The sequence below is a fragment of the Rhamphochromis sp. 'chilingali' genome (genome assembly GCF_963969265.1).
Source record: "Rhamphochromis sp. 'chilingali' genome assembly, chromosome: 1".
Classification (NCBI taxonomy): domain Eukaryota; kingdom Metazoa; phylum Chordata; class Actinopteri; order Cichliformes; family Cichlidae; genus Rhamphochromis; species Rhamphochromis sp. 'chilingali'.
In genome coordinates, this window is record NC_137929.1 from 67,658,571 (window position 1) to 67,730,659 (window position 72,089).

At 41.8% G+C, this 72,089-nt stretch overlaps 2 protein-coding genes across 2 annotated transcripts; both read right to left on the reverse strand.

Moving 5' to 3' along the window:
• Positions 1-13,358: 13,358 nt before the first annotated feature.
• LOC308401864 (butyrophilin-like protein 2) lies at positions 13,359-18,661 on the reverse strand. Its single transcript, XM_080890315.1, has 3 exons — positions 17,553-18,661; positions 15,815-16,138; positions 13,359-14,088 (listed from the first exon to the last, which is right to left on the reverse strand). The coding sequence occupies exons 1-3, from the start codon at positions 17,902-17,904 to the stop codon at positions 13,562-13,564; spliced, it is 1,203 nt and encodes a 400-aa protein (XP_080746441.1). The 5' UTR covers positions 17,905-18,661; the 3' UTR covers positions 13,359-13,561.
• A 996-nt stretch (positions 18,662-19,657) lies between these two features.
• On the reverse strand, positions 19,658-46,683 carry LOC308409916 (uncharacterized protein; the record flags this gene model as incomplete). The annotated part of the gene is made up of 4 exons (XM_080902913.1): positions 46,508-46,683; positions 21,429-21,779; positions 21,183-21,281; positions 19,658-19,812 (listed from the first exon to the last, which is right to left on the reverse strand). Exons 1-4 carry the CDS (start codon positions 46,542-46,544, stop codon positions 19,658-19,660), a joined length of 642 nt encoding a protein of 213 aa, XP_080759039.1. The 5' UTR covers positions 46,545-46,683.
• Between the last annotated feature and the right edge of the window lie 25,406 nt (positions 46,684-72,089).

Here is a 72,089-nt window from a genome sequence, read left to right on the forward strand (position 1 = left end):
TCAATCTCATTGCTTGAGGAATCTGGATTTTGCAGATCAATTTTTTTTTACATTTCAGGCATTTCTCATGATGCTGCTTCAGCTTGGTTAGTCTTGAGTAGATAAACATAAGTTAAATAGGCAAACATTAGACAGTTAAACTAGTTTTTATATTCTATTTAAACTAAAAGAAATTTTTAATTTCACCTATGAATTGTTAACACAGATAATTTGAACACAATTACCAAGAGTTCATTTGATTTTCAGAAACTATCCAAACCTATCATAAAAGATTTAATTTAATTATTAATAAACACACTACTTTAACCTACATTAGAAGCAATCAAAATATCCTTTACATCAGGGCACCAATAAGTACAGTATTAAAGATCTGTGAGTGATAAGACAAGCTGTACGATTTTAGAATGGATATCTTAATTTTAGTTTTCACTGATGTTACGAGTAGATTTAACATGAATAACAAATAGACAAGCGACAATTAAAAACTGCCAAAGAAGATGACTCTTATGACTTCCGGGGACATTTCTAACAAAAATGCACTGCGTTAACCTGAATGAGGACAATCAAAAGGATATACATAAATGAAATTGAATTGATATAGTACCAGAGTACAGTGATCATTAACTGATCGTCATTAACGATCAGTGACCATTAACGGTTTTGTCACTGATCTCAAGGGTACATTAATACTAAATACAGAAATATACCTCCATTTAAAAATTGCAAAAACATATGCAACAATAGTTATTGGTATACCTGACTCTTATGACTTTTGGGGACGTTTCTAACACAAAAACACTCCGCTTTAACGTAAATGGGGACATTCAATGGGAAACTTTCCTTAGGAAACTGGTTAATACAATAAACTCTGATTATTAAACACATGCATATGTTAAGGTATGTGTAACTACTTTTCGGATTGATTTCTTTATCTTAGTCCTCATTCTGATTGGTATTTGTTCTGTATTTTTAAATCTTAGACATAATGAAGGGGTTGTTCTTTTTTTTAACATAACCCTTGCTTGAGTGTGGGGATCATTGATAAATTGTTTACAGACTTCATGGATAGATTTATACTGAAAAAGGGACATGATACTATTTTTAGAAAAAAAATCCCGCAACATATCCAACTATAGTCTATGCCATATGCTTATGACTTTTGGGGACGTTTCTAACACAAATACACTCCGCTTTAACCTAAATGGGGACATTCAATGGGAAACTTTCCTTAGGGAACTGGTTAATACAATGAACTCTGATTATTAAACATCTGCATATATTAAGATATGTGTAATGATTTGGGGGATGGATTGCTTTATCTTAGTCCTCATTCTGATTGGTATTTGTTCCATATTTTCAAATCTTAGACATAATGAAGGATTTTACAAATATAACCCTTACTTGAGTGAGGAGATCACTGATAAATTGTTTGTTGACTTTATAGGTAGATTTATACAGAAAAAAGGAACATGATAACATCTTTTAAAAAAATCCCAAAGCATATCCAACTATAGTCATTAGAATGCCATAAACTTCTGACTTTTGGGGACGTTTCTAACACAAATACACTCCGCTTTAACCTAAATGGGGACATTCAATGAGAAACTTTCCTTAGGGAACTGGTAAATACAACGAACTCATTACACATACCTCAACATATGCATATGTTTCATAATGAAACATATGCATATGTTGAGGTATGTGTAATGATTTGGGGGATGGATTACTTTATCTTAATCCTCCTTCTGATTGGTATTTGTTCCATATTTTCATATCTTTGACATAATGAAGGATTTTACAACATAACTCTTGAGTGTGGTGATCACTGATAAATTGTTCTCGAACTTCATGTATGGAGTTATACTGAAAAAGGGACATGACACTATTTTTAAAAAACAATACAAAAACATATCCGACTATAGTCATAGGTATGCCATATACTTATGACTTTTGGGGATGTTTCTAACACAAATACACTCCTCTTTAACCTAAATGGGGACATTCAATGGGAAACTTTCCTTAGGGAACTGGTTAATACAATGAACTCGGATTATTAAACATCTGCATATATTAAGATATGTGTAATGATTTGGGGGATGGATTGCTTTATCTTAGTCCTCATTCTGATTGGTATTTGTTCCATATTTTCAAATCTTAGACATAATGAAGGATTTTACAACAATAACCCTTACTTGAGTGAGGAGATCACTGATAAATTGTTTGTTGACTTTATAGGTAGATTTATACAGAAAAAAGGAACATGATAACATCTTTTAAAAAATCCCAAAGCATATCCAACTATAGTCATCAGAATGCCATATACTTATGACTTTTGGGGACGTTTCTAACACAAATACACTCCGCTTTAACCTAAATGGGGACATTCAATGAGAAACTTTCCTTAGGGAACTGGTAAATACAACGAACTCATTACACATACCTCAACATATGCATATGTTTCATAATGAAAACATAACCCTTGCTTGACTGTGGGGATCATTGATAAATTGTTTACAGACTTCATGGATAGATTTATACTGCAAAAGGGACATGATACTATTTTTAAAAAAATTACAAAGCATATCCAACTATAGTCATTAGTATGCCATATGCTTATGACTTTTGGGGACGTTTTTAACACAAATGATTTGGGGGATGGATTGCTTTATCTTAGTCCTCATTCTGATTGGTATTTGTTCCATATTTTCAAATCTTAGACATAATGAAGGATTTTACAACATAACTCTTGAGTGTGGTGATCACTGATAAATTGTTCTCGAACTTCATCTATTGAGTTATACTGAAAAAGGGACATGACACTATTTGTAAAAAACAATACAAAAACATATCTGACTATAGTCATAGGTATGCCGTACAGTATACTTATGACTTTTGGGGATGTTTCTAACACAAATACACTCCTCTTTAACCTAAATGGGGACATTCAGTGGGAAACTTTCCTTAGGGAACTGGTAAATACAATGAACTCTGATCATTAAACACATGCATATGTTAAGGTATGTGTAACTACTTTTCGGATTGATTTCTTTATCTTAGTCCTCATTCTGATTGGTATTTGTTCTGTATTTTTAAATCTTAGACAATATGAAGGGGTTGTTCTTTCTTTTAACATAACCCTTGCTTGAGTGTGGGGATCATTGATAAATTGTTTACAGACTTCATGGATAGATTTATACTGAAAAAGGGACATGATACTATTTTTAGAAAAAAAATCCTGCAACATATCCAACTATAGTCATTAGTATGCCATATGCTTATGACTTTTGGGGACGTTTCTAACACAAATACACTCCTCTTTAACCTAAATGGGGACATTCAATGGGAAACTTTCCTTAGGGAACTGGTTAATACAATGAACTCGGATTATTAAACATCTGCATATATTAAGATATGTGTAATGATTTGGGGGATGGATTGCTTTATCTTAGTCCTCATTCTGATTGGTATTTGTTCCATATTTTCAAATCTTAGACATAATGAAGGATTTTACAACAATAACCCTTACTTGAGTGAGGAGATCACTGATAAATTGTTTGTTGACTTTATAGGTAGATTTATACAGAAAAAAGGAACATGATAACATCTTTTAAAAAATCCCAAAGCATATCCAACTATAGTCATCAGAATGCCATATACTTATGACTTTTGGGGACGTTTCTAACACAAATACACTCCGCTTTAACCTAAATGGGGACATTCAATGAGAAACTTTCCTTAGGGAACTGGTAAATACAACGAACTCATTACACATACCTCAACATATGCATATGTTTCATAATGAAAACATAACCCTTGCTTGACTGTGGGGATCATTGATAAATTGTTTACAGACTTCATGGATAGATTTATACTGCAAAAGGGACATGATACTATTTTTAAAAAAATTACAAAGCATATCCAACTATAGTCATTAGTATGCCATATGCTTATGACTTTTGGGGACGTTTTTAACACAAATGATTTGGGGGATGGATTGCTTTAGCTTAGTCCTCATTCTGATTGGTATTTGTTCCATATTTTCAAATCTTAGACATAATGAAGGATTTTACAACATAACTCTTGAGTGTGGTGATCACTGATAAATTGTTCTCGAACTTCATCTATTGAGTTATACTGAAAAAGGGACATGACACTATTTGTAAAAAACAATACAAAAACATATCTGACTATAGTCATAGGTATGCCGTACAGTATACTTATGACTTTTGGGGATATTTCTAACAAATACACTCCTCTTTAACCTAAATGGGGACATTCAGTGGGAAACTTTCCTTAGGGAACTGGTAAATACAATGAACTCTGATCATTAAACACATGCATATGTTAAGGTATGTGTAACTACTTTTCGGATGGATTGCTTTATCTTAGTCCTCATTCTGATTGGTATTTGTTCCATATTTTCAAATCTTAGACATAATGAAGGATTTTACAACATAACTCTTGAGTGTGGTGATCACTGATAAATTGTTCTCGAACTTCATCTATTGAGTTATACTGAAAAAGGGACATGACACTATTTGTAAAAAACAATACAAAAACATATCTGACTATAGTCATAGGTATGCCGTACAGTATACTTATGACTTTTGGGGATGTTTCTAACACAAATACACTCCTCTTTAACCTAAATGGGGACATTCAGTGGGAAACTTTCCTTAGGGAACTGGTAAATACAATGAACTCTGATCATTAAACACATGCATATGTTAAGGTATGTGTAACTACTTTTCGGATTGATTTCTTTATCTTAGTCCTCATTCTGATTGGTATTTGTTCTGTATTTTTAAATCTTAGACAATATGAAGGGGTTGTTCTTTTTTTTAACATAACCCTTGCTAGAGTGTGGGGATCATTGATAAATTGTTTACAGACTTCATGGATAGATTTATACTGAAAAAGGGACATGATACTATTTTTAGAAAAAAAATCCCGCAACATATCCAACTATAGTCATTAGTATGCCATATGCTTATGACTTTTGGGGACGTTTCTAACACAAATACACTCCTCTTTAACCTAAATGGGGACATTCAATGGGAAACTTTCCTTAGGGAACTGGTTAATACAATGAACTTGGATTATTAAACATCTGCATATATTAAGATATGTGTAATGATTTGGGGGATGAATTGCTTTATCTTAGTCCTCATTCTGATTGGTATTTGTTCCATATTTTCAAATCTTAGACATAATGAAGGATTTTACAACAATAACCCTTACTTGAGTGAGGAGATCACTGATAAATTGTTTGTTGACTTTATAGGTAGATTTATACAGAAAAAAGGAACATGATAACATCTTTTAAAAAATCCCAAAGCATATCCAACTATAGTCATCAGAATGCCATATACTTATGACTTTTGGGGACGTTTCTAACACAAATACACTCCGCTTTAACCTAAATGGGGACATTCAATGAGAAACTTTCCTTAGGGAACTGGTAAATACAACGAACTCATTACACATACCTCAACATATGCATATGTTTCATAATGAAAACATAACCCTTGCTTGACTGTGGGGATCATTGATAAATTGTTTACAGACTTCATGGATAGATTTATACTGCAAAAGGGACATGATACTATTTTTAAAAAAATTACAAAGCATATCCAACTATAGTCATTAGTATGCCATATGCTTATGACTTTTGGGGACGTTTTTAACACAAATGATTTGGGGGATGGATTGCTTTATCTTAGTCCTCATTCTGATTGGTATTTGTTCCATATTTTCAAATCTTAGACATAATGAAGGATTTTACAACATAACTCTTGAGTGTGGTGATCACTGATAAATTGTTCTCGAACTTCATCTATTGAGTTATACTGAAAAAGGGACATGACACTATTTGTAAAAAACAATACAAAAACATATCTGACTATAGTCATAGGTATGCCGTACAGTATACTTATGACTTTTGGGGATGTTTCTAACACAAATACACTCCTCTTTAACCTAAATGGGGACATTCAGTGGGAAACTTTCCTTAGGGAACTGGTAAATACAATGAACTCTGATCATTAAACACATGCATATGTTAAGGTATGTGTAACTACTTTTCGGATTGATTTCTTTATCTTAGTCCTCATTCTGATTGGTATTTGTTCTGTATTTTTAAATCTTAGACAATATGAAGGGGTTGTTCTTTCTTTTAACATAACCCTTGCTTGAGTGTGGGGATCATTGATAAATTGTTTACAGACTTCATGGATAGATTTATACTGAAAAAGGGACATGATACTATTTTTAGAAAAAAAATCCTGCAACATATCCAACTATAGTCATTAGTATGCCATATGCTTATGACTTTTGGGGACGTTTCTAACACAAATACACTCCTCTTTAACCTAAATGGGGACATTCAATGGGAAACTTTCCTTAGGGAACTGGTTAATACAACGAACTCGGATTATTAAACATCTGCATATATTAAGCTATGTGTAATGATTTGGGGGATGGATTGCTTTATCTTAGTCCTCATTCTGATTGGTAACTGTTCCATATTTTCATATCTTTGACATAATGAAGGATTTTACAACATAACTCTTGAGTGTGGTGATCACTGATAAATTGTTCTCGAACTTCATGTATTGAGTTATACTGAAAAAGGGACATGACACTATTTGTAAAAAACAATACAAAAACATATCTGACTATAGTCATAGGTATGCCGTACAGTATACTTATGACTTTTGGGGATGTTTCTAACAAATACACTCCTCTTTAACCTAAATGGGGACATTCAGTGGGAAACTTTCCTTAGGGAACTGGTAAATACAATGAACTCTGATCATTAAACACATGCACATGTTAAGGTATGTGTAACTACTTTTCAGATCGATTTCTTTATCTTAGTCCTCATTCTGATTGGTATTTGTTCTGTATTTTTAAATCTTAGACATAATGAAGGGGTTGTTCTTTTTTTTAACATAACCCTTGCTTGAGTGTGGGGATCATTGATAAATTGTTTACAGACTTCATGGATAGATTTATACTGAAAAAGGGACATGATACTATTTTTAGAAAAAAAATCCCGCAACATATCCAACTATAGTCTATGCCATATGCTTATGACTTTTGGGGACGTTTCTAACACAAATACACTCCGCTTTAACCTAAATGGGGACATTCAGTGGGAAACTTTCCTTAGGGAACTGGTTAATACAATGAACTCTGATTATTAAACATCTGCATATATTAAGATATGTGTAATGATTTGGGGGATGGATTGCTTTATCTTAGTCCTCATTCTGATTGGTATTTGTTCCATATTTTCAAATCTTAGACATAATGAAGGATTTTACAACAATAACCCTTACTTGAGTGAGGAGATCACTGATAAATTGTTTGTTGACTTTATAGGTAGATTTATACAGAAAAAAGGAACATGATAACATCTTTTAAAAAATCCCAAAGCATATCCAACTATAGTCATCAGAATGCCATATACTTATGACTTTTGGGGACGTTTCTAACACAAATACACTCCGCTTTAACCTAAATGGGGACATTCAATGAGAAACTTTCCTTAGGGAACTGGTAAATACAACGAACTCATTACACATACCTCAACATATGCATATGTTTCATAATGAAAACATAACCCTTGCTTGACTGTGGGGATCATTGATAAATTGTTTACAGACTTCATGGATAGATTTATACTGCAAAAGGGACATGATACTATTTTTAAAAAAATTACAAAGCATATCCAACTATAGTCATTAGTATGCCATATGCTTATGACTTTTGGGGACGTTTTTAACACAAATGATTTGGGGGATGGATTGCTTTAGCTTAGTCCTCATTCTGATTGGTATTTGTTCCATATTTTCAAATCTTAGACATAATGAAGGATTTTACAACATAACTCTTGAGTGTGGTGATCACTGATAAATTGTTCTCGAACTTCATCTATTGAGTTATACTGAAAAAGGGACATGACACTATTTGTAAAAAACAATACAAAAACATATCTGACTATAGTCATAGGTATGCCGTACAGTATACTTATGACTTTTGGGGATATTTCTAACAAATACACTCCTCTTTAACCTAAATGGGGACATTCAGTGGGAAACTTTCCTTAGGGAACTGGTAAATACAATGAACTCTGATCATTAAACACATGCATATGTTAAGGTATGTGTAACTACTTTTCGGATGGATTGCTTTATCTTAGTCCTCATTCTGATTGGTATTTGTTCCATATTTTCAAATCTTAGACATAATGAAGGATTTTACAACATAACTCTTGAGTGTGGTGATCACTGATAAATTGTTCTCGAACTTCATCTATTGAGTTATACTGAAAAAGGGACATGACACTATTTGTAAAAAACAATACAAAAACATATCTGACTATAGTCATAGGTATGCCGTACAGTATACTTATGACTTTTGGGGATATTTCTAACAAATACACTCCTCTTTAACCTAAATGGGGACATTCAGTGGGAAACTTTCCTTAGGGAACTGGTAAATACAATGAACTCTGATCATTAAACACATGCATATGTTAAGGTATGTGTAACTACTTTTCGGATTGATTTCTTTATCTTAGTCCTCATTCTGATTGGTATTTGTTCTGTATTTTTAAATCTTAGACATAATGAAGGGGTTGTTCTTTTTTTTAACATAACCCTTGCTTGAGTGTGGGGATCATTGATAAATTGTTTACAGACTTCATGGATAGATTTATACTGAAAAAGGGACATGATACTATTTTTAGAAAAAAAATCCTGCAACATATCCAACTATAGTCATTAGTATGCCATATGCTTATGACTTTTGGGGACGTTTCTAACACAAATACACTCCGCTTTAACCTAAATGGGGACATTCAATGGGAAACTTTCCTTAGGGAACTGGTTAATACAATGAACTCTGATTATTAAACATCTGCATATATTAAGATATGTGTAATGATTTGGGGGATGGATTGCTTTATCTTAGTCCTCATTCTGATTGGTATTTGTTCCATATTTTCAAATCTTAGACATAATGAAGGATTTTACAAATATAACCCTTACTTGAGTGAGGAGATCACTGATAAATTGTTTGTTGACTTTATAGGTAGATTTATACAGAAAAAAGGAACATGATAACATCTTTTAAAAAAATCGCAAAGCATATCCAACTATAGTCATTAGAATGCCATAAACTTCTGACTTTTGGGGACGTTTCTAACACAAATACACTCCGCTTTAACCTAAATGGGGACATTCAATGAGAAACTTTCCTTAGGGAACTGGTAAATACAACGAACTCATTACACATACCTCAACATATGCATATGTTGAGGTATGTGTAATGATTTGGGGGATGGATTACTTTATCTTAATCCTCCTTCTGATTGGTATTTGTTCCATATTTTCATATCTTTGACATAATGAAGGATTTTACAACATAACTCTTGAGTGTGGTGATCACTGATAAATTGTTCTCGAACTTCATGTATGGAGTTATACTGAAAAAGGGACATGACACTATTTTTAAAAAACAATACAAAAACATATCCGACTATAGTCATAGGTATGCCATATGCTTATGACTTTTGGGGATGTTTCTAACACAAATACACTCCGCTTTAACCTAAATGGGGACATTCAATGGGAAACTTTCGTTAGGGAACTGGTTAATACAATGAACTCTGATTATTAAACATCTGCATATATTAAGATATGTGTAATGATTTGGGGGATGGATTGCTTTATCTTAGTCCTCATTCTGATTGGTATTTGTTCCATATTTTCAAATCTTAGACATAATGAAGGATTTTACAACAATAACCCTTACTTGAGTGAGGAGATCACTGATAAATTGTTTGTTGACTTTATAGGTAGATTTATACAGAAAAAAGGAACATGATAACATCTTTTAAAAAAATCCCAAAGCATATCCAACTATAGTCATCAGAATGCCATATACTTATGACTTTTGGGGACGTTTCTAACACAAATACACTCCGCTTTAACCTAAATGGGGACATTCAATGAGAAACTTTCCTTAGGGAACTGGTAAATGGTAAATGGCCTGTATTTATATAGCGCCTTACTAGTCCCTAAGGACCCCAAAGCGCTTTACATATCCAGTCATCCACCCATTCACACACTGGTGATGGCAAGCTACATTGTAGCCACAGCCACCCTGGGGCGCACTGACAGAGGCGAGGCTGCCGGACACTGGCGCCACCGGGCCCTCTGACCACCACCAGTAGGCAACGGGTGAAGTGTCTTGCCCAAGGACACAACGACCGAGACTGTCCAAGCCAGGGCTCGAACCGGCAACCTTCCGATTACAAGACGAACTCCCAACTCTTGAGCCACAAATACAACGAACTCATTACACATACCTCAACATATGCATATGTTTCATAATGAAACATATGCATATGTTGAGGTATGTGTAATGATTTGGGGGATGGATTACTTTATCTTAGTCCTCATTCTGATTGGTATTTGTTCTGTATTTTTAAATCGTAGACATAATGAAGTGGTTGTTCTTTTTTTTAACATAACCCTTGCTTGAGTGTGGGGATCATTGATAAATTGTTTACAGACTTCATGGATAGATTTATACTGAAAAAGGGACATGATACTGTTTTTTAAAAATATACAAAGCATATCCAACTATAGTCATCAGAATGCCATATACTTGTGACTTTTGGGGATGTTTCTAACACAAATACACTCCGCTTTAACCTAAATGGGGACATTCAATGGGAAACTTTCCTTGGGGAACTGGTAAATACAACGAACTCATTACACATACCTCAACATATGCATATGTTGAGGTATGTGTAATGATTTGGGGGATGGATTACTTTATCTTAATCCTCCTTCTGATTGGTATTTGTTCCATATTTTCATATCTTTGACATAATGAAGGATTTTACAACATAACTCTTGAGTGTGGTGATCACTGATAAATTGTTCTCGAACTTCATGTATGGAGTTATACTGAAAAAGGGACATGACACTATTTTTAAAAAACAATACAAAAACATTTTCGACTATAGTCATAGGTATGCCATATACTTATGACTTTTGGGGATGTTTCTAACACAAATACACTCCTCTTTAACCTAAATGGGGACATTCAATGGGAAACTTTCCTTAGGGAACTGGTAAATACAATGAACTCTGATTATTAAACACACGCATATATTAAGGTATTTGTTCTGTATTTTTTAAATCTTAGACATAATGAAGGGGTTGTTTTTTTTTTAAACATAACCCTTACTTGAGTGTGGGGATCATTGATAAATTGTTCTCGAACTTCATGCATGGAGTTATACTGAAAAAGGGACATGACACTATTTTTAAAAATACAATAACTGGTAAATAACTGGAACTGGTAAATACAATGAACTCTGATTATTAAACATATGCATATGTTGAGGTATGTGTAATGATGTGGGGGATGGATTGCTTTATCTTAATCCTCATTCTGATTGGTATTTGTTCCATATTTTCAAATCTTAGACATAATGAAGGATTTTACAACATAGCCCTTACTTGAGTGTGGGAATCATTGATAAATTGTTCTCTGACTTCATGGATAGTTTTATACAGAAAATAGGGACATGATATCAAAAAAAAAAATACAAAACTATATCCAACTATAGTCACTAGTATGCCATATTCTTATGACTTTTGGGGACGTTTCTAACACAACTACACTCCACTTTAACCTAAATGGGGACATTCAAAATCCTGCAGTTTATTTATGTTTCTTTGTTTCAGAATAATAAATAAATAAATAAATTAAACAAATAGCATAATATTCCTCTTTATAAAGCTTATTTATTTTTTCCGTTTCATTAGCCTCTCTTAATTAACAAGATAATCCTCATTGTTAGCTTGCACATGAAAAACTTAAGGATGCTAATAAACATCCTTTATTATTTTAGAATCATAAAAGCATAAAAAAAATTAAATCCCCTAAAATATTGAATGTTTGGTTCATTCAAACATCCCTTGATGTTTAATCCAAGACGGCTCTGAATGTGTAACTTATATGTGGCTAGCTTTTTCGGGCTAATTAGCTCGAATCTTTTTTTTCCCAAATCATCAAGGGCACATCTAGCAAGCCAGTATTAACAGTTATTACTAAATAACTTTCTTACATTCAAACAGAAAATGCTGAAACTTGTCAGCAGAACCCTTAAGATATAGGTATAAAAAACTAAAAAAGTTTTAATCACTTTTCATACCTTTAAAGCTGCTCTACATGCTGCTGCTTGCACACACCTCTATGGCTGCGATCAAGGCCTATGGTGACATAGAGGTCTTACCTCACCTCCCCTATCTTTAGGCTGTCCCTGCTCTGTGCCTCTTCACTCTCACACACACACGAACTCCAGACCTGCATTCATCTCTTTCCTCTGAGCCCCCCCACCCGACAGACATACAAAACTCTAAACATCGCCCTTTGACTTACTGCCCCACCCCCACTTGCACACAAACTCTTTCCCGAAAGCACTCTGATTGTATGACACTAGTGTTCATTGTATTATGTTGTACATAGGACTTTTGTTTTGTTTTTATCTTTAAGGTTTTCACTGTACACTGTAGACCGTGGGAGCATTACAATTTAAAATTCCTGTGTATCATCTGTACATGTGGGTTTTCACAATAAAGCTGACTTTGAACTTGACTTGAGTCAAGCTCTGCACATATCTCTAAGACCCAGTCAACCATGCTACAGAAGCTAATCTTTCCCACTTGTATCCAGGATATAATTTTTTTTCTGTCATGATTCATATGTAATGACCATTGTCTTACACAGTTTTTGATCAGCTCTTAAAGAAACTTTGGTGAGAATTAAGTTTTATGCCATATGCTTGTGACTTTTTATGCTTTTTAGGTATTAACATTGAAATTTAAATTTAGCTCAGCTGTTTCACCAAATTTTGGATCCCTGCACCATCCAACAGAAATTCAAGAAACATCTTAAATATTTTGCACTAAAAGTATCAAGAATTTAGAGTAATTTATGTCAAGCTGCAGTTCAGAAAGCAAATATGAACCTAAAGTGCTCCATTATTTCATGCATCTGCTTCACATCATGCCAAATAATTCTTTAAAAAATATTAAAACTATTTATATCATAATTACGTGAAATATGACTCTTTTGTATTTTCTAGTGTCTTCTTTACCCTTTAAAAATATAATCTACTAAATAGTCTACTGATTTCTATTATTTAGTCAAGAGAACAAATGTTTGTTTATATAAAACCATTCATACAGAAGAATGTTGAATAAGATTTTCAAAAAAGATCAATATATTAAAAGAAATCTTACACTATAATAATATAAGGGTTAGGGAGAGGTAATACACACACAAAAAAATCCAAGATATGTCACTTTTGGGGACAGTGGAAATTCTTGCAATTTCACACACTTCCACTAGGGGCAACATAGAGTTATACACAGATTGCAAAAATTTTTGGGGGCAATGTCATACACATACACAAAAAATCTAAAAAATGTCACTTTTGGGGACAGGTGAGATTTTTGGATTAAAATATGTTTTAGAGCATGCTGAACGTTGTTAGAGGTAAATCTAATTGGGGACGGTGGTTTTGGTCCCCAAAGGTAGAGGTGTCCCCAATTGACTGGTGTGTGAGCTGACAGAAGTCCCCAATTTTGACACAAGCAAACTCACACACACACACACACACACACACACACACACACACACACACACACACACACACACACAAACCTTTAACTTTGAACTGCACTGTTTTGAATCTTATCCAGATGTTCTTGCTCTGAACTCCACAGATGTATTTCCCACTGTCTCTCTCTGTGGGCTGTTTCAGGGTCAGACTGAGGTCTCCAGTTTTCAGCAGGTCTTCATTCATCTTCGTTCGGTCTCTGTAAACCTGGTGCTGTTCTTCAGGCTGGTCAGAGCCGTTCTTATACACGTGGACATCTATTACTGGTTCAGGGTCATAGCGTACCCACTCTACTGTAGCATCTTCAGGCAGGTTTTTTGTGGTTCTGAAGGGCAGCTGGACAGACTCCGCCCCCTCCTCCACCTCCACCTGACACACTGAGAGGACAACAAACACAACATGAGCTGTACAAAGTGTGATTGGTGTTCAGAGCAGCATCATGTGACTCTTGTTCTGCACTAAATGAAGCGATGGAGTGGCGCCTCCTTCAGGCAGAGAAACAGCTCTTGCCCAAGGACACAACGACCGGGACTGTCCAAGCCGGGGCTCGAACCGGAAACCTTCCGATTACAAGGCGAACTCCCAAGGAAGACAGCACGAGAAATGTTGGGGATCATTTTCAAGTGATTGACAATGAATGCAGTACATCAGTTATTGTTCATTATGTTGTTGATATGTATATGCAAAGATGGATGTTTAAATATTCTTTATAAGACACCTTTGAGTTTATGTTAGCTTAACCACTGTTGCTGTAATATAGTTGCCCTAATGGCAGCTTATTTGCAACACTGTCTATTAACTCATTCACTGCCATTGACGTCTATAGACGTCAATTGAAAGCATACGTTTGAAAATGGCTGGCAGTGAATGAGTTAAGGTGACAAAAAACCAGCTGACTTCAACAGTTAAGCAAAGTGGAACCCTCTTGTCCTCCTTCCTGTATTCTGACCAATACACCATCTTGTTGACTGCTAAGAAACTAGTCATAACACTGCTATTCCAGAACACATGCACTCTGTTTTTGCCCATACTCTGCAACATTTTAGAAAAGTTTCTGGGCAGAATACGATCCTGTGCAGAGGCCGACACCATCCTTATCCACGTGGGCACAAAGCATATTCCAAAAAGCCTAAGGAACTTTGAAAGAAAAGCTTCTGGACTTCTTTAAGTTTCTTGAAGACATTTCACCTCTCATCCGAGAAGCTTCTACAGTTCTAAGAGCAATTGTTGGACAGTCCCAGATTTGCTGTGAGCATTCGTGCTAACAGCCAGAAATGTTCAGACGTCTAAATTGGAAAACATAAAAGAGCCACCTCGACAGGACAAGACTGAGCTGTACATCTGAATCTCAAGGACAAAGATCACACTTTTGAGGATGCAAAGGTTCACATTCTGGACAGAGAGGGCGGTCGGTTTGAGAAAGGGGTGAAAGAAAACATCTATGTCCACCATGGACCAGGAGGCATCTTTCTGCAGCAGATGTTCTCCACTTCAAAATATCAAGAGCCAGACACTCTCTGCTAACATATGATATGGAGTCCAGCAAGCAGGAAACACTCCATCAAGTACCTGTTGACCACTATTTCCATGATTCTCTGTCTTCTGGCTGTGCCCCTGAACTCTGATTTCAGGGACAGTTTTGGCTTTCAGTCGTCATCAAAACACTTTGTTTCATTCATGTTGCTCTGAAGCTTTCCTTTCTTCTCATTGACGTGTTCTGAACCAATCACAGCCCTTTCCTTTACAGCGCTCTGCTTTCACCCCTCCCTGAAAGCCCAAATTCACTCTCAGTTTGGTTCAGCTGGAGCTGAGATGACACAGAGAGCCTTTGGTCCATGAGATCTATCTAGGAGACATCAGTAACATCAGCTTTGTGTCAGCCATCCTGTAGAACGCTTCCATACAGCTGCTTCTGTCTCTGAGTATCTCTCAGCTTCAGCTGGGACTCCACCCAGGTGTTGGTTGGTTGTTGGCACAGAGCTGCTGCAGTGACTCACAGCTGGTTTCGTCCAGTTTAAATAAGCACATGAAAATCCACCAAATATCAAAATAGAAACAGAAAAAGCTTCAATCCACATTTTGACCTGTATCTACAGCACTGACCTCGGACTTTCAGCACCATTCTCTTCAGCAGGATGTTTCCCTCCCTGCTGTAGACGGTGCAGGTGTACATCCTGTTGTCATAGTCTGAGGGGTGTTTCAGGGTCAGACTGAGGTCTCCAGTTTTCAGCAGGTTTTGATTCATCTTCGTTTTGTCTCTATAAAACTCGCTCTGTTTTTCAGGCTGGTCAGAGCTGTTCTCAAACACATGGACCTTATTATCATTGTTGTCCTTCCACTCCACTTTAGCGTCTTCAGGCAGGTGAAGTGTGGTTTTGAAGGACAGCTGGACAGACTCCACCCCTGAATCCACCTCCACCTGGGGCACTGAGAGGACAACAAAGTAAGAAACACAGTCTGAGTGTTTCTGTCACACTCACTTCATCACACAGCTCAGTTTGACAACATGTGGAAGAATTTGATAGAAGCTTCCTTTAGTAAAAGCACCAAGAAAACACCATGAAAACACCTCACTACACACAAAACTGCAGTACTGGCAAATTGTACATAAAGTATGAAAAGTCAAAGTACTTATTGTGCAGAAAAATGTTCCCATCAGTGTCTGTGGATCAATATTACTGCTGCACATGTTTAAGGCTGAGCTCATTTCAAATCCTTTCTATTGTGTTGAATCTGCAGTAATGCATCATATTCTATAAAATCATATGTTTGTAGTGGCTGTCCTGTGAGGACCACCCAACTCTATCGTTGCTAAACTCTACATCCACCTCACTAACAGACATTATTCTCTGCTAACCTTATTCATGTTTACAGCTCGTGGTTAAATGCCAAAAGGTCAACTCCACATCCCTCCCCCACAGTTACCTGATTGGTCTGAATGTTCTTGATTGGCTCACTAACAGCCAATAAAATCTCATGTACAGAATTACAGTATTAGTTAGGAAACTGTACAAGCTGCTTTCAAGTGCAGAGCAACAAACTGTTTGAACTGATCCAACTTTATTAACACAGACAAAGATTTGTGCATCAGCTGCTGTTTGCTGCTATAGATATAATCCAGCTGATGTGGAGAACTACATGTGACACTGTGATGCAGCCATGAATCTGACTGATTTCTTTCCATTTTCAAAGGTTGATGCATCAGTTAAAGTCCTTAAAAAGCTCAGAAATAAAGAGAAAGGTTGGTTACAGCAAAGAGAGGCACTGGCAGCATTTAAGACACTAAACAAGAGAAACAGATCAGAGAACATCAGACTGAATAAGTGGAATAAAGTGAAACAGAGAACTAACGCTCCCTAAGAATGGAGCTGTCAGAGGAAGAGAGCAGCAAACTGAAAGTCTCTGTTAGCTGCAGAGCTCTGAAACTTCACACAGCTTTGGATGATAACATGGAGAAAGGATGTGGAGATGTTCACACTTCTGCTAGAAATCATCTTCTAGTTATTGTGACTCAGATACGACTGATTATAGATGAGGACCAAAGAAGGTTGTTACTGAGATTTGAGCTGACTTAGCTTAGCCTGTGTTTCAGCCACATGCTAAACAAACACATGTTCAGAAACTAGAAGATGTGACCTTTCAGATGAAGTCTCACACATGAACTTTGCTCCTACAGTTCATCTGCTGAAGCTTTTACATTTGGCTGGAAATCAAATAAAAACCAAAACAGCCACAAACATCAGACATGCTAACACTGTGACATTATTGGATGGAGCCACTGAGACTGAACCACCATCATCAGTCTGACCTCTGACCTTTGACTTGTATCTACAGCACTGACCTCTGACTTTCAGATCCACTTGTTTCTCCATCAGCATGTTTCCCTCCCTGCTGTAGACGGTGCAGGTGTAGGTGGAGTTGTCTCCATCTGTGGGGTGTTTCAGGGTCAGACTGAGGTCTCCAGGTTCCAGAAAGTTTCTCTTCATCTTTGTTCGGTTCTTGTATTTATCGTCCTGTTCTTCAGGCTGGTCAGAGCCGTTCTCATACATGTGGACCTTCCTGTTGTTTGCATCCTTCCACTCCACTTTAGCATCTTTAGGCAGACAAACTGTGGTTTTGCAGATCAGCTGGACAGACTCCACCCCTGAATCCACCCCCACCGAGCGGACTGAGAGGACAACAAAGCACAACATGAGCTGTAGTAAAGGTTACTAATGGTCTCCTTATGACCTGTTACGACAGCATTCGCTGTTTAAAGCGTGTCTGTCGTAAAGCTGAGCGTTTGTGGAGAAAGACTCGTTTACAGGTTCATCTCTTTTATTTAAAAGACCTTTTAGTTTCTTTTAACGCTTCAGTTTGTGATGCAAGGGCTGCTTATTTTTCAAACCTAGTCTCTAGGAGCAGAGGTAACCCTAAGGTTCTATTTGACACAATTAGGGATATTGTTGCTCCGGTTTCTGCTGCTGTCGCTATTTCTTCGAATGAAGACTGTGATAATTTTCTTTCCTTCTTTGTTGTTGTTGTTTGTTGTTTCCTTAAAAGGTTAGCAATGTAAGGAGCAAAATCTCTCCCTCCATGTACCATTTGCCTGTTCGGATTTTACTTAAGCCTGTCAGATTTGAAAGATTTTCACCAGTGTCTTTGCCTGAGTTGTTGAAGCTGGTTACTTCAATGAGACCATCCTCTTGCCCCCTTGATATTTTAACTGGATCTTTACTTAAAAATGTTTTTGAGTCTATTGGTCCTAGTGTTCTTAAAATTATTAATGCATCTCTACTCTCTTGTCAGGTCCCTGTTTACTGTAAAAGTGCTGCCATTCACCCACTTTTAAAAAAAACCTAAACTTGATCCTTCTTTGCTTTCCAGTTACAGACCCATCTCAAAATTGCCTTTTATTGCCAAGATTTTAGAAAAGGTTGTGGCCAAGCAACTCACGGATTTTCTAGATGAACACAACGTTCTTAATAAATTTCAATCTGGCTTTCGTCTGGCTCACTCTACCGAAACTGCACTTCTTAGAGTGTCTAATGATATTTTGATGAATTATGATGCTGGAGAGTGCACTGTGTTGATGTTGCTGGATCTGACCTCTGCTTTTGACACTGTTGATCATCTTATTTTGTTAGATAGATTAAACCACTGGGTGGGTGTATCGGGTACCGCATTGGAATGGGTTAAATCCTATTTGTCAAATCGATCTTTCTCTCTTGCCTATGGGGTGCCTCAGGGCTCTGTCTTGGGACCATTATTGTTTTTGTTGTATTTACTCCCTCTTCTGCAACTTCTTAGCTCTTTCTCTGATATTTCATATCATTGTTATGCAGATGATATTCAGCTATATACCTCTTTTAGGCCACCTGATGTTTCTAAGCTCCAAATCTTGCAGTCCTGCTTAGATTCCGTTAGAGATTGGCTGGCTGGTAATTACCTTCAACTAAATGCTGATAAAACGGAAGTCATTGTCTTTGCTCCTGAGAAATTTGTTCCCCTCGTGGTTAAAAATCTAGGCCCTCTTGCTTCCTATATTAAATCATCCATTATGAACCTTGGTGTTACATTTGATCCAGCTCTGACGCTGGACACACACGTTAAATCTTTGGTTGGCTCTTGTTTTTACCATTTAAGAAATATCGCTAAGCTGAGTCCCATTGTGTCACGTTCCGAATTGGAAATGATTATTCATGCTTTTGTTTCATCTCGCTTAGATTATTGTAATTCCTTGTTTACTTGCTTAAGTAATGCCTCCCTGGAACGACTGCAGGGTGTTCAGAATGCTGCTGCCAGGCTTCTGACAAAGCATCACAAACACTCCCATGCCACTCCCCTGCTGATTTAGCTGCATTGGCTCCCTGTCAAGTTCAGGGTCCAATTTAAGATCATAATCATGACTTATAGGGCCCTGCACGGTGTAGCTCCAACTTACTTAAGTGATCTTCTTCTTTCCTATCACCCCAGCAGGTCCCTGAGGTCTTGTGACCAGGGGTTGCTGGCTGTCCCGCATACAAGGTTAAAAACAAAAGGTGACAGAGCGTTTGTATCAGTGGCTCCCAGACTCTGGAACTCGCTCTCTTTGAGTTTGGGATCTGTGGACTCAGTCATGTCTTTTAAAAAGCAGTTAAGAACGTATCTGTTTAAACTCGCTTTTGGTTGATTTTGTTTTGTTTTAGATTTTAATGTCTGTTTTCTGCCTCTGTAAAGCACTTTGTGATTTTATCTTGAAAGGTGCTATATAAATAAAATTTTACTTTACTTTACTTTACTTTATTTTACTTTACTTTACTTTACAGAGGACTTATTCCTGTGCTTGTCCTGTTAGACCTCAGTGTAGACCACAACATTTTACTACAAACACTAGAACACACCAGAGTTATTAAAGGAAATTCACTGCAGTGGTTTGAATCACATCTGATAGATTCCAGTTTGTTCATGTAAATGAGGAGTTTCCTTCACACACAAAAATTATTCATACATTTATTTGATTACCATGCATATGCTATGCATTTGATTTTGATTTTTTTATTTTTCTGCTTCTAAATTCATCACATTGATCCTGAACCTTTATATAACTATAACCAACACACACATATTAGATGTCAGTGACCACTGTGTGAAAATAATAAATATTAATGACAGTATAATAAAATAAATGTATAATAAAATCTTATCATGGAGGTCTCTTTAACATTGTTTTTTTTAACCTTTATTGGATTACAGTGAGCTGGTGTACATTGCATTGTAAATGGTAAATGGCCTGTATTTGTATAGTGCTTTTCTAGTCTCTAAGGACCCCAAAGCGCTTTAGACAACCAATCATCCACACATTCACACACTGGTGATGGCAGCTACATTGTAGCCACAGCCACCCTGGGGCGCACTGACAGAGGCTGCCGGACACTGGCGCCACTGGGCCCTCTGACCACCACCAGTAGGTGAAGTGTCTTGCCCAAGGACACAATGGCTAAGACTGTCGGGGGCTTGAATCGGCAACCTTCCGATTACAAGATGAACTGCAACCTCGTGAGCCACGATCGTGATTGTATTGTAAAGTTATTACATATTATTCACATGTCTGTGTTCTCGAGTATTAGTTTGTTTTTTTTGTAACCTCTGTTAACTCATGACCAATCCCAGTGAAACTTTTGGTAAAAAGTAAAACTGGTTAAATTGCAGATAATGAAAGAACAGCTTGTCCACATGCAGCCTCTGTGTCAGATCAATGCAGTGAAGCACACACACTGTTTAGTAAAGTCGTGTTGTGGAGCTGTTTCACTGATCAATGACTGAGTCTGAAGGAGGTTTTCTGACTTCTGGAACAAACCTGGAAGTTTCTCTTCAGCTCTCTGTATCAGCTGTTTGTAACTCTCAACTCTTTTAGCTTCTGGAACAAGTTTGTGTGAGCCACAGTCAAGGAGCCACCAGAGGACACCTGCTGACCATCGGCATTATGGGTAGTGTAGTAGGAGACACTCACCTGACATGAAATAGTGCCGGAAATAAAATAGAAGACCTCCAGAAACCACAAGAAGAACCAGGAGAACCAGGAGAGCTGTGGCCCAGGATGGAAACTGTTCTGTGGGGAAACAAAAAGAACAGCATGACCTTTGACCTCTGACTGACCTAATAGGCCTACATTTCAATCAAAGAGCCAATATGATTTCTCTGATAAGTTTTATCTGAATGATGTATGATGTGTCTACAGCAGGTGTTTGTTGCTGACCTGCAGCACCTTTGACCTGCAGCTGTACATCACTCCAACTGAGTTCACGTCCAAAGTCTCTGATGGAGCAGGTGTAGGTGGCGCTGTCAGACAGTTGGGGGTTGGTCAGGTTCAGGCTGAGGTCTCCAGTTTCCAGAGCGTCAGTCTTCATGGATGTTCGGCCGCTGTAACGCTGGTTTTGATCTTTCAGTTCATCTCCTTGAAGCTGACGCTGGTGGACGGTGGGAGGACTGAGGTCGGAGCGACTCCACACCATTGAGGCATTTCTTAGGTTGAAAGTGTCAAACTCACAGGGCAGCACTACAAATGATGCCCCCTCATATGATTCCACAGCTGAGGCATGCTGGGAAACTGAGGACACACAGACAGAGACTCCATGAGTCACTTTAAAGTAAAGATCAAGTTTAGACACATTGAGACACACATGAGAATGTGTGACTGATGTGATCTGTGAGTCCAAAAAAAAAAAAGTCAGGGTCAAACAGCACAAACAGACTGTGAGTGGAAGTCCTGATGTCGGAGGACAGATTTTCAAGTCTTTTTACAAATTAAAGATTTGGGAGTGACTGAGAGGAATCCAGATCTAAAATCATTAAGCTGATCAAAGCGTTTTACATCAGAGCAACAGATTCAGAATACATTTGTGTTGTTGCAATTAGTGCAACATACAGCTGTATATCATCCACGCAACAGTGGAAATAACACAGTATTTTCAGATTATCCCAAAAAGTTGATTCTGTTCATCTGGACGTAGCGTTTTGTGAGAGAAGTGTTTCGTCACTCATCCAAGTGACGTCTTCAGTCTCAGCTGACTGCAGGTTTCAACCTTATAAACAGTACCTTTGCATAATGACTGAAACCAGCCCACTGAAGGAACAATGGGCTGGGAGGTCAGTTCCTTAATCACTAGTATTCAAATATTGCACAGACATGCCGTCCCAGCATGTCTGTGCAGGTTTCAGACAGACAGGCTGGGAAACATGGAATAAAACATAAGGAGGGGAAACAAGGCAGCAGAACTCTAATACACACAGGGAGACACTGGGGGTAAAGACACGAGGGGAAATCCAATAAACTACACTGAACAACTTAGGACTCATAGAATAACTCCTAGAACAACATGATATAGAAACACAAGAAAGCAGAGAAGGCTGCGTCAAAATGACCCAGGACCATGACAGTAAGTACTTAAGTACAGTTTTAAGGTATCTGTACTTTACTTAAATATGTAGCTCATCTGGAAACCACCAAGAAGAATCCAGAGATTTGAAAGTTGCTGCTTTGGATTGTTAGTTTGATCTGAATCAGAATCCAGTGTTTGATGGAAATCTCCTCCTGCTGCACTTCAACACATTAAAGAGAGAGAGATGAAAGAAAAGCTGATGATGAGAGCAGAGAGAGGAAGGTGTACTTACCGTGCAGGAGCATCACAAACACCACAAACATCTTCATGTTCCTGTCAAACTCAGAGACTCTTTAAAAGCCCTTCAGGACATCAGCTCACAGCAGCTTCACTTTCCTCTGCTGATCATCTACTGACACTCTCACACTGCTTCACTGTCACAGCTCAGAGTTCAGCTTCACACTTTGTTAATTTGAGGAATGAAGTCCAGCAGCCACAGATCACTTCTGAGGAAAGAGGACGTCGGCTTTCCTCGTAGTTTCACGCCCGAGCGCTCCGGGTGGAGGCGGCTGCTGCGGCCTCACCCTGACACGCACAAAGCTCCGCCTTCAGTCCTGACACTGAAATATCCCTTCCGCTGTCGCAACAATGATGCAGATGTGAAAAGATCAGTACAGGTTATTAACGAGGCCGGGTTCTCTGATCACGGCGATCCTGTTTCTAAAGTCCCACATGATCACATTTATGATGTGGTTTCTTTTCACATCAGGCAAATAAAGTCTGCGTGTCTCCAGACTGTGTCCACAGTGTTTCAGTGCAGCAGAGTGAATCTGATTTGCTGGCAGCTTTTTGTCCTTTCACTGAACAAAAGGCTCCAACAGAGATGAAATGAAGATGTGTTTCTATCGTTGCTTCATGATGGAATAATGCTGACAGCAATATAAAAATGGGACTTTTGGTTGTCAGTGATATTTGTGAGGCTCACATGTGTGAATGTTGTTGTTTGGAGGCTCGGGCAGCTTTAATGAGACGAATGGAGGCCAGGCATATATCAGCACTGCTGCTGCCTGAGCCTGTTCACTCCCTGCTTGGTGTTCACACTGTGGACTTTATATGTGCTGTTTATACTGTGTGCGTCAGAGCTGATGGCTCAATACACAATACAAATATGCCACGTAATGTGAGCACACACTCTGTGTGTGGCACATTCCAACAGTGCTGTTTGTGTGTCAAAAAACAAGCAGAACAAAGGTTCAGTTTAAAAAGAATGACTACACCCTGAAGGTTCCTCGGGTGGCTCAGCAGGGAGAGCAAGTCATCTCCTGACTCCTCCTACCAGCATGTCAAAGTGATCTTGTACAAATAAAACTGAGGTTATTGTTCTCGTCCCTAAACATCATAGAAATATGGTATCTAACCACATTCTTTCTCTGGATGGCGTTACCTGGGCCTTCAGTAACACTGTGAGGAACCTTGGAGTCATTTTTGACCAATTCAATTCAATTTTATTCATATAGCACCAAATCACAACAGAAGTCGCCTCAATGTGCTTTATATTGTACAGTAGATCGTACAATAATAGAAAAAAAAAAGCCCAATGGAAAAATGTACCATGTCAACCAATTAATTAAGTGGGATTTGGTTGTTGATGAGAGAGAGAGAGAGAGCTTTTAGATGTGGGAGATTTGTGACGTTTGGTGTGGAGTAGTTAGTTAGTGTGTTGTCTCGTGTAGTTGTTCTGTTGTGTAGTTGTTTTGTTTTGTGTGTCAGTGAGGGCACTGATGAATGTCACAAAGGCACATTTGCAGTGTAAACACTGTCACTAAGTAGAAAACCAGCAGAGTGATACACCTCCTGCTGTCAGGCCTGCAGGTTTGTCCCTGTGCTGCTCTCCTCTCTTTTGGTGGACAAACATTGTTTTTTCCTGGCACACATAATTTGTGGGTTTTTATACTTTTTGGGCTACATATGTATTTGTTATACAGGCTTGTAACAGGGCAGCCCTTAGCGGCTGGAAACACAGTGAGACAGACCAAGGCAAGTGTAGTGGAACAAAGTATTTATTTTCTATACGGCTCTCCTTACAACAATTAACTTGTCGAGCTTCTTCACAGCACAAAAAATCCACGCTCTAATGACAACTGGCAGCCTTAAATATGTTCAGCTGTCACAGACTTAACCATTATTCCACTCTCAGGTAAATTCTTAAATCCCAACCTTCCACCACAGTATACAATATATCAATAAGAATAAATAAATACATAAATACATTTTCACATTTACATATTAATAAATATTTCACACTTTAATGTTACACCAAACCCAATATTATAAAAACCCAGAAACCCAAGCACAAAAAGATTCACCACACTCTCTTTACCAATGGTCTCTCCTGGAACCTTTAAATGGTGTCTGGACCCCCGCGGAAACATTTGCCCAAACACCTTGAAGAGGACACAGGCAAGAAAGGTGAGTAATCATTAACTTACAAACACTTATTTGCACCACTTTTATCCCTAGATTTCACACACACATTTGCATTAGTTTTCCTTATTGGTAAACCTTAATCACAATCTCAATCACCATTCTTCTCTCCTGACAGACAACCACCACATTCCTTGACGAGGAGCAGCTGTGCAGGATCTGAAATAAGGCTACCAACTGATTTTAAAATTCCCAATAAATAGTCAATAAATATTTAAACTTCTTGTGTGCAAATCCATGCTTAAAGTGCAATGCTAAATAAAGTGTTTGATAAGGTGCTTTTAATAAAGTGAAAGGTGTGCTCTAAAGTGCTATACATATAATATAAATAAATGCAGTAAGGGAGTCCTCTTCCTTACAAGGCTATACAGTACATAGGATCAAAACTCACATGTTTTATGTAACTAAAGTGTTTAATTATGCGGGCTACAGACAATAATTAAGTTATAAACTATATTTATATGAAAAACGTGTATACTTACTGCATTTGAATTATTTTAACCACATGTAACCACCTGCATATGTGTTTGAAAAACAGGTTTTGATTTTGCCACCTCATTTGATTTGTTTACCACCCTCATGCCACCCTGAGAAAATTTCTCTAGATCCGCCCCTGCATATACAGTGGCTTGAACTTGAACTTTCCCACATTTTGTCACATTAAAGCCACAAACATGAATCAATTTTATTGGAATTCCACATGAAAGACCAACACAAAGTGGTGCACACGTGAGAAGTGGAATGAAAATCATTCATGATTCCAAACATTTTTTACAAATAAATAACTGCAAAGTGGGGTGACAATGTTGTTGCGTCTGTCTTGAGTTCCTTCTTTTTCCCTTCCGAACACACACATGTAAAGGAAGCACTCAAAACATGCGGTTATCCTAAATGGGCGTTCATAAAGTCAGCAAAGAGGCACAGAAAAGAAGATCAGACACCAGCGAGGGAGGATAAGAAAGACAGACGCAACAACATTGTCATCCCCTATGTAGCCGGTGTATCAGAGAAACTCAGGAGAGTTTTCTCCAAGCATGACATCCCAGCAACACGCTCAGACAGAAACTGGTTCACCCAAAAGACAAAACGCCAAAACACAGACTTAACAATGTGGTGTATGCTGTACAGTGCAGCAAGGGATGCCCAGACCTCTACATTGGAGAGACCAAACAGCCACTTCACAAGCGCATGGCACAACACAGAAGAGCCACCTCCACAGGACAAGACTCAGCAGTCCATCTGCATCTTAAGGATAAAGGTCACTCTTTCGAGGATGCCAATGTTCACATTTTGGACAGAGAGGACAGATGTTTGAAAGAGGAGTGAAAGAAGCATCTATGTCCACTGTGAGCGACCATCTTTGAACAGAGGCGTGGTTTACGACGCCAACTGTCTGCCATCCATAATCCAGTTTTGAGATCCTTAACAGACGCCTTAACTCCCAGGAACAGAGTCCGCACAATGTTCAAGGTTCAAGGTTCTTTATTTGTCACATGCATAGTTATACAAGTATAACACACAGTGAAATGTAGCCTGACACGCTCCTCGACATGTGCAAAAATTGGGGGGGGGGGGGGGGGGTGTAGAGGAAGAACATTATATATATATGTGTATATATATATATATATATACACATATAGTTGTCACGGGGTCCCCTTCCAGACCTCTCCCGGACAAACACAGGCGTAGTCGGTAAGGTATTAGTGTGGATACTTTATTTGAAACGGCCTCCCCAGTGCATAAAAAGATGGTTGCAAAGACATAAAACTGAGATCCGCGCTACACAGCCTGTATGTTACAACACACTCCCCCTTCATATCCGGCTCGCCGTCTCTTATATCCCGTAACCCCTCCCCCTTGGCGTCACCACCAATTCTTTATTCTAACTTTAATCCCCGTCTCCCTCCCCCAGAATTTCTTTTTCATTATACACTCACAAAACATATACATTGATACAGGCTCTCAACTATTTCCCGGAAGTCTACCCGACTTCATATACACATTAACGGCCCACGTAATGAGGCCATTCTCATGACGGTCCAGACACACGTGAACTCATTATTTAAACCCCACACCCCCATACCATCGGCTTGCGTCACCCTGCACGATTGGCGATCCCCCGCACGTCTCCCCGACCGACGCCCTTAACAAGTAAGTGGGAACCAAAATCTAGCCACCCCCGATGCGGCTCACAACTTGCTCCTCACCCCTTTTATTCCTCTACTCGGTCGTCAGAAAGATACGCCGCCCCGGGTGCCAAATCGAACTAATGGTGGCGATCTAATGGTGGCGGTGCCATACTCAGCGGACTCTGCCTTGAGACGGGTCACTCCGTCACATCATCCCCTTCCCCCCGGAGGTTGGCGATGTGCGGCAACCTAGAGAGGTAATCCGCCACCACATTGAGTGTACCTGGTCTGTGCCGGATGGCGAACCTGAAAGGTTGCAGTGAGAGGTACCAGCGTGTAAGTCGGCTATTATGATCCTTCATGGACTGGATCCAGGTAAGCGCCCGATGATCAGTCTCCAACACAAACTCTCTTCCCAGTAAGTAATACCGGAGTTTCTCCAGCGCCCACTTAATCGCCAGAGCCTCCTTCTCCACCGTCGAGTAATTGGTCTCCCGCGGCAGCAGCTTGCGGCTCAGATATAGGATCGGGTGCTCCTCGCCCGGGTCCCCTTGAACCAACACGGCTCCCAGGCCGCTCTTGGAGGCATCCACCTGGACCAAAAACTGCTTCTTAAAGTCCGGACTCCAAAGCACGGGGGTCGAACACAGGCAAGTTTTCAGTCCCTGGAACGCCTGTTCACATGCTGCGGTCCATATGACCGGATTTCGTTGGTTCTTCCCCAGTAATGTCGTCAGCAGCGCCGCCATTGTTGCAAACTGGGGCACAAACCTTCGGTACCAACCAACCAGTCCCAGGAAAGCCCGCACCTCCTTCTTGGTGCGAGGCCGAGGACAATTCTGGATAGCTTCCACCTTATCCAGCTGCGGTCGCACCTCTCCTCGTCCCACCTGGTAGCCCAAGTAGCGAGTCTCCTGCCGCGCCCATTCACACTTCGAGGGGTTCAGCGTCAGCCCGGCCTTATGAATTCTTCCCAAGACCTCTGACAGATGCTGCATATGCTCCTCCCACGTGTGGCTGAAGATGACGACATCATCCAGGTAGGCGGCGCTATAACCGTCACAGCCCTGTAACAACTTGTCCATCAGCCTTTGGAAGGTAGCCGGTGCCCCATGTAGGCCAAAGGGCATCACGGTAAACTGGAAGAGCCCGGCAGGGGTCCTGAAAGCAGTGTACGGCCTCGCCGTCTCCTCCAGTGGCACCTGCCAGTAGCCTTTGCACAAGTCCAAAGTGGTGATATACTGGGCAGCCCCAATCTTCTCCAGTAAATCCTCAATTCGCGGCATGGGGTACGCATCAAACTCGGAGATGGCATTTAGCTTTCGAAAGTCGATGCAGATGCGTAAAGAGCCATCCTTTTTGAAGATAATGACCACCGGGCTGCACCATTCGGAGCAGGACGGCTCGATCACTCCAAGCTCCAGCATCTTCTCCACCTCCTGTCGCAGCTTCTCCACCAAGTGTTGTGGAACCCGATAGGGCCGTTGCCCGATGGGCTGTCCCTCTTTTAGCCGGATCACGTGTTCAACCTGGGTTAACGGAACACAGCGAAGGCATCTCCTGCAGAATTTTCAGTAGCTCCGCAGCCTGCTGTGAGGTCAGATGAGTCAATACCGGAGACCTTGGATCCGTAGCCTGCTCAGGTTCACTCTGTCCTCCTCCTTGCACCACCCTGGCCATCAGTGCCTCCCTCGGAGCCGGACGGGGCTGCTCCACCCATTCCTTCAGGAGGTTCACATGGTAGGTTTGTTTCGGTTTCTTTTTTCCCGGATGATGGATCTCATACGTCACTGGTCCCATTCGGCGAAGCACGATATAGGGCCCTTGCCATTTCGCCAGCAGTTTACTGTTGGAAGAAGGGAGAAGTAACAGCACCTTTTGTCCGGGCTGAAACTCACGTTGCCGGGCCTGTTGGTCATACCAGATCTTCTGGCTTCGTTGAGCATCCCGCAGATTGGCTTCGGCCTCGGCCTGGTACCGCTCCAACCGCTCTCTCATCTCCAGCACAAACTGCACCACCCCTTTCTCATTTGGAGCCACGGTCGAAGACTCCCACCCCTTTCGAACGAGATCAAGCGGCCCCTGTACCTCCCACCCATAGAGTAACTCAAAGGGGGAGAACCCCGTGGACGCCTGTGGAACCTCTCTATACGCGAACAAAAGAAAGGGTAACCACTGGTCCCAATCTTTTCCCGTTTCTGACACAAACTTCTGTAACATCCGTTTGAGAGTCTGATTAAACCTCTCCACCAACCCATCTGTCTGTGGATGGTACGGTGACGTCTTGATGGCCGAAACGCCTAACTGAGTGTGGAAGAGCTGCATTAACTTCGACGTAAAGTTAGTCCCTTGGTCGGTCAAAATCTCATCAGGTATCCCCACCCGAGAAAACAACTGTATCAGTGCGCGCAGAACATTAGGGGCTGTGATCGCTCACAACGGAAACGCCTCTGGGAAACGGGTCGCGTAATCACACACCACCAATATGTACTGATAACCCCGACCACTTTTTACTAACGGACCCACAATGTCCATAGCTACCCTACGGAAGGGGATAGAGATGACCGGCAAAGGTTGTAGCAGAGCCCGATCCGATTTGCGCGCTGGGCAAGTTTTCTGACACACAGGGCATGCACGACAGTACTTCTGTACATCCGTATACATTGACGGCCAAAAGAAACGCGTACTAACCCGTAAATAGGTTTTTTGGCGACCCAAATGGCCTGCCCAGGGGAGGGTATGAGCTAAATGCAGAATGAGAGGTCTACAACTAGCAGGGATCACAAGCCGCTGGTGGTCCCCATCAACTGCATACAACACATTTTTCTCAACCACAAACTTCTCTTTTCCTCCCCATTTCCCTGTTCCCCCTTCAGGCACATTAGCAAACAACACTTCCAACGTCTCATCCTCCCTTTGCAACACAGAAATATTTTCAGGTACATCCCATTTCATGTTCTTATTGCCCGGTCCCTGGGACCATAGCTGTTTCTCAAAGCGGCGTTGGCGACGAGATTTTCTCGGCCCTTTCGTGCCACCCTCGCACAGACTACTGTCCAAGTCTGGCAGGGGTTGGCATCCCGCCTTCGCCTGGGCCCTAGTGACCACTGGGCCTAACACCTTCATTTGAACATTCCCCGTTTCCCTCCCTTTTGTCTCTGTGTCCCGCTCTTCTTTTTCTTGCAACAAATCCATAAGCACAGGCACATCCATCCCCAGAATAACCTCTACCGGCAAATTCTGTACCACCCCAACAGACAATAAATATGGCTGGTCATTAATAGTCACTGTTATTTCCACCTTTGGGTAGGGATGTTTGTCACCATGCACACATAACACTTCTTCTTGTCGACTATAGTCCACACAGTTCACTGGTACCAAGCTTTGCTTAATTAATGACATAAAACTACCAGTGTCCAGCAAAGCAGTAACCCGCTGCCCATTTACCATTACAGTTTTATAGCGTTGCCCCTCAGCTGGCTGGACCTTTGTTGGTTCCGCCTCCAGCCGAGGTGCATAGCAGGCCCCAGTGACTTTGGCCTTCCGGATGGGGCACACCGAGGCTTTATGGCCTGGCTGCTGGCAGTAATAACAAAGAAAGTCCTTACCCGCTCCTCGTAGAGTGGATACCTTGGGGGCCCCGGATGGCTCGGGGTTACTCTCCCGCTTCGGCAGACCCGCGGATTGCGGGGACGATCGCTGTGGCGTCCCAGCTGAGCGGACCGGGGCCGCTCCTCTCCGCGCATTGAAATACTGCGTCACCAACTTGGCTGCGGCCAGTCCGTCCGCGGGCTCATGCTCCCTCACCCAGGTCCTCACCTCCCCTGGAAGAACTCGAATTAGCTGCTCCAAAATAATCGCTTCTCCCATCTCGTCCTTCGTATGCTGCTCTGGTCGAAGCCAGCGCCGGTACAGTCCTTTCAGCCGGTAGTACGTCTCGGTGGGGCTCTCCCCAGGTGGAATAATATTAGAGCGAAACCGCTGCCGATACGTCTCCGGGGAAATGTCAAATTTAACTAACAAGGCAGCTTTTAAATCCTCATAACAGTGGGCTCTTTCTTCATCCATTGCGGTATAGGCCTCCAACGCCTTCCCCGCTAGCAACGGAACTAGCCGACAGGCCCATTCATTCTCCGGCCATCTCCAGGTTCTGGCCACCCGCTCAAAGCGCAACAAATAGTTCTCAATATCTTCCCCCATCTGGTATGGTGGAATCTTTGGCCCCTCCGATCGCCTCCACTCTCCGCCCGTCTGGTCGAGGCTGCTTGTCGTTGCCAGGGACTGGCGAGCCGGTTCCTCCAGTAACGACGGCCGGTATTCTCGCTGCCGGGCCGGGGTAGGCAGCACCATCCTGGGGCTACTCGCTATTACCGTGCTCGGTGTAGCCGTAGCGGCCGTAGTGCTAGCTCCCGCTAACACTTGCCCTGAGCTCTGCTGACTAGCTGAATCCGCCGGCAACAGCGCATTAGGAGAGGGAACGGTCCTCAGCCCCCTGAGTTCTGCCAATAACACCGTCTCTCTCCTTTGCTGTCCCGCCAGGAAGTCCCTCATCATCGCAATCAGTTCTCCATCACGTGCTGCGGTTGAGGTTGTAGGCAACTCCGGACCAATCCTGCCGGAAATCTCCTCCTCCTCTGCTGAAGAAGACGACGCCGGCACTGTGTCCCACGCCAGCTCCTCTGCTGTCTTCTCCCCCGGAAGCTCATGCTGCTGGGACCGCAGCCCTGTGCGCTTCGCTGGGAGGCGCGTTTTCCTCTTCCGACTAGCCATCCCACTTCTGACACCATATGTCACGGGGTCCCCTTCCAGACCTCTCCCGGACAAACACAGGCGTAGTCGGTAAGGTATTAGTGTGGATACTTTATTTGAAACGGCCTCCCCAGTGCATAAAAAGATGGTTGCAAAGACATAAAACTGAGATCCGCGCTACACAGCCTGTATGTTACAACACACTCCCCCTTCATATCCGGCTCGCCGTCTCTTATATCCCGTAACCCCTCCCCCTTGGCGTCACCACCAATTCTTTATTCTAACTTTAATCCCCGTCTCCCTCCCCCAGAATTTCTTTTTCATTATACACTCACAAAACATATACATTGATACAGGCTCTCAACTATTTCCCGGAAGTCTACCCGACTTCATATACACATTAACGGCCCACGTAATGAGGCCATTCTCATGACGGTCCAGACACACGTGAACTCATTATTTAAACCCCACACCCCCATACCATCGGCTTGCGTCACCCTGCACGATTGGCGATCCCCCGCACGTCTCCCCGACCGACGCCCTTAACAAGTAAGTGGGAACCAAAATCTAGCCACCCCCGATGCGGCTCACAACTTGCTCCTCACCCCTTTTATTCCTCTACTCGGTCGTCAGAAAGATACGCCGCCCTGGGTGCCAAATCGAACTAATGGTGGCGATCTAATGGTGGCGGTGCCATACTCAGCGGACTCTGCCTTGAGACGGGTCACTCCGTCACAATAGTATATACACTGGGTGAATGTGCAGTAGTAGCAGCAAGCAGGTGAATTCTGTACATTAATATGAATAGACATCTGACTATTTTACAGGATAGACAATATAAACATATTTAAGTTAAAGGAATTTGAAATGTACATTGTGCCTTGGTTTAGAGTGTCTGGAAGAGAGTCCTGTCTCAGTCAATTATAGATGATGTGAGAGGGCGGGTGTGTGTGTTTAGGGCCCGGATGGCTTGGGGATAGAAGCTCCTCTTGAGTCTCTCTGTCCTTGCCCGGATGATGCGGAACCTTCTACCAGATTGCAGAAGTTGGAACAGTTTGTTGCCAGGATGGGACGGGTCCTTCAGTATCTGCGCTGCTCTAGTCCGGCATCTCCTGGTGTAGGTGTCCTGAAGTGGGGGGAGAGCAATCCTGCAGCAGCGTTCTGCTGTACGGATCACTCTCTGGAGAGCTTTTTGGTCCTTCACACAGCTGTTCCCGAACCACGATGTCATGTTCTGTGTGAGGATGCTCTCCACAGCGCCTGTATAGAAAATCCTGAGGATCTTTGGAGAGACCCTGAACTTCCTCAATGTCAATGTGGTGAGCCACACGGTAAATCAGGGTTCCTACTGCGATGAGCTGTGGCTTTCCATGCTTTCAGGTGACAGCCCGGGTGGTTAACACAGGGAGTTGTGGGGAATAATCCAGCTCCAACAAGTCTCAGGCGTATCTTATTGGCAGCAGCCCAAGAGTAAAGCCCCTGAAGATCCAGTTCTCTGCTAAGCCGACGAAGTAGCCCAAAAAAGCCCGCTCTCTTCCCCCATTACCTCCGATGAGGCCTGGGAAGCAAAAAAGAGCTGACCAGCAAGAATGGAGGTAAACCGGGAAAACACCCGTGTTTCGTTGACTCTGAAAATTATCATTAGCAGATTTAACGCTATCGCAATAACGCATGGCAATCATAAATCCGGAGGGAGATGATGCTGGACAAAAGTGTAGAAAAGACACTAGCACAACATGAAAAGTAAACAAACAGATGGACAGAGGCAGCGGCACAGCCAAACACAGGCGCCATCTTGCATCTGTGAACCAGTGCACCTTATTTTACTGTTTACTGGCCTCAAACCGATTTTACGTGGAGCTCAAAAATCTGTCAAAAATGTTTTAGTACGACTATCGTAAGCTACGAAGCCGCACCGCTTGATGGATTGTTGGAGTATTATGGCTACCGTAGCCAGGAGCCTCTTGGACTCATAGTATTCTGGGTCCAAAACTCCGTCCGCTTCAGGTCGCAAAGTGAAACGAACACTGCGGCACACTGAGAGTTAAAAACTGTCTGAATTCTTTCATCTTCAATAAAATGATCAGTGTTGCTGCTTTACCAGGTGTAACAGTTCAGTTTAACATCCAGGCATCCATGAAAACAGATGCAAAGTTACATAGCAAAAATGTGAAAAATGCCGGAGCAACATATACCACAACAACATGGGAATAGAGCATCTGCAAGAGAATTCAACATGAATGAATCAATGTTACAGAAGTGGAGGAAGCAAGAGGAATGAGTTGAGTAAAGCTTGACTTATCCGACTGTTTTCTTTCATTAAGGAGCTCCTCATAGAAACCCGGTGCACCTTATGTAGGAAAACAGACCCGTTCATCGACTGTGCGCGTTATAGTCCAGTGCACCTTATGGTCCGAAAAATATGGTAATATTCCAGAAATAATAATAATGGATTGGATTTATATAGCGCTTTTCAAGGCACCCAAAGCGCTTTACAATGCCACTATTCATTCACACACTGGTGGAGGTAGCTACAGTTGTAGCCACAGCTGCCCTGGGGCAGACTGACAGAAGCGAGGCTGTCATATCACGCCATCGGCCAACACCAGTAGGTGAAGTGTCTTGCCCGAAGACACAACGACCAGGACAGAGAGAATCGAACCGGCGACCTTCCGGTTACAGATGCGTTTCCCAACCCCCTGAGCCACGGTCGTCGTTGTTCGTAACACTTCCTACGTTGGAATAGCCATCAGCATGAACTATCACATGTCCACCATCACATGCCCGAATATGGAAGTGACGTCATTTTCACGGAAAATGTAGTTTTTTTGTTTGTTTGTTTTTTTTTTTTGGGGGGGGGGGGGGGGGGGGTCTTATAAGCCTATACTGGTGTTTTTAAAAGTCATGTTTGCCTTTAAGGTTTTCTATATATGCTCAGAAGTCATATTGCACTGCTTGTAATAGTGTATTTTGATGCACATGCTGTTTTTTGGGTTTTTTTGCAAATTTGCATTATAATATTTATTTAAATTTTTCATGCAGTATAAAAATTGGTGTATCTCAAAAATAGAACTAGGAAGACCCTCAAAATATCAAAATGTCCTGTTCAGTTCAATTCAATTTTATTTATATAGCGCCAAATCACAACAAAAGTCGCCTCAAGGCGCTTCATAGATACAGAGAAAAGTAGCCATGATGGTTACCTTCTGTTAACCGCTTTGACGTTTCAAACGTGGCAAAATTTACTTGTCTGTGTGAGCACCGATTTCCAGATTTAATGAATTGATATCGGTTTATTCCAGTTAAAATCAATTTTAATTGAAAAATCGATTATTAAAACCCACCCCTACTGTGTGTGTGTGTGTGTGTGTGTGTGAGTACTGTAACTCCTTTATTTCACACAGACAGCTTCAGCATTTGTTCTGCTTTCTCTGCTTTTATTTGAATGTAACAGAAACACACGGCTAGAATTTACACAAACGTGTTTACAGGCTGACTTTAATGTGTTTCTGCACATGCTTGTCCTCTGGTCATGTGATCATGTGGTTTGTAGGACGCTCCTCTTCCTCAGAGGATCCACCTGTGCTTCCTCTCCTCTCTCCTCCACCTGTTACAGTGAGGGAACGTCCTCCATGATGGAGGAGCTGCTGGAAAGTGCTGAGAGTTTCCTCCAGAGTGAGACCTCTGTCACAGATCAGAGGATCTACGGCAGCAGAGACCTTCATGGACACTAAAAGTCTCAAACACACAACAACAACATCACACTGACTCCACTCTGACATCACTGATCAATAATCAAAGAACACACAGATCAAACTGATTGATCAGCCATCAGAGGAGTCGGATCAATGGAGCTGCTTCTGTTCCTGATGTCCCCTGTTTGATCCTGGACCTGAACTCTCCCTGCAGAGGAGACACAACACAGTCAGACACACACACACACACACACACACACACACACACACACACACACACACACAGAGAGAAACAAACCTTTGACCTTGAGCAGCACTGTTTTGAATCTGGAGATCCTCTCACTGTAGACTCTACACCTGTATCTCCCACTGTCTCTCTCTGTGGGCTGTTTCAGGGTCAGACTGAGGTCTCCAGTTTTCAGCAGGTCTTCATTCATCTTCGTTTGGTCTCTGTAATCCTGGTGCTGTTCTTCAGGCTGGTCAGAGCCGTTCTCATACACATGAATGATTTTGCTAAAGACTTCACCAGACTCATAGTATTTCCACTCCACTTCAGCATCTTCAGGCAGGTTTTGTGTGGTGTTGAAGGACAGCTGGACAGACTCCGCCCCCTCCTCCACCTCCACCTGACAGACTGAGAGGACAACAAACACAACATGAGCTGTACAAAGTGTGATTGGTGTTCACAAAGCAGCATCATGTGACTCTTGTTCTGCACTAAATGAAGCGATGGAGTGGCGCCTCCTTCAGGCAGAGAAACAGCTCATGGAGAGAAATAATTATTAGAGCAAAAACAAGAGTGGAGCTGCAAATAAGGCCGAGAGGAACGCTGCAGAAAACTGTTCATGTGTGAATTCATCACTTCATAGATTTCTTTGAGCACTAAAATCAGAGCTGCTTCTATTTCTAATATGACAGCTGTACATTAGAGCTGGAACACTTTAAATGTGAGCCATAAAAACATGATGCTCTACAAGTGCATTCAGCTCTGACACTGTCACATCATGAAGGAGACGTGGAAATGTTATTCTTTCTGTCACAACACAGAGCTTGTGACCAAATGTGAGGGTAGGTATGTAGAGTAACCTGTAAATCAACAGCTTCCCTTTCATACTCAGCTCTCTCTTCATCATGATGGACTGGTAGAGCATCCCCATCACTGCAGCCCTAATCTGTGCAGGGTGTGCAGATTTTTTTAATAATCACTTTTTTATTGAGTTTTAGACATTAAAACAAAAATAAGACAATGCACATACACCCCTGACACAAACACAGAAAAAAAACAAAACAACACAAACAGTCTGAGCAAGCAAAATTTCAGTAAGTCACATATTCAAACCCTCTGTACACATAGCTATTGCATTGAGCCTTTTCTCTCAGGATACTCTCTCTCAGATCGCAGGGCTGACCTGTATCTACAGCACTGACCTCTGACACTGAGCAGCACTTCTTTCTTCAGCAGGATGTTTCCCTCCCGGCTGTAGATGGTGCAGGTGTAGGTGTTTGTGACTGTGGGGTATTTCAGGGTCAGACTGAGGTCTCCAATTTTCAGCAAGTTTCTCTTCATTCTGATTAGGTCTCTGTAAAATGGATGCTGTTCTTCAGGCTGGTCAGAACCATTCTCATAGACGAGGACTTTCCTGTAACCATCAGTCCACTCCACTTTAGCGTCTTTGGGCAGACAAACTGCGGTCTTGCAGGGCAGCTGGACAGACTCCACCCCTGAATCCACCTCGACCTTGTAAACTGAAAGGACAACAAAGCACAACATGAAAAAATCAGCTGTAGCTGTGATGGTCACATGACCTCATCTTCCTTGTCACATGCTTCCCTTCCCTTTCTGGATTGACTTGCTTTTGTGTCTTTCTCTCTGTCTCCCATTCCCTCTTTCCTGCTCTATGTGTGTTTCAGTTCTGCTTCATCTTTCAGAGGTGAACAAGCTCACATTTAAATGATAAACAAGCTCTTTTAATTTTTTTAGCACTTTTCATTAGTGCATCCACTCCTTTAGCCACTTACATCTCCGAGTGCCCTAAACCGCATATTGGATAAGCAGATATTGGACCAGCTCAGGAGAATATTTCAAGGCAGAAAAGAACAATGCAGCAATGAATGCAGCAGCCACGGATCCTGTGAAGAGGGCTCTCTCCAGCCACGGAGCACCAAGGAACAGCCAGGAATGAGGGAGAATAAGCCTTTGTTGTTACACTATCTCTTACCGTACACTACTAAATCCCCATTTGCACTATTTGCCTATTTTGCACCACTATGCCTTCTTACTTGAATATTGTATATTGTATATTGCATAGCTTTTTTTGTTATACGTAAAATTGTATTGTATTTATTTAAATTTATTTAAATTTTTACTTTTTAATTATTTTATTTGCATTTTTCTAATCACTAGGGTTTGAGAGTAACGCAATTTCTATTCTGTTTATGTCCTGTACATGTGGCAGAATTGACAAATAAAGTTGACTTGACTTGACTTGAATGCAATGCCAGACAGAGGGAGATGCAGACTCTAAATATATGAGAGGGATTAAGGGCAGGGAGGAAACGCCTGGGGAAGACGGCTGAACATAAGCAACTGACAAGACAGGGGAAGCACAGCTAAACATAGTACACACAGAACAAGTGTCTCTAAAAGCTGCAAAACACACAGAGACACAGGCCGACTATGTACAGGCAAAGGCAGGAGCGACAGAGACACTACTGGGGAACAAGGGAAGAGAAGGCAAGGGAGCAACACAGAGACGTGACTGGGGGGAGGGGAAACAAAGACAAGACGGACCTAACAGGGCAGGACACACAGATGCAGGACCAAGACAAACAGAGACGAGACCAGGCATGAACAGGATCAAACACCAGACAACCTAAACTAGAAATACAGATAACTACATAGGAACAAGTCGCACAGCACAGAGAAAACAAAAATAAATAAACAAGACTTAAAATATTATAAAAACAAAACTTGACTGAACGACTCAGGCACCCTAACACACTCAATGTCATCTAGTGCTTACTCATTAATCCTAAATTATTTTTCCTTGTGAACCTGATCAGAGGAAGGGCGCTCATGTGGCCAAGGAGATGTTGGCTGGTAACATGAATATAACTTTTCTGGATTTTCTGGAAAAATTAAATCAGGTTTTTGATAAATACTCTAGCACTGACTTGCTCACAAAACTGCTGACACTCTGACAGAGGAGGAGTAGTGTGGCTGATTTCGCTGTTGAGTTTGTGGATTCTGGCAGAGGAGACTCGCTGGGATAAAAGGGCCCTTTGCGGGACCTAGTTTGCATTATTTGAGTGAATACATTCAAGATAAACTTGCAACGAAGGAATTCCTTGCTTAACTTCATGCACCAGTCTACTTATGTATTAAAGGTGGATGACCACATTCAGGCATTTTGTCCCCAAAGGAACTGTAACTACTGGCAGGTAACTTCTGGTTACAAGGGAGTTTTTGCATCAAACTGCTGCTAAAGTAATTATTCATAGGGGTTGTTTGATTGTTGGGGTTTCTCTGCATTACTGTAGGGTCTTTGCCTTACAATATAAAGCACTTTGAGGTTACTGTTGTTGTAGTTTGGTGCCATCCATCCATTTTCTTCTGCTTATTCAGGGCCAGGTTGTGGTGTCAGCAGGCAAAGCAGAGAAGCCTATGCCTCCCTCTCCTCAGTGTAACAATAACAAATGTGTGGTGTCTCTTTAAGACAGCCTAAGTTAATGTTTAGTGATGTCACTAAATATTACTGCCCAGCCAAAAGATATAATTTCTCTGACATGCCATGGGTCTCCCCCAGGAACTCAACTGGCTCCATTTTTATGTGGAGTAGTAGTGGCTCTACTCCTCACCCTCTCTCTAAAGTAGAGACCAGCCACCATTCAGAGAAAGCTAATTTCTCCACTTTCTCTGAATAGTGCCGTGGGCACTCCACCCTTTTCCAGCTGAGAACCATTGTTTTGTTGGACTAATGGACGGATTCTCCTTTTCAGCACCCTGGCATACACTTTCCGAGGAAGGCTGAAGAGTGTGACCACACCCTCCAGGCTTTTTCCATGGCCTCTCCGAACTCTTCCCAAACCCAAGTTTTTGCTTCAGCCCCTGCCTGATCACTGTTCTGCTTGGCCTGTCAATACCTACAGTGGGGCAAAAAAGTATTTAGTCAGCCACCGATTGTGCAAGTTCCCCCACCTAAAATGATGACAGAGGTCAGTAATTTGCACCAGAGGTACACTTCAACTGTGAGAGACAGAATGTGAAAAAAAAAATCCATGAATTCACATGGTAGGATTTGTAAAGAATTTATTCGTAAATCAGGGTGGAAAATAAGTATTTGGTCAATAACAAAAATATAACTCAATACTTTGTAACATAACCTTTGTTGGCAATAACAGAGGTCAAACGTTTACTATAGGTCTTTACCAGGTTTGCACACACAGTAGCTGGTATTTTGGCCCATTCCTCCATGCAGATCTTCTCGAGAGCAGTGATGTTTTGGGGCTGTCGCCGAGCAACACGGACTTTCAACTCCCACCACAGATTTTCTATGGGGTTGAGGTCTGGAGACTGGCTAGGCCACTCCAGGACTTTCAAATGCTTCTTACGGAGCCACTCCTTTGTTGCCCGGGCGGTGTGTTTTGGATCATTGTCATGTTGGAAGACCCAGCCTCATTTCATCTTCAAAGTTCTCACTGATGGAAGGAGGTTTTGGCTCAAAATCTCACGATACATGGCCCCATTCATTCTGTCCTTAACACGGATCAGTCGTCCTGTCCCCTTGGCAGAAAAACAGCCCCATAGCATGATGTTTCCACCCCCATGCTTCACAGTAGGTATGGTGTTCTTGGGATGCAACTCAGTATTCTTCTTCCTCCAAACACGACGAGTTGAGTTTATACCAAAAAGTTCTACTTTGGTTTCATCTGACCACATGACATTCTCCCAATCCTCTGCTGTATCATCCATGTGCTCTCTGGCAAACTTCAGACGGGCCTGGACATGCACTGGCTTCAGCAGCGGAACACGTCTGGCACTGCGGGATTTGATTCCCTGCCGTTGTAGTGTGTTACTGATGGTGACCTTTGTTACTTTGGTCCCAGCTCTCTGCAGGTCATTCACCAGGTCCCCCCGTGTGGTTCTGGGATCTTTGCTCACCGTTCTCATGATCATTTTGACCCCACGGGATGAGATCTTGCGTGGAGCCCCAGATCGTGGGAGATTATCAGTGGTCTTGTATGTCTTCCATTTTCTGATGATTGCTCCCACAGTTGATTTTTTCACATCAAGCTGCTTGCCTATTGTAGATTCACTCTTCCCAGTCTGGTGCAGGTCTACAATACTTTTCCTGGTGTCCTTCGAAAGCTCTTTGGTCTTGGCCATGGCGGAGTTTGGAGTCTGACTGTTTGAGGCTGTGGACAGGTGTCTTTTATACAGATGATGAGTTCAAACAGGTGCCATTCATACAGGTAACGAGTGGGGGACAGAAAAGTGTCTTACAGAAGACGTTACAGGTCTGTGAGAGCCAGAGATTTTCCATGTTTAAGGTGACCAAATACTTATTTTCCACCCTGATTTACGAATAAATTCTTTACAAATCCTACCATGTGAATTCATGGATTTTTTTTTCACATTCTGTCTCTCACAGTTGAAGTGTACCTCTGGTGCAAATTACTGACCTCTGTCATTATTTTAAGTGGGGGAACTTGCACAATCGGTGGCTGACTAAATACTTTTTTGCCCCACTGTATAGACTGATCCCAGTCCAACAGGCTGACCAAGCCTGATAGCACTCCTTCAGCCTGATGGTTCCCTTCACTTCTGGTGTCCACCATCTGGTTTTGGGGTTGCCACCACCACCAGCTACCTTGTGGCTGCAGGTCAGTGCAACAGCTTCAGCAATGCAGGTGCTGAACATCCAGACCATTTGGACTTAATGTCCCCAGTCTCCCTTGGAGTGCTCTTGAAGGTGAGAGTTGAAGATCTTGTTGACTGCGGCCTCTGCCAGGCATTCCCTGTGGACATTCACTATATGTTTAGGTGAACCAAGTCTGACTCAGGTAATACATGAAACCACGGTTCTTTGTTTACAGATGGATTTATTCTTCCGTCACACTTCTCCATCAATTCACTATAAAATCCACCGTCAAACTGTCATTACATAAATGCGCAGAATGATCAAACATAAATACAACAAACAAAAATTTAAAATAAAGTTAACAAATGTGCAATAAACAGAACACAGTTAAATGTACCACGCTGGCTGCACATGACTGTGAGAGGAGTCTGCTTTAGAAACAAAAACTTAACGAAAAACAATTCCCAACTTCTTCTTTATCTTCTTTGCAGCTCCCTTTCACTATGAAACAACTTATTTAATCTTCCTTATGACTTATTTATCTTACGGCTTTTCTTAGCTTCTTTGCACATTTTCTTAACCTCCTTTTTTGTCACTTAAAGGCAAAAGAAAGAAATAACATACATAACACAATAAATTAACAAATTGACATAATTTACATACAGTTAAAGACTCTAAGAAGGCCGGGTACTCTGATCTGTCGTTTGGCACATAAGTGCAGACGACAGTCAGGTCCCAATCCCTGACCCAAAGGCGCAGAGAAAAAGAAAACTCTCTCATCCACTGGGAAAAACTTCAACATACAGGCAGCAAACTGAGGGAATGCTAAGTTACCCACCTCAGCCTGCCACCTCTCACCAAGGGCAACTCCAGACTGAGACAAAGTTTAGCCCCTCTCCAGGAGACTTGTTCAAGAGCTCAAGCTTTTAATTGACTATTGCATAAAACAACATCTAACACTTTGATGCGCCCATTTTTTTCAGTTAAGCCTTGGACTCATTGCACTTCTGGGACCATAAGTGTGTGGTGATCACAGCCTCCGATCACTCACTCTTTTGGTTTGGCCAAAAGGGTTATGGGTAGGTGTTGTAGGAAAGACTAACCTGACTTAAAATGGTGCCGGAAATGAAATAAAAGACCTCCAGAAACCACAAGAAGAACCAGGAGAACCAGGAGAGCTTTGGCCCAGGATGGTAACCGTTCTGTGTAGAAACATAAAGACAAGTAAGACTTTTGACCTTTGACGGAATGTAATTAGTGAATTTACTGAACAGGCCTATACTTGTGTGAAAGAGCCTAGAGTAACATGGTTATTTCTTATTAAAGTAAAGTTTTAAAGTAATAACGTTTTATCTGAGTGATGTCAGATTTGTCTACAGCATGTGTTTGTTGTTGACCTTTGACCTGCAGCTGCACATCTCCTAGTCTCTCGTAGCCAAATATAGGGTCTCTGATGGAGCAGGTGTAGGTGGCGCTGTCAGACAGTTGGAAGTTGGTCAGGGTCAAGCTGAGGTCTCCAGTTTCCAGAGCGTCAGTCTTCATGGATGTTCGGCCGCTGTAACGCTGGTTTTGATCTTTCAGTTCGTCTCCTTGAAGCTGACGCTGGTGGACAGTTGAAGGACTGACGTCAGAGCGACTCCACACCACTGTGGGGTCACTCAAATCGAAAGTGTCAAATTCACAGGGCAGGTGGAATGAGTCCCCGTCATACATCTCCAAAGCAGCTGAGGCATGCTGGGAAACTGAGGACAGACAGAGACTCCATGTGTGACTTTGAGGTAAAGATCAAGTTTAGACCTCAAAAGTTGATTCTGTTCATCTGGACGTAGCGTTTTCAGTGAGAGAAACCTTTCGTCACTCATCCAAGTTACTTCTTAAGTCTCAGCTGACTGCAGGTTTCCCAATCTTATAAACAGTACATTTGCATTATGCCGGCTTGTACACATACAAGAGAAACACGAGAGTTCTTCTGTACTGATGTTTACTGTGCTTCTCTTAACGTACACAGGTACACTGTAGAACTGGTGAATACAAATGTACAAGGAAATTGTATTTCAGCATTAAAACATATTGCGATATAAAATTCACAAAATATAAACAAACATACCACTTTGGCCTGCAAGTGGACAAACCGGTGTATTTGGAACTTAGGACTTGTTTTTTCTTCTTTGACATTCACACGGCTAGACCGTCACCATGAGCAGCTTCTCTGGCCTTTTTTCTAAAAACAGGAAGTGACCTCTGCCCTTACCTTAAACTTACAAAATTAACCGATTATTTTCCATGTATCAAATTAACAGTACACCAATCCGGTATGCAATAGGAAAATGTTAACATGCTCAACACAAAAATAAAACATACAAAATAAAATGCGTTAATTACATTATCATTACAAGAGCTCTGCCTAGTGGTCAAATACTAACATTTCAACAGCTGTTACACTCCCACCATCACGCTATCGCAACAGCATGTGTGTTCCTAAAGGAATTTAACCCAACAATGAAATTTATAAAAGGTTAACCAATAAACATAATGTTTAGTCTTTACTCTGCTTCAAGTAAAAGTGTAGTCTTATGTATGGGTCTCTCTAAAATCGTCTTAGTTGTGTGCTTCCCCTTATTGTCTCTAGTAGAGTCAGTGATGAGAAGCTTAACTTTTCTGACTCTGCCGTCAGCTCCTGGAGTTCCTGAACTTCCACAACTTTAGCGAGTTTCCATTGGTTTCTTGGAAGACAGTCTTCTTGTAATAACACAATGTCATTTACTTTTGCATTTCTTCTGGTTTTATTCCATTTGCTTCTGTGTTGCAGGTTTAACAGATATTCCTTTCTCCACCTAGTCCAAAATACATTTGCCAAATACTGTACTGGTTTCCATCTTTTCTGGAGGTAGAGATCTTCTTTAGCAAATTCTCCAGGTGGTGATGAGATCACTGCTGATTTCATCATCAAAATATGGTTGGGTGTCAACGGCTCCCGTTCTACAGGGTCGTTGATAGACTCTACAGTTAGTGGTTGACTATTAACTATTGCCATGGCTTCATACACGAACGTTCTCAATGATGAAGTGTCTAATCTTGAAGCTGACTGGTCAAGAATGGATTTCAGAATATTTCTTATTGTCCGAATCTGCCTCTCCCAGACTCCTCCCATGTGGCTAGAAGCAGGTGGGTTGAAAACGAAAGTTATTCCCAGCTCTCTGACCTTCTCTTGAGTTGCTTGCGTTAGAAGCTTTCGTTTCTTGCACTGACAAAATTGATGCATTGATCACAATGCAGCTGACCTACATTGCCACGTACTGTTATGAAACAACGGAGTGCATTGAGAAAACAGTCTGTACTGAGATCATCTAGGACTTCTATATGTATAGCTCTCAAGCACATACATGTAAACAAGAGTCCATATCTCTTTAAGTCTTTCCTCCCTTCTTTTACACAGAATGGTCCGAAGCAGTCCATACCGCTGTATGTAAATGGAGGGGTAGCTTCCAGTCTTTCTGGTAGCAGGTCACCCATCCTTTGTTCTTGATTGCCTTTCCTGTACTTTCTACATTTGACACATTTGTATATAAATGACGATACTTCAGTACTGCAGCCAATTACCCATATGCCATTGGACCTTAGCTCATCTACTGTCATCCCTCGGCCTTGCTGATGCGTCTTCTCATGAAAATGTTTAATGAGTAGGTGCGAGACATGATGTTTCTTTGCCAGAATGGCTGGATGTTTGATGTTGGGATGGATTGATGCTTTTGTAAGTCTTCCTCCCACCACTTCTTTCCTTTCTTCCAATGTAGTACTTTCATTGGACATTAATTTTGGGTTCTTTACATACTTTACACGTCATCTTAATCTTGCTATTGCTTTCACAATTCTCATCCAATCTGAGAATTTTTCCAGACGTTCCAAAATGGATTTTTCTTCTTTTGCCTTAGCTGCGAATACTGTTGTGACTTTGAGTTTTGGATCTTCGATGTTGATCTCTAGAAAGGCGCTTGAGAAAAGACGATCGCTACTACAAGGATTACGTGCAAAAGCTCATAAAGAGAGGTGATGCAGAGAAAGTGCCAGAGGCTCAGCTAAATAATCAACCAGCGTGGTACATTCCTCACCATGGCGTCTACCATCCTCAGAAGCCAGACAGATCCGTTGTCTTTGATTGCTCTGCAAAGTACCAGAATACATTGCTCAACAAGCATCTCCTGTCAGGACAGAGCGCTAACTTGAGCGGGGATGAATGGTTTCAAGTTCACATTTGGAAAGCTTGGTTGCAGGAAGGAACTATCTTGTCTTACTTGGGAATGAACAGAAGGTTTTTCTTCTTTCTCACTTTTCACATTTTCAGCATACACCTTCAATCTTGCTTGTGCTGCATTATGCTTTTGCAATTCTTTCAATAGTTCCACTTCCTTTCTCTTTTCTTCTAACCTTGTCTTTATTGAGGTGCTCTCTGTTAGAAATTGAGCTCTTTTCCTTGCATCTTCAACTTCAAGATCTCTTATTTCGTCCTCACACTGATGCTGTTTTTATTATCTTAATGACTTCTTCTGTAGCTGCTACTTCAGCTGCAGCTTCTTGTCTTTGTTGTAATGTGACCAGAGATGATTGCTTTGACACCCCAGAGATAGACCTTGACGTATATGTGATCCTTGAAGAAGCGCTGGATGAACACGGTCAAACACGGACTCTGAATCAGGCCAGGGTATACTATTTGGATCACCATCTTCTTCTAAAAGGCACCGAGCCTTTGCTCTGGCAGTTTCACTGATAGCCATGCACACATCACATCTTCTGTGCATTTCAATATCAGGACTATGTATTTTTCTGATCTCATCATGAATGTTACAGATGTCAGTCATACTAGCATCTATAACACTCACAGCTTCAGATATTAACTCATAAGTTTATGTGGTATTTCCACTTCTTGTAAAATTTGACATTTGTTTGATGGAAATCTCCTCCTGCTGCACTTCAACACATTAAAGAGAGAGAGATGAAAGAAAAGCTGATGATGAGAGCAGAGAGAGGAAGGTGTACTTACCGTGCAGGAGGATCACAAACACCACAAACATCTTCATGTTCCTGTCAAACTCAGAGACTCTTTAAAAGCCCTTCAGGACATCAGCTCACAGCAGCTTCACTTTCCTCTGCTGATCATCTACTGACACTCTCACACTGCTTCACTGTCACAGCTCAGAGTTCAGCTTCACACTTTGTTAAAGCACATCTGTGGAATGAAGTCCGGCCGGCCACAGATCACTTCTGAGGAAAGAGGAGGACGTTCAGCCTCCTCGTAGTGTGACTGCTCCAGGTTCACAGCGACACACAGAAAGCTCAAAGTCCTGTCACATGACCATCATTTACAACCAGCTCGGAGCAACTGTATGAGTCAAACACAATAAAACGGAAACATGAAGCTTTGGTGCTTCAGTGAGTTTATGTTAGCATGGATGCTACACACTGCACACACACACCAACATGAAGTTTGTGGTGGCAATGTGTTGATTTCAGCCTGAGCCAGAACCTTTTTATGACACGTCACAGACTCCTGTGAGTTTTTGTGGAAACACTAAACACACCTTTGACCTCCACCAACACAAACAGCTGCACTAAGAAACAAACAGCGCCTGATATATATGGATGTGATTAATCTGAGAGACCATTATTGTTTCAAAGACCAACAAAACTCACTGAAACTGTGTGTTTGCACAAAGGCTGAAATGTACATGTGTGTTATTATTTCAGATTCTTGCACTGAGCTCTAAATCTGTCATTAAAGTGTTCACATGTAAACCAGGCTGTTTGTATCACTGCACACTTTACTCAGAAACACATGCAGACACATTCTTCTGCAAATGAAAGAAGGAAACAGAAGTGGTGCTTTATGTTTATCTCAGCTCTACAATCAGGAACAACAGGGAAATAAAGGACAAAGGATCCCAGCAGGAAGAAGAAATGATTAACTACACATGAAATCAAACACTGTGAACTCTGAACTCTGGACTTCAGATCAGAAATAGATGAAGGTTTTATGACAGTCAGAGAAATCAAACTAAAGTAAAACAAGAAAACAACTTAAATAGCACCAACCAAACAAGACGAGAACTAAACACGATCCAGACGCACACTGAGGAGGCAGTACCAACACACAACTGTCTCATTCTAGCTTAAAATTTCTGTTTCATGACCCGTCACAGTACCACGCTGGCATTCACGGTGTTCCTGAGAGCACACCATTCTTTCACAAACATTTGTAGAGGCAGTCTGCATGCATATTTTACACACCTGTGATCATGAAAGTGATGGAACACCTGACCTGATTCAATGATCCGGATGGGTGATTGAAGCTTTTGTATATGACTTTGCGGTCCATGTTCACTGAGTATTAGTGGTATCTAGTGGACATTTGAAGACACTACGAACTGATCTCAGACTATTTTGAAATAAATCAAGTATATTTAAATACAGCACAATCACAGAAACTGTGTAAGTGGACAGTAATAACAAAATTAAGGAAAACACAAAAGTGGAAGTGACACAACTGTGAAGTTTTATATATACACTCAACAAAAATATAAACGCATCACCTTTGTTACTGCTCCCATTCCCCATGGGATGGACGTAGAGACCTAAAATTCATTCCAGATACACAATATAACCATCCCTCCCAAACAGTGGTCACAAATCAGTCCAAATGTGTGGTAGTGGGCACATCTGCTATATTGAGATAATCCATCCCACCTCACAGGTGTGCCACATCAGGATGCTGATCTGACATCATGAGGAGTGCACAGGTGTACCTCAGACTGCCCACAACAAAAGGCCACCCTGGAATGTGCAGTTTTGTCTCACAGCAAAATGCCACAGATGCCACAAGCAATGAGGGAGCGTGCAACTGGCATGCTGACAGCAGGAATGTCAACCAGATCTGGTGAATGGAAAGCACGTGAATGGAAGCATTTTACTGGATGGACTCGGAGTTTTGTGCTTTAAAAGCTTGAAAGCAGCAACAAGGAGCTGATGGCTTTGGTAGCAGCTGGAAGAAAAACAACATTAGAAAATATGATGGTGTGGTCTCAGCACTGCATACCAGAAAGTAATAAATCCAGCATCTGTAACTGTTGTAGTTCCACGTTGTAGGGCTGCTGCTACCTTACACAGATTACATATCGCAGACATCTCTGCTGTAATTACATGGCAGCACAGCTGGAATCAAAGACGAGCTTTATACTTCTGTTTCCGGCACAGCTCACTGTTACACATCTGTTACATTGTTACCCTTTACAGGTGTGAATGCAGCGCTGTGAGATGTAAAAATATAAACTGAATGCAACATTGAAAAAGACCAAATTTACAGTTGAGTGTTGAATGAAATAAGCTCTATACAAAGAATCTTTGAATGGCAGAGGTGTGTGCATGTACCACAGAGCCATGGCTCCGAGTCTGACAGCGTCTGAATGTGAGCACCGCCCTACAAACATGCTTTGAGTAAATGGTAACCCTAAGTCCTGAAAATAAAGTGACCATTCATTGGACTGATAGGGATCAGCCTCTGCTGTTACCATTCTTTTCTTCTAATAATGTCATGGAGGTTGTGAGTTAGGACCCAAGATGCAGGCACGGCTGAGATACAAGTGAGTTTTATTCATAAGGTGGTGACAGACGAACCAGCAACAAGCACGAGATGACACACACTATAAAAACACAGACAGGAACATGAGGAAATGTGCAACAGGTGCCAACACAGCTGGAACTGATTGGGCACAACGAGACAAGGAAGCAAAGCAGAATACACTGAGGTAAGACACAGACCTTCAAAGTAAAACAGGAAATACACAGAGACGCAGACTGTAGGGGGAGAGAGAACACTGAGGAGCATCAGGGAGAGCACAGACATGATGGGCTGGGGAAACATGGAATAAAGCACAAGGAGTGTAAACAGGAACCAGAACTCTACACACAGGGAGACACAGGGCGTAAAGACACGAGGGGAAAGGCAATAAACTAAACTGAACAACTTATGAACCATAGAATAACTCCTAGAATAACAAATGAACTCAACATGATAAAGAAACACGAGAAATCAGGGAACACTGGGTCTAAATGACCCAGGACCATGACAAATAATTCTCCTTTGCCTTGTTGTTTCATATCATCCTGTTGATCTTCTCATGGCTAGTTTTGAACTGCTCCGTAACAGAAATGGAAAAAGCACCTGTGAACAAGCAGTTAGAGCTTATAGAAGTCCAGTCTAATGGCACACTAAAGGTAAAGTACCACTCTGTGGGCCCTACACAGTTCCCCCACTCCATCCCTACAAATGCTTAGGGATGGGAATCGAGAGTCCCAGTAATCCAATTGGACCTTATCAGTTATTGATTTATTATATTTTATTCCTTCCTAGTTAAATTTACCCCTTTTAATTTTTCATATTTATTTCCTATCTTATTCATAGCCTTTTCCTTTTTTGTTTTCTTTAGGTCACGAGCAGTTGTCCAAGCATTTCACTACATATCGTACTGTGTATGACTGTGTACGTGACAAATAAAAAAAAAAACATTTGAATTTGAATTTTGATTTCAGTTTTAGTTTCTGTGTCAAAGGAGGAAAACCCAAACTGTTGCTGTTTTACCTTAGAGTAATTAAGTAACGTACTGTGTTACTTTCAAGAAAAGTCTTCTGTGTATTAGGTGTAATAATGTTTTTAACTTACTTTTTTTGAGTAAACACTCATCACAACAAAGATGGGAAACACCTCCCACATGCACAAACATTTGGCCCACAGCATGTATTTAATATGCATGAATGTAATGTCTTTGATAAGCTGCTTTGACATGGTGGTGACTCTCAAAGTGGAGCCAATGAGAATCGATAAGGAATTTGAATCACTAAATTCTCATCAGTTCCCGTCCTTACAAACAATCCAAACAATCCATCATACTGAGTCAAAGTGATCGCAGGTCAGCTTTGTTGGAGATGAGACTTCAAAGTGGAACATGTGGACTGTTCCTTTATTACTACCACTGAAGGCCACGCCCCTCTGGTCATGTGATCATGTGGTTGTAGGAACGCTCCTCTTCCTCAGAGGATCCACCTGTGCTTCCTCTCCTCTCTCCTCCACCTGTTACAGTGAGGGAACGTCCTCCATGATGGAGGAGCTGCTGAAAGTGCTGAGAGTTTCCTCCAGAGTGAGACCTCTGTCACAGTTCAGAGGATCTACGGCAGCAGAGACCTTCATGGACACTAAAAGTCTCAAACACACAACAACAACATCACACTGACTCCACTCTGACATCACTGATCAATAATCAAAGAACACACAGATCAAACTGATTGATCAGCCATCAGAGGAGTCGGATCAATGGAGCTGCTTCTGTTCCTGATGTCCCCTGTTTGATCCTGGACCTGAACTCTCCCTGCAGAGGAGACACAAGACAGTCAGACACACAAAACTCGCTTCCTTCCTCAGACATAATCAGTGAAAACTGGTCCAGTGAGGTCCTGCAGAGAGTTTTCAATAACACAGGAGATGTGCTAACTCCAGAGTTCGGGGAAGCCCAGATGACAGTGAGCTGGGTTGAGCCACAGTCTGAGGAGCAGAGCACAGAAGCACTATTGACCATCATCCTGCTGGTCTATGCACACTTAATCTACTTCATCACTGTGTCATTCTCCTTATTCAACAGTCTTTGTTTGGTTATAGTTCATAGTTTTGATGCATGATTCATAGAGTTATGATGTCTTTGTGTTTCCCTGGTGAGTATTAATAACAGGTAGAACCTTAGATTTCTGAAACAATTAAAATATTCAGTAGGCGTTAAAGTAAAATCCTAAAACAGGACACCTACACTGCATTACTGTTTGTACACAGACTGAGCGGATGTTTGAATTCAGGTTTTATATTTCCTCTTTACTCTCAAACCTTCTTTTTTTTTTTTTGTCATTTTGCCATAAAAAAAGGCAGGTAATGTTTTTATTTTTTTAAATACTCAATGTTTGGGTTTTAATTTTAAAAGCCTACAAATATTGTACTTGATAATAAAATCATGACTTACATCGATAACAAATTAAAGCTGAGTTACATTTTACACACATTAAAAGCAAATAAAATATATAAGTAATATATATTTGTTTTGAAATTCAGTTTCACATATTTATAGACATAGAACAGCTTGGAGAATAAGTGCTGCACTGAAAATTACTATGCTGTTATATTAATTATGTTTTAACAAAGCAAGCAGAACTAAAACACACACACACACACACACACACACACACAAACAACCTCTGAATAACTGAAAGACAGTAAAATGATTTTCTTTTGGTCATTTCTCTAAGTCTAAATGAGCTTCAGTCTGGAGAAAATAAAAGACTGCATTCAAAATGCAATGACTGTTGCAGACTGTTTAACAGGATGGCAGGGGTCCTATAATAGTATAGACATCCAGCTCATGAGACAATAGGTCCCATGATTGCAGTGCATTATGAGTAGCTACCAAAGAATATGAGACCATTTTATAGGACCAGATGTATCCTATGGTCCAAACAGTATTCCCTCATTATGGCCCAATATTGTTTGATGCTAATATGTCCCTTCACACTGCTAGACAAATTCTAAAGTGGTTTAATAAACACTGGGATGCAGTCAAATTGCTTTTAAAGCCCCATTAATATAAGCATCATTACAATTTTATGTGAATGCTAGTGGGAAGCAGATTAATGCCATCTTTGTTGTTGAAAAACATAACAAACAAGCAGGAAAATAACAACAAGCTAAAATGATATTTTCAGTTTGATAATTTGTTTAATATTCCAGCTTGCGAGTACTCTTCTTCTTCTTCTTCTTTTGCAAACAAACCGATAGGGAATGGACTGTGACAGTCTACATGAGACATTTAAAATGTATGGACTTAAAGGAACTTCAGTTTTTAACTAATAGTATAAGGGAACTTTGCATGCTACCCTGTGATAATGGCTTGCAACAGGCAAAGAAAATATTATGGGGGAAAAAAGATTCTATCAAAACCACAGTACAGCTCAATGAAGCCGAATGATCTCTCTCAAGCTCGACTGGATAAAGTCAAACGCCTTGGTTGTGGACATCAATCCTGTTTATGACTGTTAGGCTGGAGGATGTTTTCCAGCTCTGCTGTTCAACACAGACCCTTACAGCAAAATCTCTCAAACCTTCGAACAGCAGCGAGTCTGCAGCTGAGACAACAACAACTCAAACTGCTGGTTATTTTCAGAGTTTTGTTTTAAAATCACTTGGAACCGTCATGTTTTCAGTGATTCTATTTCCAGCATGTTTTAAAAGCATCACAGATCCTGTGCTGGCGGAATATGTTCTATATGTGCAGGTTCAGCCATACTTTACTGAAACCACTGAGCGAAGCACAAACTGTGCATCGCCTTGTCACAACTATGTGTTTATTAATTTAAGGTTTTTGAAACTGTACACAGGTTTTTATTTCTTTTAGCTGTTGCTAAATCTCTATTACACTGATGGAACTGGATGCTGACCTTGCTTTGTAGTACAGGACCCAGGAAGATATAATATCAGCAAAGTTCATCACAGTCAGGATTTATTGACCTTAGTGAAATGTAAAATCCCATACTGAGTATGTTTACTGTGGTTATCTGTGGTTTAACTTTCTCTGTTGGGCTTCTGCCTAAACTGAGTACACTTAAACTCTAATGTTTAGCACCCATAGCCTAAAAGACGAGCAGCACCAGCTGAGGCTTGTCAGCTCAGGTGAAAGGATTACAAAACCACCCCATCTACAGGAGCTCTACACCAAATGGTGGTGAACGAGAGTCATGAGCCCTCATAGGAAGCCCAGTCACACCAAAAACAGAACATCTTCTGATGGGCAAGACAGAAAACGAGCCGGAGCTTCTAACCTCATATCATCATACTGAAAAATACCAGCACTAAAGCCCCTCCCTCACTACTCAAATACTGACTCATGAACATCTGTCGTTATTGCTCTGTTAATGCTAATTTTTCTATGGTTGCATTTCTTTCTTTAATTATTCTGAAATCGTAACAGCCATTTAACGGTGCATTAACTTACATATCAGAGTAAAGACACAAACAAACCTGTGACTGTGAGCAGCACTGTTTGTTTCCTCCAGATGTCCCCACTGATGACCACACAGCTGTATTCTCCACTGTCTCTCTCTGTGGGCTGTTTCAGGGTCAGACTGAGGTCTCCAGTTTTCAGCAGGTCTTCATTCACTCTTGTTCGGTCTCTGTAAACCTGGTGCTGTTTGTGAGGCTGGTCAGATCCACTCTGACACATGTGCACCATCATGTATTCTGGTTTATATCGTTCCCACTTCACTGTGGCCTTTTCAGGAAGCTCAGCTGTTGTTTGGAAAGGCAGCTTTGCAAACTCCACCCCCTCCTCTACTTCTACATGACAGTCTGAGTGGACAAAAAAGACAACACACACAACATGACCTCTATAGAAGGCAACAGATGGTTTTCACAGTTTCACAGTTGTAGAGAAATCTTTAGAACAGAAGCAGATCTCAGAATAAAAAATAAAAGAGGCAGAAATCTTTTTAATTCAGTTCAAATCCAGTCTTTAAAAAAAAAACACCCTTGTGTCCTGAATGCAAACTGACAGCCGATTTAATGGGAGAGAGACTTTACAACTAATATGTTCAGATTAGTTGAACATATTAGTTGTTCTTTACGAGGCCACAAAGTGAAGCAGACAGGCAGTGGAAGTTCATATTCATTTACAACTAAACGTTGTCTTCCACTTTTAGAAACTCTGGGAATCACATGTTAGCCTGCTGGTATGGTCCCTGCACTGGGCAATGTGTTTTGTTTTGGGGGTTTTTATGTGTTGTCTCTCGCTCCTCTGCCTGGGCGGTGCTCATCAGGGGCTCGCGCCTCTGGCCCACACACCTGTTCTCAATCACTGATTTTCAGGATCCTGAGCTCTATTTAAGAGAGCGGTTCTGTGCTACTCATCGCTGGACCGTTGACTAGTCTGCATCTACCCCGGACCGGTCCCCATAAACCTGAGTGTGGTAATACGATACTGTAAGGTTTCGAAGATATAATGGAGCCTGATCATTCATGAACACACCTGCCTCCATTTCCCAACACTGACTGAAAGGTTACACGCAGAAACGGGTAATGCTATCAAAAGTAATTATTGTATCCAAAACCATGTTTCTGAGAGTGTGAGGTCCAAATGTAATAACTTCAGTTTCTCTGAATTTGGAAACAGGAAGAGGTCATCCAGGCCTTCATGACCTTTATGCAGTGTTTTATAATATTTCTTAGGGGTGGGATGCATGACATAAACAGTCTTGATTCCACCACACACTTTAATGTGTGAAGAAGACTGCTCACACACATGGACCTATTGGAATCTCTCAGAAGTCTATAATTTAAACTATATCCTGTCATGGTCCAGGTGAGTGGCATGCTTGTTTGCTGTGCTCTAGGGCTCCTCCTCTGGGTGGAGACCTTCATTCCACCTGGGAGCTGCACCTGAGGCTGATTATGTCGGCAATATTTAAGACCAGCGCTCACAACCACTCGTCGCCTGAACGTCTGCTAATCACCATTAGTGCTAATCCGTTCATGTCTGTTGCCGATTGTTAGTATTTGTGCTAATCTTTTGCTCTGTCTTCAGCTAAATCCACAGACCACGCCTGCAAACTGTCACCGCTTACACAGTCTGGTTGCTGGTCACTTTTGCCAACCATCTTGTGTCAGTCATAGCAGTCCCAGCTCACAGTGTGTGCATCTGCCCTAACCTTTGTATATACTCCCCCAGCCCAAGTGTTTTTAATCACAGTTTTCACTCAGTCACTATTTCACTCCACCTGTATATAGCCACTAAACTCCATATTAGTGTGTATTCACGTTTTTTTCACTTGTTGTAATAAATTCTTGCCACGTTCATCCAGTGTCGGTGTTTAATCTGTTTGAGTCCAATCCGCCCTGCACAGCCCGCGCCGTGACAATTTCCTTTAATACAAATGTTGCATTCTAGCATCTGTAATCTAATGCTGTGGTCGGCAGCATCAGTTGCTACGATAAGGACCAGCACAGAGATGACTCCACTTTCAGAAACCATAATAAGATCATTTTTATCTTTCACCAGTGCTGCTTTGGTGCTGTGATGAACTTTAAATACAGACTGAAACTCTTAAAACAAACCACCTTCTACAAATGATCACACGCTGATTTATAATCACTTTTTAAAGAGTTTAGGAAAAAAACTGAAAGCTCAAATTTGATCTATGATCATTCTGTCTCAGCTACACCTGTCGCTCAAACAAACACAAATCTTTACCTGAACATCAGAGGAAAAAAATCCACAGGAGAGAAGCACTGCTAATAGAAATTATAGTGATGTGAAAAACTGTTTGACCCCTACTGATGTCCCACTGTCACCCTGTGTTCACACTTAAAAGTTTCACTTCATCAAACATATTTTAACCCTCTCCAGGCCGGCGTTGCAGATTTGCAACAAGTAAAGGCTCACACCCCGATTACCCACATACATATTTTATGAGTTGTTTTACTCAGAAGTACCACTGCAGGTATTCTTTTGTGCATCAGCAACAAAAACTTAATTTGAGCCTGAGAGGGTTAATATATTTGATATACTTAATACCACTTTTAAATCGCATCTTAAAACTCATGTATTCAAAATTGCATACCCTTCATTATGATTTTCTTGTACTAATGTAAAGTGACCTTGAGGGTCTTTAATAAAATAAAATGTATTATGATATTATGTGATAGTGAAGCCCGAGATATCCAAACTTGCCTTAACTAACATGAAAATAAACATAATTAAGTGTTTTTCATAACTTTTGATGAGTCATTAAAGCACAGCGGAGGAATTTTGCTTCACTACCTGCAGAATTACTGTACGCGTACTGTAATCGGATTACAGTAACGCGCTACTCTCTGTGACTGGAGTCAACTAGGGCGCTCCAGTACCTCCATTTTGGTCTTTCTGAGTTGTTCAGAGGTGAACTTCCTGCTGTGTTCTGGATGTCTGACTGCTGCTGAGTTCTCTTAGTTAAACGCTGTTAGACTGATGCAGATGTAAGAGGACTCAAACCTTACAAAACGTCCAGCTTTGGTCTCAACAGCGTATTCCTCTACCGAGTTTGATGTTTCACAGAAAATGTGATGCAAACCTTTTTCTTTTTGCTCAGCAGTGGTTTTTATCTTGAAATGCTGCCATGCAGGCCATTTTTGCTCAATCTCTTTCTTATAGTGGGGTCATGAACTCTGACCTCACCTTTGGGAAGTGAGGCCTGCAGTTCTTTGGAGTTAATGAGCTGTTGAGCTTTTGGGGTCACTTTGGCCGGCTCATAGGAAGGTTCACCATGTTCCACAGTTTCTCCTTTTGTGGATAATATCTGTGGTTTGTGGTAAATAGTGACCTGATGTGTTGCTTTTCAGGTCTGTTTTCAGATGATTTCTATTTAGTGAATTTCTTGATTCTGGCAATAATGTGGCCACACCTGAGTGTGGATAGTGAAAGTGAACTCAGCTTTCCAAACATGTGTTTTCATACAGGTGGGTTTGGATCATCTTTTGCCCAAAATAAATGAAATCATCATTTAAAAACTGTGTTTTGTATTTAGTCAACTTATCCTTATCTAATATTATAAACTGGTTATCTGAGTGGGGCGAACATGCAATATGGAAAAATAATCAAGAAGAGGAACGAGTTTTTTCACAGCACAATAACCAAACTTTAACGTCTCTGCTTTCATGAGTTTGTCTCAACAAAAAAGTGTTAAAGATTTTTTGTAAGATATTTTTTAGCATACATTTTTGAGGTAGCATTTTAAAATGCTACCATCAGTCAGCTCCCTTTGGCCCCAAACTCTGGCAATAGGGGCAGGGGTTAGGGGTTAGGGTAGGGGCAGGGATAGCTCAGTAGGTAAAGTGGTCGCCCCATGATCGGAAGGTCGGCGGTTCGAATCCACTTAACGGCTACCCTGAGGTACCCCTGAGCAAGGTACCGTCCCTACACACTGCTCCCCGGGCGCCTGCTTAGTGGGCTGCCCACTGCTTCACTGAGTGAATGGGTCAAATGCAGAGAAAAACAAGTAATTTCCCCATGGGGATCAATAAAGTATCCATTATTATAAAACTCAATCAGAGACATTTCAGTGGGAAACCGCTTTCACCCTCAGGCAGCTTTAAATGAATATAGTAGAAATCATTTAACAGCAGGCCTCACAGTAAGAAGGTCCTGAGTTTGATTCCACTCCCATGTCCGCGTGGGTTCTCTCCGGGTTCCTCCATGCAGTTAGTGCCGTTAGATCATTGGTCATTCTAAACTGCTCAAAGGTGTGAGTGTGAGTGCGAATGAACGTCTGTCTGTCTCTATGTGTTAGGTGACCTGTCCGCTCTGTGGTAGCTGGATGGTCTCCAACCCCCCCCGTAACCCTGACAAGGATAAGAGAATGAACGGGTGGATACTAATACAAAATACACTACTGACTGGAAGCAGAAAATTAGATGATGCAAACCTCTGACCTGTTTCTACAGCACTGACCTCTGACTTTCAGCTGCACTTCCTTCTTCAGCAGGATGTTTCCCTCCCTGTAGACGGTGCAGGTGTAGACTTGTGTGTCTCCATCTGTGGGGTGTTTCAGGGTAAGACTGAGGTCTCCAGTTTTCAGCAGGTCTTCATTCATCTCCGTTCGGCCTCTGTAAGCCTGGTCCTGTTCTTCAGGCTGGTCAGAGCCGTTCTCATACACGTGGACCTTTCCGTATTTACCCTTCCACTCCACTTTAGTGTCTTCAGGCAGGTTTCCTGTGGTTTTAAAAGGCAGCTTGACAGGCTCCACCCCTGAATCCACCTCCAGTTTTTGGACTGAGAAGACAGAAAAGCACAAACTTATAACTTAAACATGACAACAGTTTAAGCTGTTTTGGAGAGGTTTCATGTTTGGAAAATGCTATTGTCTGCTGGCGGGAATGAAGGAGACAACGAGTCTCTTGATTGCACTATTAGTTATGTTAAATTATTGTTTCTTTCTTTAATTAATCTGCAGATGAACTCGTAACAACCATTTAACGGTGCATTAACTTACATATCAGAGTAAAGACACAAACAAACCTGTGACTGTGAGCAGCACTGTTTTCTTCCTCCAGATGTCCCCACTGATGACCACACAGCTGTATTCTCCACTGTCTCTCTCTGTGGGCTGTTTCAGGGTCAGACTGAGGTCTCCAGTTTTCAGCAGGTCTTCATTCACTCTTGTTCGGTCTCTGTAAACCTGGTGCTGTTTGTCAGGCTGGTCAGACCCACTCTGACACATGTGCACCATCATGTATTCTGGTTTATATCGTTCCCACTTCACTGTGGCCTTTTCAGGAAGCTCAGCTGTGGTTTGGAAAGGCAGCTTTGCAGACTCCACCCCCTCCTCTACATCTACATGACAGTCTGAGGGGATGAGAAATATACAGCATGACCTCTTGTGACCTTGTGCTGCTTAGTTTCGACAGTTTAACAGATGCAGAAAAAGCTAAAGAAAAATGTTGCAGTCATTGCAGGAGCTCCTATAAAACTGGCCTCATGTGGGTCTCTCCTGCCTTTGATACCACCCTGTTTTGTTCAGCTGACTTTAATCAGCAATTAGAGCTACTTAAGACTAAAGAAAGGTGAGCTCTAGTGCCAAAGAGGATCTGAGGATTCAGGAATGACGGACGATTAACAGCCAGGAGGTGGCAGTAATGCAACAGTTTTGGATGCAAGCTGCCGTTAAACTGAAGAAGAAGAAGAAGAAGCTCTAGTGCCAGGCATCCTTGTTAGGGCCCGAGCACCGAGAGTGCGAAGGCCCTATTGTATCTGCTCCGTTTCTTATTATTATTAGGGCCCGAGCACTGACAGTGCGAAGGCCCTATTGTAATTGCTCTGTTTATTAGGGCCCGAGCACTGATAGTGCGAAGGCCCTATTGTAATTGCTCTGTTTATTATTATTAGGGCCCGAGCACTGACAGTGCGAAGGCCCTATTGTAATTGCTCTGTTTATTATTATTATTATTAGGGCCCGAGCACCGAGAGTGCGAAGGCCCTATTGTATCTGCTCCGTTTCTTATTATTAGGGCCCGAGCACTGAGAGTGCGAAGGCCCTATTGTATCTGCTCCGTTTCTTATTAGGGCCCGAGCACTGATAGTGCGAAGGCCCTATTGTAATTGCTCTGTTTATTATTATTATTATTATTATTAGGGCCCGAGCACTGACAGTGCGAAGGCCCTATTGTAATTGCTCTGTTTATTATTAGGGCCCGAGCACTGACAGTGCGAAGGCCCTATTGTAATTGCTCTGTTTATTATTATTATTATTATTATTATTATTATTATTATTATTATTATTATTTCGGCAAATGAATTGGCCGTTTAAGGGCCTAAACATGCTCGAAAACTCATGAAATTTTGCACACGCGTCAGGTCTGGTGAAAATTTACGTATTTTAATGTTCTCAGACATGGCCAGGGAAAATTAGCTCAGTAGCGCCACCTAGAAAAATGAAAAACGCGAGCCCCCGGTATGGGTATGACCTACATGTTTGAAAGTCGGTACACCTATATAACGTTCAGAGTCGAACAAAAAAGTCTATTATGGCAATGTCCTAAACCCAACAGGAAGTCCGCCATTTTGGATTGAAGGTGACATTTTGGCTCTGATTTTGCCATTTCCATGCCTCGAACTTTAACGAACTCCTCCTTGGGATTTGGTCCTATAAGCTTCATCTTTGGTCAGTGTCAACTACACCCTTGTGCCATGTTAAATTGCGGAGCTTTTGAGTTTTCACAATACTATGAGGCCGTGGCGCCATGGCGAATTTCGATGACTCGCCATGAAAATCGTATTGCCTCTCATTTTGTCATACATTTTCTGACCTTGACCAAAGTGAACACATATGATAAGGCTCCACCCATGAACATATTTCAACTGCCATATTTTACATCAGGGACAGCGCCACCTAGTGGGAACAGGAAATGTCATGTTTTACACTTTGGGGTACAGTATAGTGATGGGTGACACCTGCAGCCTCAAATTTCTCCAGGAAAGCCTTAAGGAGTTGGTCTTGGGTTACAGTGAAAACTGTGAGTTTTCGCAAAAGGGTGTGACCCCAGCAGCATGGCGAACTTTGATGTCACGCCATGAAGAAACAAATTAGTATAACTCAATGAAATCCAGTCTGTTCAGTACCAGACTTTACAGGCATGATGTCAGACCCGCCCTGAACAGATTGATGTGCCCATTGTCGGGAATACGTACAGCGCCACCTAGTGGCAACAGGAAATGTCATGGCTTTAATTTTGTTGTACTGATTTTCACAGGTTCATCGTGGCCACCTCAAAAGCGGTGAATATCAACATCAGTCCCTCATGATGCTTCAGTGCAAAAATTGTGACTTTAAACTGAACGGCGCACCCTGGTGGCAACGCTGTTCAACATGAAAGATGAAGTTACTTTTGAGGGGCTTGGAAAGTTTATAGAGGCTTTAAACTTGGCCCACGCCTCCAATGTGATGAAGGCTTTGTTGTTATGTAACCATTTTCCTTGAATAGCGCAAAATGGCTCCACAGCGCCCCCTACAAAATTCCAAAATATCAGCCCCTGCTCTGTGTTTTATCTATGAGTCTGAAACTTGGTAAGCTTATGGAAGATCTTAAGATGTACAAAAAAGTCTCTTGGAGCAATATCGCAAATCCAACAGGAAGTCAGCCATTTTAAAGTTAATGTGTAATTTTGGCGACATTTTCCCATCTTTTCAGGCACCGTACTTTGACGAACTCCTCCAAGGGATTTCATCAGATTGGACCGATCTGCAGTTTGTGGAATCTAAAGACCTTTGTGATGTTAAATTGCGAAGCTTTTTACGTCCAGGGAAACGGGGTGGTTATGGCGGCACTTAGAGTTTGAATCACTCGCCAAAAAGCAGTAATCAGCTGTCACTCAAAAACACAATGTCCAATCTCTCCCAAAGGTCGCAGGTGTGATGAGACTCGAGCTTGGAAGTGTTTGTTATGCCATTTGTACATAATGGTTAGAGCGCCACCTAGTGGAACGACTAACTAATCATGAATGAATGAGTTGAAATGTTAGCTGGTGGTTAAATGCATGAATTCCATCAATGTGACATCAGATCGGACGTGCTGGCTTTAGGTGTTGGGCGTGGCTCGACGCGCCGGGGGTGCGAGGGCCCTCATAACGCTGCTTGCAGCTTTAATTAGGGCCCGAGCACTGACAGTGCGAAGGCCCTATTGTAATTGCTCTGTTTATTAGGGCCCGAGCACTGACAGTGCGAAGGCCCTATTGTAATTGCTCTGTTTATTATTATTATTATTATTATTATTTCGGCAAATGAATTGGCCGTTTGAGGGCCTAAACATGCTCGAAAACTCATGAAATTTTGCACACGCGTCAGGTCTGGTGAAAATTTACGTATTTTAATGTTCTCAGACATGGCCAGGGAAAATTAGCTCAGTAGCGCCACCTAGAAAAATGAAAAACGCGAGCCCCCGGTATGGGTATGACCTACATGTTTGAAAGTCGGTACACCTATATAACGTTCAGAGTCGAACAAAAAAGTCTATTATGGCAATGTCCTAAACCCAACAGGAAGTCCGCCATTTTGGATTGAAGGTAAAATTTTGGGTCTGATTTTACCGTTTCCATGCCTTGTACTTTAACGAACTCCTCCTTGGGATTTGGTCCTATAAACTTCAAATTTGGACAGTGTCAACTACACCCTTGTGCCATGTTAAATTGCGGAGCTTTTGAGTTTTCACAATAGTATGAGGCCGTGGCGCCATGGCGAATTTTGATGACTCGCCATGAAAATCTTATTGCCTCTCATTCTGTCATACATGTTCCGATCTGGACCAAAGAGCACACATATGATAAGGCTCCACCCCTGAACATATTTCAACTGCCATATTTGACATCAAGGACAGCGCCACCTAGTGGGAACAGGAAATGTCATGTTTTACACTTTGGGGTACAGTATAGTGATGGGTGACATCTGCAGCCTCAAATTTCTCCAGGAAAGCCTTAAGGAGTTGGTCTTGGGTTACAGTGAAAACTGTGACTTTTCGCAAAAGGGTGTGACCCCAGCGGCGTGGCGAACTTTGATGTCACGCCATGAAGAAACAAATTAGTATAACTCAATGAAATCCAGTCTGATGAGTACCAGACTTTACAGGCATGATGTCAGACCCGCCCTGAACAGATTGATGTGCCCATTGTCAGGAATATGAAGAGCGCCACCTAGTGGCAACAGGAAATGTCATGGCTTTAATTTTGTTGTACTGATTTTCACAGGTTCATCGTGGCCACCTCAAAAGCGGTGAATATCACCATCAGTCCCTCGTGATGCTTCAGTGCAAAAATTGTGAGTTTAAACTGAACGGCGCACCCTGGTGGCAACGCTGTTCAACATGAAAGATGAAGTGGCTTTTGAGGGTCTTGGCAAGTTTATAGAGGCTTGAAATTTGGCACACACCTCCAAATGGATGACGGCTTTGTTGGCATGTGATCATTTTCATTGAATAGCGCGAAATTGCTCCCCAGCGCCCCCTACAAAATTTCAAAACCACAGCCCCTGCTCTGTGTTCTATGTATGATTCTGAAACCTGGTAAGCTTATAGGAGATATCAAGATGTACAAAAAAGTCTCCTGGTGCAATATCCCAAATCCAACAGGAAGTCAGCCATTTTAAAATTAATGTGTAATTTTGGCAACATTTTCCCCTCTTTCCAGGCACCGTTCTTTGACGAACTCCTCCAAGGGATTTCATCATATTGAACCAATCTCCAGTGTGTGGAATCTAAAGACCTTTGTGATGTTAAATTGCGAAGCTTTTTACGTTCAGTGAAACGGGGTGGTTATGGTGGCACTTAGAGTTTGAATCACTCGCCAAAAAGCAGTAATCTGCTGTCACTCAAAAACACAATGTCCAATCTCTCCCAAAGCTCATAGGCGTGATGAGTCTCGAGCTCGGAAATGTTTGTTATGCCATTTGTACATAATGGTTAGAGCGCCACCTAGTGGAACGACTAACTAATCATGAATGAATGAGTTGAAATGTTAGCTGGTGGTTAAATGCATGAATTCCATCAATGTGACATCAGATCGGAGGTGCTGGTTTTAGGTGTTGGGTTTGGCTCGACGTGCCGGGGGTGCGAGGGCCCTCATAACGCTGCTTGCAGCTTTAATTATTATTATTATTATTATTTCGGCAAATGAATTGGCCGTTTGAGGGCCTAAACATGCTCGAAAACTCATGAAATTTTGCACACATGCCAGGTCTGGTGAAAAATTTTGTATTTTAATGGTTTTACATATGAGCACTGGGAAATGGCTCTACAGCGCCACCTATGCCTTGTTAAATGCAGCCCTACGACCACATCGTTTCAGCTACATGTATGAAATTTGGCACACATGTGTATCATGCCGAGTCGAACAAAAAAGTCTGTGGGCCCATTGATGCAAACCCAACAGGAAGTCCGCCATTTGGAAGAGAAGGTGACATTTTGGCTCTAATTTTGCCATTTCCATGCCTCGAACTTTTGCGAACTCCTCCTTGGGATTTGGTTGTATAAGCTTCATCTTTGGTCAGTGTCAACTACACACCTGGGCCATGTTAAATTGCGGAGCTTTTGAGTTTTCACAATACTATGAGGCCGTGGCGCCATGGCGAATTTCGATGACTCGCCATGAAAATCTTATTGCCTCTCATTTTGTCATACATTTTCTGACCTTGACCAAAGTGAACACATATGATAAGGCTCCACCCCTGAACATATTTCAACTGCCATATTTGACACCAGGGACAGCGCCACCTAGTGGGAACAGGAAATGTCATGTTTTACACTTTGGGGTACAGTATTGTGATGGGTGACACCTGCAGCCTCAAATTTCTCCAGGAAAGCCTTAAGGAGTTGGTCTTGGGTTACAGTGAAAACTGTGACTTTTCGCAAAAGGGTGTGACCCCAGCAGCATGGCGAACTTTAATGTCACGCCATGAAGAAACAAATTAGTATAACTCAATGAAATCCAGTCTGTTCAGTACCAGACTTTACAGGCATGATGTCAGACCTGCCCTGAACAGATTGATGTGCCCATTGTCGGGAATACGTACAGCGCCACCTAGTGGCAACAGGAAATGTCATGGCTTTAATTTTGTTGTACTGATTTTCACAGGTTCATCGTGGCCACCTCAAAAGCGGTGAATATCAACATCAGTCCCTCGTGATGCTTCAGTGCAAAAATTGTGACTTTAAACTGAACGGCGCACCCTGGTGGCAACGCGGTCCACCATGAAAGATGAAGTGGCTTTTGAGGGGCTTGGAAAGTATATAGAGGCTTTAAATTTAGCACACCCCTCCAAATGGATGAAGGCTTTGTTGTCATGTGATCATTTTTATTGAATAGCGCGAAATGGCTCCACAGCGCCCCCTACAAAATTTCAAAACCACAGCCCCAGCTCTGTGTTTTATGTATGAGTCTGAAACCTGGTAAGCTTATAGGAGATATCAAGATGTACAAAAAAGTCTCTTGGAGCAATATCCAAAATCCAACAGGAAGTCAGCCATTTTAAAATTAATGTGCAATTTTGGCGACATTTTCCCCTCTTTTCAGGCTTCATACTTTGACGAACTCCTCCAAGGGATTTCATCATATTGAACCATTCTCCAGTGTGTGGAATCTAAAGACCTTTGTGATGTTAAATTGCGAAGCTTTTTACGTTCAAGGAAACGGGGTGGTCATGGCGGCACGTGGAGTTTCAATCACTCGCCAAAAAGCAGTAATCTGCTGTCACTCAAAGACACAAAGTCCAATCTCTCCCAAAGGTCGCAGGCGTGATGAGACTCGAGCTCGGAAATGTTTGTTATGCCATTTGTGCATAAGGGTTAGAGCGCCACCTAGTGGAACGACTAACAAATCATGAATGAATGAGTTGAAATGTTAGCTGGTGGTTAAATGCATGAATTCCATCAATGTGACATCACATCGGATGTGCTGGTTTTAGGTGTTGGGCGTGGCTCGACACGCCGGGGGTGCGAGGGCCCTCATAACGCTGCTTGCAGCTTTAATTATTATTATTATTATTATTTCGGCAAATGAATTGGCCGTTTGAGGGCCTAAACATGCTCGAAAACTCATGAAATTTTGCACACGCGTCAGGTCTGGTGAAAATTTACGTATTTTAATGTTCTCAGACATGGCCAGGGAAAATTAGCTCAGTAGCGCCACCTAGAAAAATGAAAAACGCGAGCCCCCGGTATGGGTATGACCTACATGTTTGAAAGTCGGTACACCTATATAATGTTCAGAGTCGAACAAAAAAGTCTATTATGGCAATGTCCTAAACCCAACAGGAAGTCCGCCATTTTGGATTGAAGGTGACATTTTGGCTCTGATTTTACCATTTCCATGCCTCGAACTTTGACGAACTCCTCCTTGGGGTTTGATTTCATAACCTTCATATTTGGTCAGTGCCAACTACACCCTTGTGCCATGTTAAATTGCGGAGCTTTTGAGTTTTCACAATACTATGAGGCCGTGGCGCCATGGCGAATTTCGATGACTCGCCATGAAAATCTTATTGCCTCTCATTTTGTCATACATGTTCTGATCTGGACCAAAGAGCACACATATGATAAGGCTCCACCCCTGAACATATTTCAACTGCCATATTTGACATCAAGGACAGCGCCACCTAGTGGGAACAGGAAATGTCATGTTTTACACTTTGGGGTACAGTATAGTGATGGGTGACACCTGCAGCCTCAAATTTCTCCAGGAAAGCCTTAAGGAGTTGGTCTTGGGTTACAGTGAAAACTGTGACTTTTCGCAAAAGGGTGTGACCCCAGCGGCATGGCGAACTTTGATGTCACGCCATGAAGAAACAAATTAGTATAACTCAATGAAATCCAGTCTGATCAGTACCAGACTTTACAGGCATGATGTCAGACCCACCCTGAACAGATTGATGTGCCCATTGTCAGGAATATGAAGAGCGCCACCTAGTGGCAACAGGAAATGTTATGTCTTACACTTTGTTGTACTGATTTTCACAGGTTCATTGTGGCCACCTCAAAAGCGATGAATATCACCATCAGTCCTTCTTGATGCTGCAGTGCGAAAATTGTGACTTTAAACTGAACGGCGCACCCTGGTGGCAACGCTGTTCACCATGAAAAATGAAGTGGCTTTTAAGGGGCTTGGAAAGTTTATAGAGGCTTGAAATTTGGCGCACACCTCCAATGTGCATAAGGCTTTGTTGTTATGTGATCATTTTCATTGAATAGCGCAAAATGGCTCCACAGCGCCCCCTACAAAATTTCAAAACAACAGCCCCTGCTCTGTGTTTCATCTATGAGTCTGAAACCTGGTAAGCTTATGGAAAATATCAAGATGTACAAAAAAGTCTCTTGGAGCAATATCCCAAATCCAACAGGAAGTCAGCCATTTTAAAATTAATGTGTAATTTTGGCGACATTTTCCCCTCTTTTCAGGCTTCATACTTTGACGAACTCCTCCAAGGGATTTCATCATATTGAACCATTCTCCAGTGTGTGGAATCTAAAGACCTTTGTGATGTTAAATTGCGAAGCTTTTTACGTTCAAGGAAACGGGGTGGTCATGGCGGCACGTGGAGTTTCAATCACTCGCCAAAAAGCAGTAATATGCTGTCACTCAAAGACACAAAGTCCAATCTCTCCCAAAGGTCACAGGCGTGATGAGACTCGAGCTCGGAAATGTTTGTTATGCCCTTTGTCTATAATGGTTAGAGAGCCACCTAGTGGGACGACTATACTCATGGTTGAACCAAATGAAATGTTAACTGGTGGTTAAATGCATGAATTCCATCAATGTGACATCAGATCGGACATGCTGGTTTCAGGTGTTGGGCGTGGCTCGACACGCCGGGGGTGCGAGGGCCCTCATAACGCTGCTTGCAGCTTTAATTATTATTATTATTATTATTATTATTATTAGGGCCCGAGCACTGACAGTGCGAAGGCCCTATTGTAATTGCTCTGTTTATTATTATTATTATTATTATTATTATTATTAGGGCCCGAGCACTGATAGTGCGAAGGCCCTATTGTAATTGCTCTGTTTATTATTATTATTATTATTATTATTATTATTTCGGCAAATGAATTGGCCGTTTGAGGGCCTAAACATGCTCGAAAACTCATGAAATTTTGCACACGCGTCAGGTCTGGTGAAAATTTACGTATTTTAATGTTCTCAGACATGGCCAGGGAAAATTAGCTCAGTAGCGCCACCTAGAAAAATGAAAAACGCGAGCCCCCGGTATGGGTATGACCTACATGTTTGAAAGTCGGTACACCTATATAATGTTCAGAGTCGAACAAAAAAGTCTATTATGGCAATGTCCTAAACCCAACAGGAAGTCCGCCATTTTGGATTGAAGGTGACATTTTGGCTCTGATTTTACCATTTCCATGCCTCGAACTTTGACGAACTCCTCCTTGGGGTTTGATTTCATAACCTTCATATTTGGTCAGTGCCAACTACACCCTTGTGCCATGTTAAATTGCGGAGCTTTTGAGTTTTCACAATACTATGAGGCCGTGGCGCCATGGCGAATTTCGATGACTCGCCATGAAAATCTTATTGCCTCTCATTTTGTCATACATGTTCCGATCTGGACCAAAGAGCACACATATGATAAGGCTCCACCCCTGAACATATTTCAACTGCCATATTTGACACCAGGGACAGCGCCACCTAGTGGGAACAGGAAATGTCATGTTTTACACTTTGGGGTACAGTATAGTGATGGGTGACACCTGCAGCCTCAAATTTCTCCAGGAAAGCCTTAAGGAGTTGGTCTTGGGTTACAGTGAAAACTGTGACTTTTCGCAAAAGGGTGTGACCCCAGCAGCATGGCGAACTTTGATGTCACGCCATGAAGAAACAAATTAGTATAACTCAATGAAATCCAGTCTGATCAGTACCAGACTTTACAGGCATGATGTCAGACCCGCCCTGAACAGATTGATGTGCCCATTGTCGGGAATACGTACAGCGCCACCTAGTGGCAACAGGAAATGTCATGGCTTTAATTTTGTTGTACTGATTTTCACAGGTTCATCGTGGCCACCTCAAAAGCGGTGAATATCAACATCAGTCCCTCGTGATGCTTCAGTGCAAAAATTGTGACTTTAAACTGAACGGCGCACCCTGGTGGCAATGCGGTCCACCATGAAAGATGAAGTGGCTTTTGAGGGGCTTGGATAGTATATAGAGGCTTTAAATTTAGCACACCCCTCCAAATGGATGAAGGCTTTGTTGTCATGTGATCATTTTTATTGAATAGCGCGAAATGGCTCCACAGCGCCCCCTACAAAATTTCAAAACCACAGCCCCAGCTCTGTGTTTTATGTATGAGTCTGAAACCTGGTAAGCTTATAGGAGATATCAAGATGTACAAAAAAGTCTCTTGGAGCAATATCCAAAATCCAACAGGAAGTCAGCCATTTTAAAATTAATGTGCAATTTTGGCAACATTTTCCCCTCTTTCCAGGCACCGTTCTTTGACAAACTCCTCCAAGGGATTTCATCATATTGAACCAATCTCCAGTGTGTGGAATCTAAAGACCTTTGTGATGTTAAATTGCGAAGCTTTTTACGTTCAGTGAAACGGGGTGGTCATGGCGGCACGTGGAGTTTGAATCACTCGCCAAAAAGCAGTAATCTGCTGTCACTCAAAAACACAATGTCCAATCTCTCCCAAAGCTCATAGACGTGATGAGACTCGAGCTCGGAAATGTTTGTTATGCCATTTGTGCATAAGGGTTAGAGCGCCACCTAGTGGAACGACTAACTAATCATGAATGAATGAGTTGAAATGTTAGCTGGTGGTTAAATGCATGAATTCCATCAATGTGATATGAGATCGGACGTGCTGGTTTTAGGTGTTGGGCGTGGCTCGACGCGCCGGGGGTGCGAGGGCCCTCATAACGCTGCTTGCAGCTTTAATTATTATTATTATTATTATTATTATTATTCCGGCAAATGAATTGGCCTTTTGAGGGCCTAAACATGCTCGAAAACTCATGAAATTTTGCACACGCATCAGGTCTGGTGAAAATTTACGTATTTTAATGTTCTCAGACATGGCCAGGGAAAATTAGCTCAGTAGCGCCACCTAGAAAAATGAAAAACGCGAGCCCCCGGTATGGGTATGACCTACATGTTTGAAAGTCGGTACACCTATATAACGTTCAGAGTCGAACAAAAAAGTCTATTATGGCAATGTCCTAAACCCAACAGGAAGTCCGCCATTTTGGATTGAAGGTGACATTTTGGGTCTGATTTTACCGTTTCCATGCCTTGTACTTTAACGAACTCCTCCTTGGGATTTGGTCCTATAAACTTCAAATTTGGACAGTGTCAACTACACCCTTGTGCCATGTTAAATTGCGGAGCTTTTGAGTTTTCACAATAGTATGAGGCCGTGGCGCCATGGCGAATTTTGATGACTCGCCATGAAAATCTTATTGCCTCTCATTCTGTCATACATGTTCCGATCTGGACCAAAGAGCACACATATGATAAGGCTCCACCCCTGAACATATTTCAACTGCCATATTTGACATCAAGGACAGCGCCACCTAGTGGGAACAGGAAATGTCATGTTTTACACTTTGGGGTACAGTATAGTGATGGGTGACATCTGCAGCCTCAAATTTCTCCAGGAAAGCCTTAAGGAGTTGGTCTTGGGTTACAGTGAAAACTGTGACTTTTCGCAAAAGGGTGTGACCCCAGCGGCGTGGCGAACTTTGATGTCACGCCATGAAGAAACAAATTAGTATAACTCAATGAAATCCAGTCTGATTAGTACCAGACTTTACAGGCATGATGTCAGACCCGCCCTGAACAGATTGATGTGCCCATTGTCGGAAATACGGACAGCGCCACCTAGTGGCAACAGGAAATGTCATGGCTTTAATTTTGTTGTACTGATTTTCACAGGTTCATCGTGGCCACCTCAAAAGCGGTGAATATCACCATCAGTCCCTCGTGATGCTTCAGTGCAAAAATTGTGACTTTAAACTGAACGGCGCACCCTGGTGGCAACGCTGTTCAACATGAAAGATGAAGTGGCTTTTGAGGGTCTTGGCAAGTTTATAGAGGCTTGAAATTTGGCACACACCTCCAAATGGATGTAGGCTTTGTTGTCATGTGATCATTTTCATTGAATAGCGCGAAATTGCTCCACAGCGCCCCCTACAAAATTTCAAAACAACAGCCCCTGCTCTGTGTTTCATCTATGAGTCTGAAACCTGGTAAGCTTATGGAAAATATCAAGATGTACAAAAAAGTCTCTTGGAGCAATATCCCAAATCCAACAGGAAGTCAGCCATTTTAAAATTAATGTGTAATTTTGGCGGCATTTTCCCCTCTTTTCAGGCTTCATACTTTGACGAACTCCTCCAAGGGATTTCATCATATTGAACCATTCTCCAGTGTGTGGAATCTAAAGACCTTTGTGATGTTAAATTGCGAAGCTTTTTACGTTCAAGGAAACGGGGTGGTCATGGCGGCACGTGGAGTTTCAATCACTCGCCAAAAAGCAGTAATATGCTGTCACTCAAAGACACAAAGTCCAATCTCTCCCAAAGGTCGCAGGCGTGATGAGACTCGAGCTCGGAAATGTTTGTTATGCCCTTTGTCTATAATGGTTAGAGCGCCACCTAGTGGGACGACTATACTCATGGTTGAACCAAATGAAATGTTAACTGGTGGTTAAATGCATGAATTCCATCAATGTGACATCAGATCGGACGTGCTGGTTTCAGGTGTTGGGCATGGCTCGACACGCCGGGGGTGCGAGGGCCCTCATAACGCTGCTTGCAGCTTTAATTATTAGGGCCCGAGCACTGACAGTGCGAAGGCCCTATTGTAATTGCTCTGTTTATTATTATTATTATTATTATTATTATTATTATTATTATTATTATTATTATTATTATTATTCCGGCAAATGAATTGGCCGTTTGAGGGCCTAAACATGCTCGAAAACTCATGAAATTTTGCACACGCGTCAGGTCTGGTGAAAATTTACGTATTTTAATGTTCCCAGACATGGCCAGGGAAAATTAGCTCAGTAGCGCCACCTAGAAAAATGAAAAACGCGAGCCCCCGGTATGGGTATGACCTACACGTTTGAAAGTCGGTACACCTATATAACGTTCAGAGTCGAACAAAAAAGTCTATTATGGCAATGTCCTAAACCCAACAGGAAGTCCGCCATTTTGGATTGAAGGTGACATTTTGGGTCTGATTTTACCGTTTCCATGCCTTGTACTTTAACGAACTCCTCCTTGGGATTTGGTCCTATAAACTTCAAATTTGGACAGTGTCAACTACACCCTTGTGCCATGTTAAATTGCGGAGCTTTTGAGTTTTCACAATACCATGAGGCCGTGGCGCCATGGCGAATTTCGATGACTCGCCATGAAAATCTTATTGCCTCTCATTCTGTCATACATGTTCCGATCTGGACCAAAGAGCACACATATGATAAGGCTCCACCCCTGAACATATTTCAAC

Bases quoted from the DNA above. Each gene is read 5' to 3' on its own strand.
- LOC308401864 (XM_080890315.1), bottom strand. From the start codon at position 17,904: ATGTTGTGCTTTGTTGTCCTCTCAGTCCGCTCGGTGGGGGTGGATTCA. The intron at 16,139-17,552 runs GTCAGTGCTGTA...TTGTCCTCTCAG, and splicing joins AGTGGATCTGAAAGTCAGAG to TGCCCCAGGTGGAGGTGGAT. The intron at 14,089-15,814 runs GTCAGTGCTGTA...TTGTCCTCTCAG, and splicing joins AATGGTGCTGAAAGTCCGAG to TGTGTCAGGTGGAGGTGGAG.